A 63,266-nucleotide genomic window follows, 5' to 3' on the forward strand; every position below is an offset into this window, starting at 1 on the left:
TCCCCTTTACCCTATGGGGGAGGGACGTGCTGTCTCAAATAGGAGATACTCAGAGAAGGGTTTTCTCAATTTCTTAGTTATCAACAGGCGGTACAATTAACAATACTATATATATTATTATAAATACATAATATAAATATATTTGCCTAATTGCAGTTTGCCTAATTAGATATGGGTATAAATAAAATATAATAAAGGTATACCTAATTCTATTTATAGATCTATACTTAATTAATTTGTATATAATTAATATGTATAGTATATATGCATATTATACATATACTGTATAATTAAATGTATATTGCAGTAATATAATGTGTGTGGCTGATATTAATTGGTATGGTTTGATGTGCTGTGATGATATATGTTCTATATACTGTATAATTATATATGTGTGACATGTATTATTGCAGTACATTGGTTTGTGTTGGTATTGGCTGTGTACGTGTTGTATTGCTGTAATATATATTAATATATTAATTATAAAGATTGATTCAAGTATATTGATTTATATATATTATATGTCAATAAGTTTATACTTGTTGCCATATATAAATACATATATAAATACATTTTGCATTTAGGTATATTTGTTTACCAAAATGAGATAAGGAGGTTATACATTTATTATTTAAATTTATACAGAGACCTAAACTAAACATTAGACCTAAATTAACATATCCCTAAATTTATGTTGTTAAAATGTAAATTTTAAAAATTAAAAAAATTAAATTGACAACTGCTTGACAATTCCTTTGCCATAGAACCCCCATAGGTGTAATTGGGGTAGCCAGACAAAAAATTGGTTTTATGGCAAAACAGCCCCCCATAAATACTGAGAATAAAAATACTGAGGATAAAAAGCGATCTGCCTTTAGTCTTCCGGCAGAAAATCTTAAACAGCCTTATTTATGGTTTCAAAGGAAGGTTTTGCCTCAAGGAATGAAAAATAGCCCACCCTATGTCAAAAGTTCGTTAGTGCTGCTTTAGAAGATGTTAGAAGTAAATATGAACAAGTCTATATGATCCATTATATGGATGACATCTTAATTGCCCACCCTGATAGGGCTCATTTACAAACTGTCCTCCAGGATTTGACCCAGGCATTAACAGACAGAGGCTAAAAAATTGCCCCAGAGAAAATTCAAGTCAATCTGCCCATAACCTACTTAGGACGGGTTATCAGTTCAGAAACTGTAACTCATGTCCCATTAAAATTGAGAAAAGATCACCTTGTTACTTTAAATGATTATCAAAAACTTTTAGGAGATATTAATTGGATCAGACCTTATTTAAAATTAGCCACTGCTGAATTAAAGCCTCTTTTTAATATTTTATGTGGGGATCCTGACCCAACTTCTAAAAGACAATTAACTGCTGAAGCTCAGGAAGCTTTAGACAAAGTAGAAGCAGCCCTATCTGATAGCTATGTAAAAAGAGTTTATTTACAGACAAACTGGTAATTCCTCTGCTTAGCTACTCCAACTGCGCCTACGGGAGTTTTATGGCAAAACAGCCCCCTAGAATGGGTCCATCTCCCCACCCAAGCTAAAAAAACAGTGGCTTCTTATCCAGGACTGATACCTATGTTGATATTAAAAGGGAGAAAATGGAGCATTGAATTGTTCGGTAAAGAATCAGCAGAAATTGTAATTCCATATAATAAAGAACAACTTGATGCTCTTCTAATGTTTGATGAGGACTGGCAGATTGCCGTAGGAAATTATTGTGGTCAAATTCTGCATTATTTACCTTCGCATGTTTTGCTGAATTTTATATCCAGACATCCAGTTATTTTTCCTGTCAGATGTAAACAATCTCCTGTTCCAAATACGCAAATAGTTTTTACTGACGGGTCAACAAATGGTAAAGCCTCCATAGTTACTAAAAATCACCAAAAGGTTTTAGAAACACGGGAAACTTCAGCTCAAAGAGCTGAAATAACAGCAGTCATAGAGGCTTTTGCTATGTTTGCAGATGAGGAATTTAACCTTTATTCTGATTCTCAGTATATTGTCAGGTTGTTTCCACACATTGAAACTGTGGTTTTTGTCTGACAATAAAACTACCGTATTTCATTTGTTAAGTAATTTACAGCAACAAATTTGGAAAAGAAGTAAAATATTTTTCATTGGACACATTCGGGCTCATTCTGGATTGCCTGGCCCTTTAAATGCCTTTAATGATTTGGCTGACTTGTTAACCAGAAATACAGTGGCTACTGTGATTGAGGAGGCCAGAGCCCCTCACTCACTTCATCATCAATATGCTACTGCCTTAAGATATCAATTCCAAATTCCCAGAGAAACTGCTAGGGAGATTGTGCGTTCTTACTTACACTGCCCCACTGTTTATAATAGTCTACCTACGGGAGTTAATCCTCATGGTCTCAAACCTAATGTACTCTGGCAGACGGATGTAACTCATGTCTCTTCATTTGGAAAACTGTCTTTTGTTCATGTAACTATAGATACTTTTTATCACGTTATTATTACAACTGCTCGTACCGGAGAGGCAGTTAAAGATGTGATACAACATCTCTTTACTTGTTTTTCATATTTGGGCCTACCAAAAGCTCTGAAAACTGACAATGCTCCTGCTTACACTTCTAAGTCTTTTCAGGAATTTTGTATAAAGTTTCAAATTAAACATAATACAGGCATCCGTTATAATCCCCGGGGACAAGCCATTGTGGAAAGAGCACATCAAACATTAAAGCTTCAAATTCAAAAATTAAAAGAAGGGGAGTTTAAGTATAGTTCTCCCCATCAAATCTTGCAACATGCTCTTTTCGTAATAAATATTCTAAATACTGATCTGGCTGGAACTACGTCAATGCTTCGTCATTGGTGCCTGGAGCAATTAAATGCAAAACCATTAGTCAAATGGAAGGACCTCCTCTCAGGACAATGGAAGGGTCCTGACCCATTATTAACTAGTGGTCGAGGATGTGCTTGTATTTTTCCACAGGATGCAAATTCTCCAATTTAGATCTGGGACAGGTTGATTCGCCATGTTGCAGACCCCCAGACATCCAGTTCCCCCATTGCTTCGATCACAAAAGAGGAGCCCGCCGGCAGGGGAGACAAGATAAACATCGAGATCCCGGCGAGACTGACAGGGCTGCTGCAGCGTGAACTCCAACCAGAAAATAATTCTACTTATTCTGTTTTAGCTTATCCACCCTCGCCTTATGTTTTCCTTTTTACTAATGACTCCAACAAACTTAATGTAGGCATGAATTATTCAGGTGGACCTAAGGTAGTGACTTGTGAACGATGTATGCTTTCATCTTGTTTAAACCCTCAATGTAATGTTTGCTCCTTTGTAGTGTTACAACGTCCACCTTATTTTATGATGTAACCACTTATTGATATGTTAATTATGGTCTCGCTGTGTTACAACAAGTACAGGATTTAATGTGATCCTGCCGGTTTGTGGGCCTACTTATTTTAGGAATATCAGCTTTGATAGCAACAATTACTTCTGTTACTGTGGCAGCAATATCATTGACTCAACAAGTGCATACTGCCCAATATGTTGATACCATGTCTAAAATTGTTTCTTTAACTCTAGCAACTCAGGAAGCTATAGATAGGAAATTAGAGATGAGAGTAGATGCCTTAGAAGAAGCAGTTATGCATATTGGGACTGAGTTACAGGCTTTAAAGGTAAAGATGGCTTTGACATGCCACGCTGATTACAGGTGGATATGCGTGACATCTTTGAAGGTAAACGAGACAGATTATGAATGGGAAAAGATTAAAAATCATATCTCCGGTGTTTGGAACAGTTCTGATATTGGCCTGGACTTAGGGAAACTTCATAATCAAATACAGACCTTGGAACACTCTCGACTGGATTTTACTGCCACTGGAGAAGCTAATGATTTTTTTAACACCTTCTCTAATTTTATTTCTGGAAAAAATATTCTGTCTAATATCCCTAGTCTCTAATCCTACTTCTCATAATCATTCTTCCTTGTATTGTCAGGATTCTTCAGCAGAGCATTCGGAAGCTCGCGACTGAGCTGCATCCGGCTGTTTTAACAAATAAAAAAGGGGGAGATGTTGGAGGCCAGAGTGAGGTACTCCGCCCGTGGCAAAGGTCATGAGGAAGGAGGCTCGACATACGCAAAGGTGGGATCGAGCCTCAGGAGTCGCCCTGGAACTCCTCGAGCATCTACCCCCATAACCAGAGCCTGCCTACTTTACTACTTTGTGCTCACCTACACCTCTGACTTTACGGGGGGCTGTCCCCCACCACCTCTTTCAGAGAAGGAGTTAACTTAGAGCTCCAGTTAATAATAATTCCTGGGCGTGATAAGAATGTTTTAACCTACAAACTCCTCTGAAGGTTCTCTAGCCTGCCTGACAGGCTTGTCCGGCCTCATGTGATTGCTCACAGCCTCCCAACCATGAGAGGCACGAGATGCTTTAAACCTTCTAAAAACAGGTTCCTTAGAAAAGTTAGAAAACTATTAGTATAATGGGCTGATTAGAAACTGTATTGGTGAAGGGTTTTTCATTTGTTGAGCCAATGTTTGTTGCTAAGTCTCCACATCCCCTGCCCTTACACACATTAATGAATATATAGAAGAAATAAGTATTAACCTTTGATATTAATCACGTTAGACCTCAGGCTAAGTAAATTCTTTCCTTAACTAAAACCCACTACACCCTCACCCTATAGGAATGTAACTTTATTTGGGTGGCGTCTGTTTTAAGAATAATCACCCCTGGAGAAATAAGTGTCCTGGTTGACTGACCGCTGTCACAAGGAGAGGGTCATAAATTGTCAGCAGGCCCCCCCTGGCCAGAAGATGATGTAACACCCCTAAGACCTCTGTATACATTTGTATGAAGCACCTGACTTTAATAAAAGTCAGGACTGCTGTCCCCACGTGACTTTTGTATAACATCTCAGTGTATAAAAACAGACTTTGGAAAATAAAGAATTGGGATCAGTTTCTCGAAATACTGGTCTCCCCATGTCGCTCTCTCTCTCACTCTGGCTGAGTCTCCATCTGGAGCGCGGAACCCACCACACTTACTAATTATGCCTGGGCTTCTAAGATCTGACCGGGGAGGCCTCAGTGTCTCCTCTCCTTCGGGAGAACGGAAGGACACCTGCAGCCTACATAAGTGGTGCAAACTTCTTGTTTTGAAGTTTTATTGGTCTCCCGCGTAAACCAAGCTACTCAGCCTCTTTTCTCCACTGAATTTTCCTACTGAGCTATCCTCATCCTATTACTCTTTATATCTTTGATAAAATATTTAAATAAATAGGTCGCCAACGCCGTCCCAGCTTCGAATACCCTGGATCAGCCAGGGCTGGACCCCGGCAGGTAAGCAGGCAGGCTAATCATCTTCTGAATCCTTTGAGTAGGCCAAGACTCAGTATTTAGGAAACCTTCCTTTCTGCCCAGTAGAGAAAGCCACTCTCCTCCCTCACCCCTGGCATTTACAGACTCTTGCAGCTGCTGTCCTGGGAGCCTGCTAAATGCTCAGAAGACCCCAGAAGGTCGAGAGTCCTGCCTTCTGTCTGCTCTGTTTTTCTATATTCCTGCTGGGCATGTAACGGCAGCCAGCAAACCAAGGGCTGTGGATCTGATCTTGCTTTGGGTATTCTTAGGGCCTCACTGTGGAAGCTAAGCTGGGGCTGCAAAGGTTTCAGAATCCTGGGAATGGGCTCAAGGATTTTGTCCTGTGTACAACCCTAGGGTGACCTCTCTCAGAGAATTACTGGGAAACTCTTTGTTTTCCAATCTTAACTTCTGCTTACCCAGACCCTATTCACGGGATTTTATCAGGGAGCCCACCTGGAGAAGGGCACGGCAACCCACTCCAGTATTCTTGCCTGGAGAACACCCATGGGCAGAGGAGGCTGGCCGGCTACAGTCCGAGGAGTCGCAAAGAGTCGAACACGACTTAGGGACTAACACGCACCAGAGCGCCCACAGGGTGTTCCAAACCCTGTTTGGGTGAAGATCACCTTCAGCCACACCCTCTAATGCTGTGAAAGTTTTCTCTTCTGGGGAATTTCTCATGCAGCTGTATTCAGCCCAAACAAGCATGCCATGTACTGGTCACCACTCACAGTCCCTGTTAGTGGTCACCCCATGCTCGTGTAGGGCTCCCTGATGACACAAAGAGTGCAACAACTTCCGGAGAGAATGCACTGAAGAGTGTGTTGTGCTCTTTCCCATACCTGTAACCTGGCTGGGGAGAGCAGAACTGCACCCATGACATCCGAGCTCAAGGCCCAGATGCAAGACTTCTCTTCCAGGAGCATCTTACATTAAGGCTTCCTCTGGAGTTATCTTGGAGAAGGCAATGGCACCCCACTCCAGTACTCTTGCCTGGAAAATCCCATGGATGGAGGGGCCTGGTAGGCTGCAGTCCATGGGGTCGCTGGGAGTCAGACACGACTGAGCGACTTCCCTTTCACTTTTTCCCTTTCATGCATTGGAGAAGGAAATGGCAACCCACTCCAGTGTTCTTGCCTGGAGAATCCCCGGGATGGGGGAGCCTGGTGGGCTGCCGTCTCTGGGGTGGCACAGAGTCGGACACGACTGCAGTGACTTAGCACTGGAGTTATCTGTCAACAGGGAACTGTAGGGACCCATGGCTTTGTTCTGACTTCTTTGGACCCTCTCCACTTAAAAATTCATCCAAGGCTGACTGCCTTCTTGCTCTTTCCATCAAAATGAATGGGTAAAGAAATCCTCACAGGAGCTTCCCTGGTGGTCCAGTGGCTAAGACTCCGCACTTCCAACGCAGGGGGCCCGGGTTTGATCCCTACTCAGGGAGCTAGATCCCACATCACGAATAACACGGTGGTGCCACATGTTGGCAGGACTGTGGCTGTGCTTGGGCCTGAGTCGAGAGTCTGACTCCGTTTTGTCAGACAACCCGCTGCCCCCAGCCCACCCTCGGGCTGCACAGTGTAGCAAGGGGGAATCCTAGTTCCCCCAGCCAGGCATCCAAGCAGTGCCTTCTGTGTTGGGACCCCTGTGTTGGGACCACGGAGTCTTAACCCTTGGACTGCTAGGGAAGTCCCACAAGTCTGATCCATCTAAATGCACAGGTTGAACACATCTGTGTAGAGAAATTTCTGTTTTTCTATCCCCTTCCTTCCAACCCACCTACCGCTGTGGGCGTCTCCCTTTTGAAATATCTTCAGTCACATAATTGTCCTGTTAGCCACCTGTTGCTGTGGTTAAGTGCCCAATTTATGGTATTTTGTTATAGGACTCAGACAAAAACCCTCTTCTTTTCTCAATTTATGGTCATTTAAAATAAAGAACCCATCTGCCAATGCAGGAGACATAAGAGACCCGGATTCGATTGCTGGATCAGGAAGATCCCCTGGAGGAGGATATGGCAACCCACTCCAGTATTCTGGCATGGAGAATCTCATGGACACAGGAACCTGGTGGGCTACAGTCCAAAGAGACGGACACGACTGAAGTGACCTAACTGCAATTCCCATTATTCCCTCTGCCCAGTTGGTCTACCACCTTGATCTCTGATGGCTGTGTACAGTAGATCTCTTCCCTCCTTTCCCATTCCCAAGTTCAAGGCTGCCCTGGGCACAGTCAACCTTTGCTGACCAGTTCCTAGAGAGATGAGGACTGTTTAGAAGGCCTTGTTCAGGAGATGCTCCTGGACTTCCTTGATAGAGATGTGGCTTCAAGACCCCTGCTGTGTTCTGCCTGGTCCTGAAGCAGCTTAGTTAAAGGTAGAATCCATCACTTCCCTGGGCTTCCCTGGCATCTCAGACAGTAAAGAATCTGCCTGCAGTTCGAGCCACCTGGGTTCGATCCCTTGGTCCAGAAGATCCCATGGAGGAGGGCATGGCGACCCACTCCAGTATTCTTGCCTAGAGAATCCCCACAGATAGAGGAGCCTGGTGGGCTGCAGTTCATGGGGTCGCAAACAGTCGGACACGATTGAGTGACTAAGCACAGCACACAGAATCCATCGCCAGGTGGCAGTGTTGTCCAGCTTTAAAATTTGTCAAACTCTGCAAGCCTAGAAATGTAAGCTATCCCTCGCCTTCTCATTAAATCGGTCCATAATCTGTCAATCCAGATTCCTAGGGCCCCGACTCAATCCACACATAACCCTCCTGGGTCCTCAGCTGGCACCTGCAGGGTTGGGCTCTGTTTATTCTGGGGCCCCCAGGGGCTGACCCCAGAGGAAGTGATGTTCATGCTAGGAGGTCAGCACAGGTTTGCTGCTGACCCTTCCCTGTTGTGGGCTTTGTCTCCAAGTCATGGTCCTATCGTAAACCTCCACATTTGGGGTGGTTGAGCCGAGAGGCAGGGGAGCCCCAGAGACTGGTGGTGAAGTGGTTTCAGCTACCTTTGCTGTCTTGGACAGGAAAAGGAACTTTACTTCTTAGATCAGCCCAGAGGCTGCTCCCCGGTTTCACTCTGTTCCTCTCATCCCCGTCTTATCCTGAGGAGCCTAGCATCCAGAGTGATCACTGCCAAACAAGCGTCTAAGTAAGGATATCCCCTGGCCTGAGACCTGGAGGGGGCAGGGTGGCCACTGTCATCCCGACCCACCCCTCCCCTTGCCCTTGGCAGTAGAGCCATCCTTCCCCCACCCCACCTGCCTGCTGCTCATGGTTGGGTCTCAAAGGAAACCCCGAGACTCAGCAGAGGGCATCCTCCCCAGTTGCCCAGCCCCTGAATGTTAATTTTAAGCATCTTAAAATACAAACCTTCCTAGCCCAAACTGCAAGCTGCACTTCTCAGAAGCTACTGGACCAAAATCTGTCAGTTGGTCTACCCCTGATCATACTTGAGTTCAGTATGGAGTTGGTTCCAGGGGAACTGACTTCAACAGGAAACTAGAAGTGATGAGTTTGGGGGTGGAAGGGCGTGCTGATATGGCTACTGGAGTCCTGAAGTGGGAAGAGAAACAGCGGCTGCAGACTGGGGGTGGGACAGCACCTCTCGAGCTGGGATGATGGCAGTCTGCTGAGTTGGGAGCCAAAGAAAGACAGGGAAGGGGTAGGGAGGGTGTAAGGTACGCAGAACTGAAGCCCCTCAGCCCTAAAATAAGTCTGTGCAGCCCCCACACCTCAGAAGCTATGATTTTACATAAATCGAAAAAGCCAGCACATCCTTATTGCGAGGAACTCACCACTAGACATCTGAGAGCTGAAGGGTTCAGGATCTCTCTCCCATTCATTCATTTTGCAAATGACAACACTGAGGTGCTTGCCTTACACATGGTGGGCTGGGGGCAGTGAAAAGGCCTGGTGCAGGGCTTTTGGCTCCTCCACAGTGCCCTCTGTCTACCTGGCTTCCTTGAGGTGGGCGGAGGAGGAAGCCAGGGCTTGGTCCACGGTGACAGCGGTCATGGCTCACAGTTGTTAGAGATTGGCCCTGAGCAGGACCTCCTGTGTCCTGTGGTTGCCCCTGGCTTGCTGTCACAGCAAGTGTCCACGCAGAGAGGCAGGGAGAGCCGTGGGTGTGAGGTCCCTGTGGGCCCGGGCAGTGAGAGAACTGGTTCCTTCAGGTACCAGTGACACTTCACAGGCAAAGCCACTGTCTTCTCTGATGATGCTCTTGACCACTGTGGGCTGTAGGGGGTGTCTCCTGGGGGCCACAGAGAACCCCAAGGCCAAAATCCTTTCTGTGCTGTGTGGGTGGTTGACACCCCTGTCTTTCCTGCTCACAGGGGGCTGGAGAGAGTTAAAGGCTTCCAGGGTCTGGTGTTATCGGCATTTAGGGAATTCACTGAGGGAGTTGCTTGAGAACAGACCTACCCGGAAGTCTGGTGGCTCCTCAGATGGGGGTCCCTGGCTCTGGGCAGACACCACTGCCAGCCCTGAGCCACCTGGAGTTCTCTCTGGTTTTCACCTGTGGCCTCTCCCACTCTTTGGTGGTGAACCCTCTCACCCTGGGGCCACTGTGTTCACCCTCCCTCCCGGGGGTCCAGTGTGCGTGTTATGGGGCACTGCATGGGGGTCGTGGAGCCCACCACTGCTGAAGCCATGGAGGCATGTCCCCACTCTCCACTGCTGCCACTGAGGTCATGGGGACATTGGGAAATGGGGACTGGAGGGCAGGAAGCCTGACAGCCTTTGTGCGGCCAATCCCAGACCTCCAGCGGCTGCGTCCTTTCCTTCCTCCAACACACTTCAAGGCTCTTAATGTGGATTTCTCTTTTTGGTTTTGCTTTGTGTTTCAGTCATTTGAGCTGGTGCCTGTCTCCCTGCTGCTCCCTCTCCTTGGGCTCAGGGGGTGTGTCTGGTTCATCCTTGTCCAGCTAACAGCCTCCACACTGGCCCATACACACAGCACGGAGGGACTCCTCAAATCCTGTCATTGAAGGGAGCTGGGGGAGTGATAACAAGGGCTGAGGAGCAAGGGGGTCTGGTGACTCAGTGCTGGGGGTTTCCTGGACCCTTATCTACAAAGCTGCTCCTTAAAAGGGCCCAGTGGCACAGCTCCGAGCAACACGGTAGGTGGGGCTTAAGAAGGCAAACACCTCAAGCTGTGAACGCTGGAGGCTGAGGCTCCCCACTTGCCAGCCATGAGACCTTGGGTGGGCTTCTCCCCTCTCTGCGTTTGCTAAGTGAGGATCAGAGCATCCTTAGGATTGTGAGGGTTGCTGTCTCCGACTTGAACATCGGGGCTGAGATGTAAAGTGAGCCCCATTTCCCTCTCAGGCCTCCCACGTCTGCACCTGCCAATGTGCTACTTTCTGCAGTGGAGGGCTCTGCTTGTGTTTTAAGGGCTGGGGCTTCTGTGATGCGGGCTGCCTGGAGGGCCGACTGTTCTCAGAACAGTCCAGGCCCCATAGGAAGCTGTTCTGTGGACGTGGCCGGGTGTGGCTCCACCTGCTGTAGTTCCCGGAGGAGAGCCGCTTCCAGGAGGCAGTCTTGGCCTTGGCCTCCGTGACCTCACCTTAGGTAACCTGGGCCGCAGGGCATGCAGTTCTGTACCACCTGGTTGGCTCTGCAGTGTTTTCTGTACACACAATAACTTCTCTTTATCCAGCCTGAAGGAAAGCCAGCTTCATACTTCTTGAGAGTCAATTCCATGTACTTTCCCTATTGTTCTTGCAGTAGGGGCGGGCAGGGGGCTGGGCAGGGCTGGCCAGCCGCTCTTATCACTCCGCAGCGGCAGTTAGAGGCCCTGCTGCTCCACCAACAGTCAGCTTGCAGCTGTCCCGGGTGGTACAGAGCACAGTGAGAGGTGGATTGTGGCCTTCTTCCCTGGGCCCTCCTGGCCTTCCAGTCTCGTGGTGGTGGGTTAAGCCTGGGGCCATAGGGACGGACTGAGAACTGTGTCTGGCAGAGTCCTCACCTCGGCTGCCCACCACCGATCCCAAGCTCTAAGCGGCAGCAAACCTCTCCCCCATCCCACCTCCAAGACCTGATGGCAGCAGCTGTCTCCATGGGTCGCCATTTGTGGAACCCCGCCCCACTATGGGTGGCTTGAGGAGCCTGAGTTGCCATCTGGGGCTGGGTGGGATCTAGGGACCAGGCTGTGAGGGGCTGCCTGCTGAGATCTGTCTCTTCAGTACACCATGCACCGATGAGAGGACCCAAACTGGATGCTGGACAATTGCTCCTAGGCAGGGTAACTGGCCTGCACAGGGACCCCTCCTCTTACCAAGGACCTGGGCCTCGCAGGGCAAAAGCTGAGCCTTGGGACCTCGAACCCGTAAAATGAGGGGTAATCATGTTGTTTTGCTTAAGAGGTTTGTTATGTGTTAACAGCTGCAAGGAGGCATGGAGACAGAATTAAATGACTCCCCTTCCCTTTCTGGTCAGAACAGATACTAACGTTTGTTTTGGTGGAGGTTTATAGGAACATCATGACTTGACCATGAGCTGACCTCAAGAACAAAGGCTCTGACAACATGAAGTCTGCAACAGCTACCCCACCCCCCCGTCTACCTTTCCAAGAAAATGGCTTTGCTGAAAAGTTTTGGGGAGTTCAGGGTTTTTAAGGCATGAGCCTCCTCCCTCCTTGCAGGGCCCTGCAATAATCCTTTCTCTGCTCCAGACTCAGGTGTTTTGGTGTTGGTTGGCCTTATGTGGACTTGTGTTTGGTAACATTCTCTGCAGGGGTCTCTAGGGCCTGCCTCTGTGGCCTCTCAGGGCCTGGGCTGAGTCGGAGCAACACTGCTCATCCTCTTGTGGGGAACAGATCCCTCCTCTTGAGGGGGAGCCTCTCACCTATAGAGCAAATGCCTGGGAGTTTTCACCCACTGCTCCAGCATCTGTAGTCATCTTTGAGACCCCCGGCAACACTTAACGGTCTTTCTCTATTTTAGTTTTATTATTTATTCTATTAAAAATGGTGATTCAGGGAATTTCCTGGCAGTCCAGTGGTTAGGAATCTGTGCTCTCACTGCATAGGACCCAGGTTCAATCCCTGATTGGGGAACTAAAATCCTGCTGGCTGTGTGGCGAGGCTTAAAAAAAAAAAAAAGTGATTCAGGCCAAGTGGTGAAGCAGAAATTGAGGTGGGAGTGGGGTTGCTGCCCAGCATGTGTTTATTTCTTAGGGCTCAGCATCCTCATATGTTCCACTTGGGAGCTGAGAGTGGGCAGGACTTGATAGCACCAGATAATTTTTAAATTAAGTAGAAAAATGCAGGTCAAGCACTTGGCACAGAGCAGTGCCCATGTGTAAGTGCTAACTCTTCTCATTGGATCCCAGCCCCCCCAGCCTTAAAAAGCAGGTACCACGTGCAAGCAGGCAAGTGCACGCAGGCGCACAGGAGAGGGGGCACACACACACACACACACACACACACACACACACACTGGGGCTAACAGCAGAAGTTCCTCTTACAGCTAATGGGATGGAACTCAACCAACCAACTTTCAGAATTCCCCTTTCCCTTCTGTTTATCTTATTTATTATGTGTTTAGTTTGTGGGTGTTGTGATATTCGAGTCTGGCTGAGGCAAGTTTCTGTGGCTTCCCTTCTATCTTTCCTGGCTTGATAACTGGGACACAGCCTCCATTCCCGGGCTCCCTGGGTACAGCTGGGAGAGACAGATATCATGCGTTTCCCTCTCCCCAGGGCTGCACGAGAATAAATGAGTTGGTGTCTGAAACTTGCAGCCTGCGAGGGACACCCAGGGAGCTCAGTAGCCGGGCTGGTGTAGGCACAGAGACGTTTAAGGAACTCACCGGAGGTCAGAGAGCTAGAAACGCCAGGTTTTGAACCCAGGACACAGAAGCTGCAGCAGCGGGCCAAAAACCCCGGGCGTTTGCTTCGCTGCCACAGGAATGCGGCGGACCCTAGACCACCACCCTGGGTACCCCCACAGCCTCTTGGGCAGAGGATCCCACTTAGTCCACGGAGCGGGGGTGCTGCTTGTGTGTGTATATTTTGGCGGGGGTCCGGTGCAGGCAGACCTGCGGGTTCCTTCTCCAGGGCGCACGAAGAAAAGAATGCCTTCGGCCTCTGAGATGCTGAATGGACCTAACTGGTGGTTCCCCGGCTCTGCGGTCGCTCCCGCGCCCGGGAGAGCCTGCGTCCCCGGGTTCCCAGTCTTTGCGGTTCCCCGCGCCGCGAAGCCGTCGGAGCTGGAAGACGCACCGGTTGAAACGCCGGCAGCCCGCCCCGGGACCCCGTACCCCGGGCTCCGGGAGGCCCCCCTTCCCCAGCTGCTCCCCTTCCCTTGGCGCCCCGCTCTGGAGCCCGAGGGGAGGAATTGGGAGGGGCGGGGCGGGGGCAGGGCCTGAGGGCGGGCCCGGGGCGTTGGCCGGAGGGGCGGGGCGTTGGCGGAGTCAGGGAGGGGCGCGACCGCGCGAGGACCGGGAGCGGGAGCGGGATTGGGCGAGGGCCGGGGCGGTGGCATGGGGGCGGGGCCTTTGGCGGGGCGGGACCGGGGCGGGGCGTGGGCACGCGGGCGCCCGGTTGCCACAGGGCTCTGAGGCGCGGGACTCTGAGGCGCGATGGCGGCGCGCTGCTTGGGCCGCGGCGTCGGGCGGCTACTGGGCGGCCTCCGCGGGGTTGGGGTGCGGGCGCTGGCGGCCCCCCGGCTCTGGAGCAGCGCCTCCGCCTCCGTAGCGCCACCCGGCTCCTACCAAGAGCGAATCGCGCTTGCAGCTCGCGAGCCCGCCGCCTTCTGGGGGCCACTGGCGCGGGACGCTCTCGTGTGGGACACCCCTTACCACACGGTGAGCGACTGCGACTTCCGCAGCGGCAGGATCAGCTGGTTCCTGGGAGGCCAGTTAAACGTGTCTGGTGAGTGGGCCTGGGGACCGGGGCGCCCCAGCTCGCGCGGCCGGGGGACCCCGAGCCCAGCATGCGGTGGCTCCACACGCCCCCTCCTCGGCGCTCCGGCGTCGCTCCCCGGCAAGCGACGCGGCCACCCCGCCCCAACCCCTCCGGCCCGGCCCCGACTCCTCGGTCGTGGCTCGGGCTCCCCGGCGCCCCCCCCGAGTCTAACGGTGGCCCCCACTGGCCCTAACACCGAGCGTGCCGCTCGTGGGGTGGAAGGCAAGGGGCGCGCCAGGAGCAGGACTTCCCGCCCGCGGGGCCGGCCGGCGACAGAACCGAAAAGCTTCTGGCCGTTGTCACCGCCAGGTGCCGGCCGGCGACCCGCCTGGGGAGCAGCCCTGCCCGTGTAAACAAACGGAGCCGCGCCGGGTGGCGGGGAGGAGGAAGCCGCGCCGGCAGCCGGAGTCAGCCCGCGGGCGGGCGGGCGGGCGGGAAGGAAGCAGTAGTGGGACCTCCCCTCTCTCAGTTTCACCTTCGCCCCGAAGACCCAGGGGCCCGGTCTTCCGAGGTCTTAGAAGCCAGCTGCATCCCCAGTCTGTCCTCTCTGGCCCCTACTGGAGATTGAATCCCCTACGGTTCTGTCCAGACTTGGGACTGGGGTTCACACTGCCAGCCATGCCCCCGGTCCGCCAGGGGCAGAAGGCCCAGCAACTGAGGGAAGGAGGAGGCAGGCTAGGTCTAGGGTGTGAGCAGCCAGATGGGGCGCGGTCAGAGGGGCTCAAGGAGGAAGGGGGTAATGGGATAGATGGGAGTCTAGGGGCTGTTTAAGGAAAGGTCTTCCTGACCAAGGCCTGAACTGGGTAGCGGGGTCTAAGTCTCCAGGTTCCACTTCTTTACTGGTCCAGTTTTTCTGTTCCTCTGAGTCTCAGCATCCTCCTGTGTAGACTGCTGCTACTGCTGCTGCTGCTAAGTTGCTTCAGTTGTGTCCGACTCTGTGCGACCCCATAGATGGCAGCCCACCAGGCTCCCCCATCCCTGGGATTCTCCAGGCAAGAACACTGGAGTGGGTTGCAATTTCCTTCTCCAATGCATGAAAGTGAAAAGTGAAAGTGAAGTCGCTCAGTCGTGTCCAACTCTTAGCGACCCCATGGACTGCATGCAGCCCACCAGGCTCCTCCGTCCATGGGATTTTCCAGGCAAGAGTACTGGAGTGGGGTGCCATTGCCTTCTCTGCCTGTGTAGACTAGAGGTCGCAATACCCACCTGAGGGGCTGGTTGTGATGACCAGGCACACAGGGTATGGAACAGACCCAGCACTTACTAGTGAGCAATAAGTGGTAGTGATTTTGACTTGTGAAATTTAGAAGTAGCCAGAGTTACAGGTAGTTTCTTGCAGTTATTTTTCAAGCAAAGATATTTAAGGGAACTTTGGACCAGACTTTTTTTTATATATATTGTATATTGCTTTGCTGATTTAATAAAAATGACTCAGTAGATAAGTGTCTTCTTTAGAATTGAGTCAGCAGAAAGTGTCCTTGGATTAGTGGGAGAAAAACTAAACCCTTAGGTTTGCAGGGTTGGTGGAATGCACCCTGGATTGAGAGAGCTGCGTACAGGGGGAAGGGGTAGAAGGTTGCAGTTCCTTTAGAAGCTGCCTTGGACTTGGGCGACCTGAGGCTGCCAGGGACATTCAAGGTGAACTCGTGCCACCTTTCACTCTCAGATAAGAAGTGGGGAGTGGTGGTGGTGGTGTAATGACAGATCCAGTGCGACGGGCAGCCAGGGCCTTGTGAGCCCTACTCGGTCAGGTTCAAGGTCAGGGTTAGGGTGTGCAACAAGACACTCCTCTGCCTCTTTTTCTTCATTTATTTCTCCTTTATGGTTACCTTAGCCAGAAACTGAACTTCAGAAAACTGCCTTGTAGAAAAACAGCATTTCAGCCACATTCTCTCATCAAATGTGTATGTGACCCACTCATCTGTCAGAAATATCTCTGATGGTCACCAGTGTCTGTAAATCAGAGGTGATCATATGAAAAAGGACCAGACCAAGTCATGGCTATCCTGGGAGCCACTAGAAAAGTTGTGGGCTGGGGTGGGAGGGGGTGTGTTTTGGCATGCTCTGTCTGTGTGATGGTCGTGCGATGATGGCTTATTTCAAAGGAGCGTCACTTAAAACTCAGTTTGCCCCTTCAGGAAGGTCTGTACGTACAGTTTTCAAAGTGTGGTCCCTGGATCAGCAGCATCAGCAAGACCTGTGAACTTTGTAGAAACATCCTAGATGGCCAGAGCCAGGAACCTGGGGGTGGATCCTCCAGGTGATCCTGATACACACTTAAGGTTGAGAACCACTGATCTGTGTCCAACCAGGGCAGGTGGGGCACCACTAAATGGGTGGGTTGGGATGAATGCCAATCTGTCTCTCTCAAACAAACAAAGAGTCCTTGGGTGGTACCGTACACTTCAGTGGTGCTGGGTGTGTCTTTGGAATCATCAGATCAGATCAGATCAGTCGCTCAGTCGTGTCCGACTCTGGGTTTGAATCCTTGTTTTCCCCTGACCATTTTTTTTTCTATCTAAAGTCTTGCCAAGTGCTTAATTTTTTAAAATTCATTTTTTTAGTTGGAGTATAGTTGATTTACAATTGTGTTAGCTACACAGCAAAGTGAGTCAAGTATATATATACATATATCCACTCTTTCAGATTCTATTCCCATATAGGTCATTACAGAGTACTGAATAAAGTTCCCTGTGCTCTACAGTAGGTTCTTATTAGTTTACACTATTTTATGTATAGTAGTGTGTCTGTGTCAATCCCACTCTCCCAATTTACTCCTCCTGCCCTTCCCTGACTGTTCTTTGGTGCGTCTCCTCATTTGTAACGTGAGAACAGTGCGTAACTGAAATTCTGTTCCAGTTCCTATCCGTGCCATTTTCTTAGTCTCTCGGATTCCGTGGGTCAGGACTTTGGACAGGGCCTGACGGGAGTGGCTTGCCTCTGCTCCCCGCTTGTGGGACTCTAGTCATCTACCTTGCTCACTCCCAAGTCTGCGGCCTGGCCTGCAGGCAGGGCTTAGCTGGAGCTGTGGCCCGGAGCACCCACAAGGAGCTTCTCACAAGGTGGTGACTAGACCCAGGGCTGTTGGCTACCAGAGGTCCCAGAGACCAAGGCAGAAGCTGCTAGGCTTCTGACCAGCGGCAGGTGACCTGGGACTGCGTGTTAGCATTGAATGTGAAAATGCTTGTGAAGCACTCTGCACTGTCTTCAGAACATTCCTTGCACCCAATCACTGGCCTTTGTTATTTATTAATGAATCCTGGGAGGAGGCTGTAACCTTGAACCTGCTCTTCTGCCGTGTTGCTTTGCCTCTGAATGGGACCACACAGGTTTTCCATCTGACCAGCCTATTCTGGGAAGCAGGCTGAGGAGGGCACGCAGGTGGCTGACGTGGCTCTGAAAGCCCTCCTGGACCATGGGAGAGCCAGGCCGGTGGGGGGTTGTGGTGTCAGAGGGCCCTGGGAGGGGTGGGGTAGGGGTGGGGAGGTAGACCTGACACCCCCTGCAGTGACTGGTTTGCATGAAACCCTAAGCTCTTTAGAAAGCCACGTTCTGATAAAAACTCCAGCTTTTGAAGTTTGGCTCTTTCCCTCGCAGGGCTCAACAGATGTGTTTGCTCCGTGGGTATAAACTTGAGACATCAGGAAGCTGCAGATGCAGAACTGGAGGGTAGTGACGTGTTGCTTTCAGAATACAAAACGAAACTCTATTTTGAGTCTGAATTTGAAACACACGTATGTGTATTCTTACTTTCAAGCTTGGGGATAGACTGTTTATAACTAGCATTGAACACAGAGATTCCTTGGACACTTTTTGGAACATTCCTTGTAGCAGTGGAAACCATTTCGCTGTAGCTCTCTCCTCTTCATGACATGTCTCAAATAATTCAAACGGCAGAAACGTTGAGATGGCGAGAGCCTGCCTCCGAGGCTGCATTTCCTCCCAGTGGCTGAAGTAGCTCACTCAGGTCTTTCAAGGAACTCTCAGTGAACACATGACCTCAGGTCTTAGGAGGAGGGACCCTCGGAAAGCTCTGAATCCTCCCCAGTTGTTAGAGACATGACTTACTTTAAATAGCAGATGTTTCTGGAAAGTTGGCAAATACAGTTTTTGTGATTGACGTAATACCTCAAATTATGCCAGGGAGGTTTTCTATTTAAAGAAAACCTATTGTGACTCCTCTTGTGAATATTAACTCCCTCATCTCTTTGGATTAAAATTAAATTTTTGTAAAGGGAGGAGGGGCAGGGATGCATTTAAACAACCAACAAGTTTGTTGGATGGAAATGCCTGCATTCGTGTGTACATGTTTATGATGAAACTGATGACCCCCTGGTCACCTTTTCTTTTTTTAATAATATCTTAATTATTTTTTTATGTGGGCCATCTTTTAAAAGTTTTTATTGAATTTATTACAACATTGCTTCTGTTTTATGTTTTGATTTGTTTGGCCTCAAGGCTTGTGGGATCTTACCCTCCTGACCAGGGGTCAAACCCACACCCCTGCATTGTAAGGCGAAGTCTTAACCACTGGATTGGCAGGGAAGTCCCTCATCACCTCTTCTTAAAAAGAAACCCAAACTCACCACACACACCCGCTTACCTGCTTGCAGAGCCATATCAGGCCCGGGTGCAGACTTGCCCTTAGGTGAACTTTGTGATGCCTCATCTCATGACATCCTTGTGACACCAATTTGAAGTGTCTGGAGGCCCCATTGTACAGATGTGGATGTAAGGGCTCTAGCTCGTGTTTGGTGGGGATCATGCATAAAATGCCCCAGTGCCTTGGAGCCTGCATTCTGATGAGGAGAAGGACCACGGATCAGTAAAGGAGCAGGTTCACACTGGTGATAGTGCTCAAGGTTTTACAGCTGCTAAGGGGAGAATTAGGAAGTTTGTCCCTTCATCCCCTGCCCCCTGCCGAGGTGAAGGAATCTTAGGGAAGTGGTCCCTGCACATAGGGACCTTGTGACCCAGATGGAGGTGGATTTAGCAGAGCTGATGTTGTGTCAGAATGGGGGCTGCTGGGAAGATGAGTCAGTGACGAATGGGGTTGTGGGAGGAGAGATCACTGTGTGCTGGGAAGTTTGGAAAAGGATCGAAATAAGAGGTCGGGTTTGAGCCAAACCTTAAGTTGCTCTATCTCCTTGCCCAACTTTTCTTGGAAATACTTGGAAATGAAATTCCGTTGTCTTGCTGCCCAGTTCTTTGGTGGAGGCTGTTTTTAAAAAATGAGAGATGTAAGGGTTTCCTTCTCTTCCTCCTTTTTTTTTTCTCCCCTCTGCACTTGAGGCAACAGCAGGAGCAATGCAGATGTGTTAAAAGTCAACACACACATGGCATCATACAGCCACGCCACCTCAGACTGGCCCTGTGCTTTCTCTGGACACTGTCATCTGAGGGTTGTCCGTGGCAGCTGTGAACTCAGTTTCCTTTGGGGACACAGTCGCACCCCATGGCAGGAAAACTCCAGTGGCATCTAATTACTACCATGCCTCCTAGAGTCCGGAACCATTACCACCACCAGTTAGAGAGTAAGATTTAGAGGTGGTGTTTAGAGATAAATAGACGAGTCTATGGTTAGTGAGTGGTTGGACAGTGGCCTGACTCTACGGTGTGATTTTAACCGTGACCCCAGGCTGCCATCCAGTGAGGGCATGGCCGGATGTCTTGCAGAGATGGCAAGGGTCTTTAATTACTCCTATCCAGGAGTCAGACACAACTTAGTGACTAAACTGCCACCACCACCACTGGAAAAAGAAAGCTGCCCGGGACTCTGGACTGTACATACCAGGAGACTACATCCGCCTGTGTGAAAGAGGTCCTGGACCTGCAGTCACAGCATCAAGTTGGATCCTGGTAGAAGTGAAATCCTCAAGTCCACCCAGACCTGTTCAGTCAGAGACTCAGGGTGGGGCCTCAAAACTTAACATGCTCACAAGTCATCTGGGATCCTGGGGAAGTCAGAAGCCTTGATGTAGGCCCCAAAAGGAAACTTCTTGAGGGACAAAGCCAGGAAGATGAGAAGAGGTCTGTTCCCTCTCCCAGGCACGCACCCAGCCTGGTGTCAGCTGGACCCCACATCATCCTCTAACTTGAGGACTTGGCAGGTCCATCCATCATGCAGAACTTAGGGCTTCCTGTGCTCGGAGCCCTGGGTCAGGCTGCAGGTGTCCAAAGAGGAACCGGGCATGTGACCCCTGCCCACAAAGGGGCAGCAGGCTGGAAACACCACAGTGGGTGTTAGAGTCTGGGAGGCATAAGGTCCCGGGGAAGAGTGGTGCTCCATAGCGGAGTGAGGACGTGTTGGCTGAGACCTGGGGGAGGCTGGGTACCAGATGGTGTGCAGCAGTGGGGAGAGGGGGACGATGTCCCCCAGGCAGGGAGAAACTGTGCAAAGGCCCCGAGGCAGGACCTGAGCAGACTGGGCGTGGCTAGCAAGGGGGGTGACAGGCCCACCCCTGCTGAGAGTGGCCACCACTCAGCTGCCAGGTGTGGTATGGCCTCAGCTGCTGACTGTTCAAGAGGAGTCAGAAACCTGTGGTCTTAGTGTGAAAACTCTTCTGAAGTTTGGACCAGGGCTTCCCTGGTGCTCCAGTGGTTAGGAGTCTGCCTGCCAGTGCAGGGGACTCAGATTCGATCCCTGGTCCAGGAACTAGGGTCCCACGTGCCATGGGACAACTGGGCCTGTGTGTCACAATTACTGAGCCCACGAGCCCCAACCACTGAAGCCTATGTCCCTAGAGCCTGTGCTTCTCAACAAGAGAAGCCAGCATGATGGAAGGCCCACACACCACAACTAGAGAGTAGCCCCTGGCTTTCTGCAACTAGAGAAAGCCTGTGCATGGCAATGAAGACCCAGAACAGCCAAACATAAATAAATATTTAAAAAATGAACTTTGGACCAGACCGACATACACATGACTGATGTCAGGTTTATTGTATAAATCCAAGTTTTGCCACCAAGCCCCTTCTCAGTTTGTCTTTCTGCTTTTGTCTCTTATTTTGTTTTTGGGGGGGGGTGGGGGAGGGGGGAGGATTTGTTCTCTTCTGTTTTTCTAGTAATTCAAAGAACTTTCCTGTGACAGTAAGTAGGAATTTTCCCCATGACATCCACCCTTCATTTATCAAGTTTGTGAGGTATAGCTTATATACCTGTTAGAAACTTGAAATTTTTAAAAAAATTTATTTTTAATTGAAGGATAATTGCTTTATAATATTGCGTTGGTCTCTGTCATACATTAACAGGAATCAGCCATAGGTTTACGTATGTCCCTCCCTCTTGAACTTCCCTCCCACCTCCCAGAGTAAGTGATAGATAAAATATCCTGCTGCTGCTGCTGCTGCTAAGTCGCTTCAGTCGTGTCCGACTCTGTGTGACCCCATAGATGGCAGCCCACCAAGCTCCCCTGTCCCTGGGATTCTCCAGGCAAGAACACTGGAGTGGGTTGCAATTTCCTTCTCCAATGCATGAAAGTGAAAAGTGAAAGAAGTCGCTCAGTCGTGTCCGACTCCCAGCGACCCTATGGACTATAGCCCACCAGGCTCCTCCATCCATGGGATTTTCCAGGCAAGAGTACTGGAGTGGGGTGCCATTGCCTTCTCTGAAAATATCCTGAGAGGGAAAAAATGGGATTCATATGCACACAGGCACACACAGATGCAAGCTAAAGTTTGTAAATGTTTCCATGGGAGTTCACCCTCTCGAGGATTATGGGTTTGTTATGGGGAGAGTCTCCCATAACTTCTGTCAGAATGGTTTTCCATCAGGAAATATTTGTAGGAACTCCCAGCAGGGTGATTATCGGGTGGTGACTGACCTCGTATTCTTGTAACCTCTCAGGATTGCTTTCCATCTGATTCTGACCCAGCCCTGTGAGTTAGACTTGGCAAAGGGTACATCTCCCATTTCTGTAGAAGAAGATTAGTTAGGGAGAAGATAAATAACTGCCCCAAAAGACAGGAAAGGAAAAAATTATATACCTCGACATGAGGGTGACCCTGAAGACCAGGTGGGCAGTGGCTGCTGATCCCAAAGCTGTTTTTAGGTATTTATTTCCCTGCTGATGGGGAGGTGAGGAATGAAGACAGGCCACGAGGGCTGGCTGGAAGGGGCTCTGGCAAAAACCGGCCAGAGCCAAGCTCACCTTGAAGTCCAGTCAGTGGTGGTGAACAGGAAGTTAGCAATGAACATGATCCTAATGATCTTCAGGTTGACAGTAAACCACCACAACCGACCTGTTTTTGTGGGCAGTCATATGACCTGAGCTTCGGTAACAGAGGGGGAGGGGAGCGAGCCTCCTGGAAAACTAGCGAGAGATTTCCCTCGTCAGTGCATCGCTTCTGGGAGCTGGGTGCTGGCTGGATACCTGAGAAGGGATGTGGGGCCTTGTCCGGGATTGCACCCCTACCCCACAAGCACCCTCCACATGCACTGCATGGAATCAGGCCATCCTGTTTGCATCGAGTCTTCTTTCCTGCAGCCCGGGGCTGCAGTGCTCAGCCCTGGCCGTGTCAGAATCGCCAGGGAGCCTTGAAAACCACAGGGCCAGTTGGGTCAGGTCACTGGTGGGGGGTGGGGGGGGGGTGGGGGCGGGGAATGAGGCTGGGGATTGGGACTTGGGGAGTGCTCCACACATGAAGCACTTCTTTAGAATTCCCAGTGGTCACCTGCACCTGAGAGGTCTCTCAACCTAGGGAGAATGGCGCAAACCAGGCCAACTGGACCCTCCCCATTCTGACTCCAGTGGCACCAAGTGTAACGTCCGTGCTCCTGTTTTTGTGCAGTCAACTGCTTGGATCAGCACGTTCAGAAGTCCCCAGAGAGCATCGCTTTGATCTGGGAGCGAGATGAGCCTGGAACTGAAGTGAAGATCACCTACAGGTATGGTGTGTCCCCTGATGGTAGGTGCCTCTGCATGTGCATGTGGGCACTGGTGCCAAACACTGCTGCCAAGCTGTGGATGGGAGGAGGCCTGGCATGCTCATCCACCTGGGCAGTACTTGGTGTCTTTAGATTCTGCTGGAGAGAACAGGGTCCTCAGAAACAAGTATGATGAATGTTCGAGGCACAGGGTCACTCTTGGTCAAGCAGTTCCATGTGCCTGTGACCAGTTCTGGGCACGGCATTATATCAGGGGGCATTTCCACTTTGGAAATGTTCTCTGGTCTCAGGAAAAGTGGATATGAACATGAGCTGAATCACATACACGCTGGGGTAACTAAAATCAGCCCCTCTTAGTGCGTCATGATAGTGGCACAACAGTAAACCCAAGATTTTGAAATGGGGCTAAAATAAAACAAGGGCCATGATATTTAAGGGATCAGAGGGTATCTGTGATCACGTATTCTGTACACCAAGTGTGTGCACTGGGGGGTTTGAGCAGACCTGGCATCGGGAGCAGGTACTTGTCTTCCTGAAGCCCTGCTCCTTCCCGGGACTGTCTTGCTCAGAGGTGTCTGGTCTGTGGCCACATCCTCGTGGGAAAACCCCTTGGCTCAAGCTTCAGTTCACCTTTACAGGGCTATTGCAGGCCTACTGGGAGCCTAGGTTGTGGTCCCTTAGTACCCCAGGTAGTTGTGGGCATGATTACCCTCCTGGTGGGTGGCTCAGGGCTTCTTGGCCAACCATTCAACAGGTGTCACTGAGTGCCACTGTAGCAGTCACGGCAGGCTGGGGTGCATTACGGTAATGAACATCCCCAAGCCCATGGCCCCAGTGTGGGCCAGTGACCCAGTGAAGGTCGCTTTACATGACCTTCAAGCTGAGGTGCTGCTGACAAGGAGCAGCCTCAGGAAGATGGTGCAGCCTGAGGAAGATGGAGAGAGAACGTCCAGTCCTAGCCCAGGGATCCCAGGAACAGAGAGAAGGTGCAGGTGTGCTTGGCTGATGGGGAGGGGAGGAAAGGGACACAGCAGGAGGAGAGTTCAGAGTTCCAGGCCCCAGGGACCCCTGGTTTCCTGCTTGTTTCTCAGACTCAGGTTTTATCACAGATCAAGTGCACCAGGCCTGGTAAAGCTGTGTTCAGGTGGACTCCTGCAGAAGCAGCAAAGTGACGTTTGTTAATCTGCCGTGGCTCCTAGCGGGCCCTGCCCTGCTTATCCCTCCCCCTGCACCCAATACCCTCAGCTGTCACAGTCCCTTTCAGCCTTTACTGCCCATCACTGCACTGAGCTGGGTCCCCTGGACAGATACCCTCCGAACCCCATGTGGCTTGGGAGCCCCGGGCTCTGCGCACTGGAGTCAGGGGCGCTGCTCTAACAGGTGAGCCGCTCCAGAGTTCTTCACCCTTACTGGCCCAACTTGATCTATGTGTGATTGTTCGGTAGAAGATGAAGGCTCTGTGATGGGGGTGGAGGAGGTGAAGGGGGTCCAGCTATGGACTAATTTCCTCCTGTCCTCCTGTGGACCCGGACCATGAGCTGGTGTTGGGCCATGTCGGGCCTCTGAGGGCCTCTGGGCGAGCCTCTGAGTGTGTGGTTGTCACTGTGGGAGAGTCTCAGGAAGATTGCCAGCTCGTTAAACAAAGAACAACTTCATTTCCATTGCAAAGCTGCCCTGAGCAGGTATAAACCTATAAGTGCAGGCAAAGAATTTATTATTCTCTCTAAAAATAAACAGACTCAGCCTAACAAAATGGTTTTACAAACTTCAGCTAGTCTTAATGCCCCGTGACTGTTGCTATTTACTGTTTGAGGGAAAAGAGAAGCGTGTGACTGGGTTGTCTGTAATGGCAGCTAGTTTTTGAGGGACCTGGATTAATCATTTTCCTGGTCATGTTAGGTTTTCAATGTGAGGTTTTCTCCCTCCTGTCTCAGAAGAGAGCTGCCTACACTTGGTGCTGGTTGTCCTGCCAGCATATAAACTGCCACTAAACTGAAGTGCACTCCTGCCAAGTGTCTCACGTGGTGGCACCCAAGGTGCCCCAGGACGGTCACAGGCCTTGGTGGCCTGAAGACAAAAGTTCCAGACCCGTGACCTGAGAGCCCTTGAAGGAGGCTGTGTGGGGCTGAGGTTCTCAGGGACCAGGGTGCCGAGGGCAATGTGCTTTCCTGGGACCCCACCTGCCTCGTCTGTCTGAAGCTTGGGGGACCCGTCTTGTTGCTCAGGGGCATAGGCCTGTCCTTTCTGAGTCTGCCAAGTTCTTCTGAGGAAGTGCATCTGAAGAATCAGCAGAGAGCTTGTAACATGAACCCCCTTCTGCCCCAAATACTAGTGACACATGGGTCCACATGTGCGCACACACCCTTGCACACATACCCGAAACGTGCACGTATCTACAGCCTGCTCTCCATGTCCAAGGATCCTCCTTGGACTGCTCTCCTGGGTTGCAGAGACACCGCCCTGCTCCTACTCTGGGAGTTGGGCCATTGCCTGGGGGTGGGGTCTACGCTGCCTTCAAGTTCTCAGTGCTGTTGGCATGTATTTCCAACTGTGCCTCCCTAGGGTGCGGGAGGTCTGGTAGGACCTGCTTTGGGAACCCTGGGGCAGCCCAGTGTCCCCATCCTGTCCTACGGCTGTCTGCAGCACTGGCTGTGCCAGTTCCCGGGCGCCTCCTGCCTGCTGGGCCGAGGCACGGAGGCCACTAGGCAGCGCGGTGGGCCTTGTGTGGCGCTGGCCGCGTGGCTCTGGGAGAAGGACAGCCTCTTTGGCTGGGGTTCTGTCCTCCAGACACGCTTCCTTCTTCAGGCGTGGTACTCACTTCCTGATGGGAAGTAAAGGGGCAGGGATCAGCCTGGGATGGCCGGCAAGCATCTCCCGGGGAGGAGGGGCAGCCTGTGACCTGAGGCCGGAGCCCGGGCCACAGGGCCGCCCAGCTGATTTCCAGCCTGCCTCTGCACAGAGGTGTGTCTGAACCCGTCTGAGGGAGCCAGCAGGCCGGCAATCCTGGGCCCTCTGGCACTGCCTGAGGTCTGTAACGCCAGGCAGGCACAGATAACTTGGGTGTCTCCCTGAGGGGGTTCAGCCAGATAGCACTGGCTGCTGCTCCTCCCAGCCGTCCACGTACCTATTTCACAAGCTGGTCCTTCATGGTCTGTTCAAGCAGACAGATTCTAGAGATGCTTGGGGGTGGGGATGTGCACAAACACAAATCCCTTTCCCCTAGACAGGTGGGGGACAGTTCAAGACCACTGCCTGCCTGGAGCCTGGAGTCTGGGCCAAGGATTTCCAAGTGGGGAATGGACAGAGGGCGGGGAGCAGAGTGGACAGCTGTGGCTGGCCCCTGTGTACTGCACTCGAGGCCTCTCAGCAGGGGGTGCCTCTGAGCCTGGTGCCCAGTCAGAGCAGAGAGTGGGCTGAGAGTCTTCACCAGGCCCTGACCCAGGATCTCCCATCTGAGGCTCTCTGAGGAGGGGTCCAGACATGAGCCCTTTACAGTTTTTTTAAAACTTTATTTTATTGAAGTATAGTTGATTTACAATGTTGTGTTACTTTCTGCTGTACAGTAAAGTGATTCGGTTATGCATATATGTATATAAATATTCTTTTTCACATCGCTTTCCATTATGGTTTATCACAGGATATTGAATATAGTTCCCTGTGCTCTACAGTAGAACCTTGTCACTTATCCAAGACGTGACCTTTTAAAAAAGCTGGAGCAGATTTTAGCCCTGGCTTGGCCTTCCGCTGTGAATGTGGGTTACTGTGAGGGCAGTGCGGCTGCGGTCGCGGGCAGGCTGTGCAGCTGAGCTGGGTGGCTGGGCTGCAGTGAGGAGAGCAGGCCTTGTCCCCCCCGCCCCCCATGTGCCCACACGTGAGCTGAGTGGAGTTTCCATTGTGGCTTCAGCCCTGGAGGGGGTGATTTCTGTGGTGGTTCCGGCTGGGCTTTCTTATATAGAGGGTGCACAGTGAGGAGCCCCTGTGGAGGCGCAAAGCAGACACATGCCCGCCCCCCCGCCCCGGCCCCATGGAGGGCACCTCCTCCCTGGGGCAGCCGGCATTGAGCATTACTGGCCCCAGTGCAGAGGGGCCACTGGGAACACAGGATGGTCCCCAGGCTCTGAGGCGCCCCTCTGTCTGCGGCAGCCAGACAGCAGCCCTGGGCAGAGGGGGCGGCGAGGTCTGAAGCCTGGAGGTACCTCCTCAGAGGCTGGCTTGTGTCCCAGTTGTGGCCACTTGTACTGTCACAGAAGGGCCACCTGGGCTCTGGCAGGAGGAAGCAGGAAGTCTCGCTGGGACGTGGCTGGAGACGACGTTGAGGAAGTCCTGGGAGTGAGTTTTGAGAGGCCAGGAGGGTTTCACAGGCCAGTGCGCTGAGGGGCGGGGCAGCCGGGTAGGTGCCCTGTGTTCCCACCCACTTTATCCCCGACTGTGGGCGACCTAGAGAACATTTCTGGCTCACGGAGCCTGTTTTCTCCTCCCCTGGGTGCTGGGTGCTGAGCAGCCCAGGGAAATGAAAGCCCAGGCCAGGATCTGGGAGGATACAAGCCTCATTTAGCTGTAGGTCCGGGCCAGGCGAAGGGATGCCAGGAAAGGATTTCAGATTTGATGAGGGGAAGGGCTGGTGGCCCTGCTGCTGCTGGTGCTGGGAGGGGTGGGTGGGTTTTCCAGGAAGAGGACCTCACCTTGGGAGAATAATTTAGGGTCTGCTAAAAGGCAGCACTTTTGCTCCTCCCAGCCCCCAACCTTGCACCTGGCGCTTCTCACCCGCAGATGAATTACAGTTTGCAGCGAGCAAACTCCTGTATTAACAAATTAGGGCAACTGAAGGGGAGGATTATTAACTGGTATAGGGTGGTGGAGAGGTGGGGTGCTTTGGGATGAACCAGCGCCATTTACCGTGAGGCACCAGAACAGGGGCACCTGTCAGGCAGGGGAAGTGGGTTTGTGAGGGTGGGCTCCTCTGGGCTGGGGCACAAGAGGCCAAGGGCCGCCAGGCTTGTGTGCGGTGTCCCCTGCCTGCCTCTGAGTAACTCTGACTGCAGAACTCGGTCAGGAATCCCCATGCAGTCTCCCAGAATCCGGCAGGACTCCTGAGTTACTTGGATCAAGCTGGTTTTAAACCAATATTTAAGTTTCCTTGAGACTTTAGTTTGAAGCTGGCAAATGCTTTGAATTCTTCTCTACAAGATACTGTTTTTCCCTCTTCTTTTGAGCAAGCTCTTGGAATCTCACATTTTAGAATGGCCCTATTTTGGCACCGTAGTGGGAATGTCCTCCACGAGAGTCGACCTTCTTGACGGGGCCTTTCTGGGAAGCCCCTGGCTGACGTTCAGTGTGAATAACAATCGCCTGCCTTGGCACTGGCCCCCTGTTTCTGTGAGCCCCCTTCGGCTGTGTGAAATGTGGGAGGGCCTCGCCTTGTGGGAGGACGAGCAGCCTGCCGAGGGGAGGGGCGGAGCGCAGGCACCCGGGGGTGGGTAAAGGGAGGGGCGAAGGCCTCCGCCTGGCCCCTTGGGACCAGCCTTCCGGGAGGGGAGGGGCTTCTATTCCAGCTGTGTGGTTGGGCTTCTGGCGGCTGCAGACCCGGTGTGCTGGGGGTGTGGGGGCCAGAGCTGTGCCTGGGCGGTGTGGAGGCCGAACCGGCCACGCTCCTCCGCCACCCTCCCCGCCCCCTCCTTGGCCACTTCGAGACTCCAGGAGGTAGAAAATCAAGGCCCCCTGGAGGGAACGGCCCAGGGGGCTGGCAGCCCTGAGATCCCACAGGGCCACCTCGAGGCTCAGCAGACATGCAGCCCCCAGTGTCCATGGTGCCAGACCCTTCCATCTGCTGCCCGAGACCTGCTGCCTGGAGGGTTCCCTATAACCAGCCAGGGGCCTGCTGTCCTGGCCTTGACCCTAGGCCTGGGCAGCCTCTGCTGTGTGGGTGGCTGACGCCTACAGTCTTCACTGGGATTCGCAGTCGTCCTCAGTTGTAAAGCATGAGACCTGACGCCCAGCTGGCCTCGAGGACTCTCAGGCTCCCCGAGCTGGAAAGGCCAGAAAGGGGGTCAGACAATGCAATGTCTGCTCTGTGGGTTGTGCTCTGGAGTTTTGGAAGTGGTAAAGGTGTGAACAGTGGGGCTGCCGGGTGGCCAAACCTGGTGACAGGCCTGCACGCCTGTGTGCAGACAACACATCCCTTCACCAACAAGGGCCGTGTGTTCCTGGCCCCCCGCGCCCACCCCAGGACAAAGTTAACCATGAGTACTGACTGGAGAGGTCAGCGCCAGAGAGCTCCAGGTGGCCTTCAGGAGGGACAAGGGATGGCTACAGAGCAGGTGGGCCTGAGGGCGGTGGAGTCCTGGTGTGGCTGTGGGCTGAGGTACAGAAAATGCAGGTGCTGGAGTGGCTGGGGGGCCGGGCTTGGGGCTCTCAGGCTTTTAGAGGCAGGAGGGGTCACTGTAGGTACCAGGGGAGGGGTGATGGCCTGGGGAGGGAGGAGGGGCTGCCTGGCCCTTCATTTTCTCTGCTGGCCGCCTGTGACTGTTTTGGACCTCATCCGAACCTGGGAAGGCGGGGCGGTCCAGATCCGGGGAGGCTTGACAATTTCCCATCAGCAAATACAGTCAGTGTCCTCTGGGAAGCTGGCGCAAGGTTTCTGGGCCATAGGGAGGGTGAATTCCTTTGCTCGGTCTGGGCTGACAGCCCCATCCTCCCTGCTGGTTATGGTTGGACTGGGGCCGCAGACTTCTCTCGCCTGGGGCTGGCAGGAACCTCAGGGGTTCTTAGTGGGTTGGTGCTGGCTCCCTCTTTGTGAGTGAGGCTCTGAGTCTGGAAAGGAAAGAACTCCTTTTCCAGAGACAAAACTTGGGCTGAAGGCCTGTGCTGAGGTCCAAGGGAAATCAGGCGTGAATTAGGGAAGAAGTCTGACCTGTCACTTCTGTGCCACAGGGTGGTGTCTGGGTGGGAAAGACTTAGATTGAGCGGGAGACAGACCCTGGGGCAGGTGGTTCTGAATGTGGGGCCAAACACTGAATCATGAAGTAAATCCACCCCCCACCCCATTCTCCTCCATCCTGCTGCTGCTGCTGCTCCTGTTGCTAAGTCGCTTCAGTCGTGTCCGACTCTGTGCGACCCCATAGACGGCAGCCAATCGATTAGGCTCAATTCAACTACTGTGAGTGGCCTGGAACACTTCTCTTGCTAATTTGAACCAACCCAAGTAGAAATGTTGGTCTTCCCTGGTGGCTCAGTGGTAAAGAATCCACCTGCAGTGCAGGATACCCAGGTTTGATCCCTGGGTCAGGAAGATCCTCTGCAAAAGGAAATGGCAACCCACTCCAGTACTCTTGCCTGAAGAGTCCCATGGATGCAGGAGCCTGGCAGGCTACTGTCCATGGGGTGGCAAAGAGTCGGACATGACTTAATAACTAAACAACAACAACAAAGAAAAACTGTTACACTGGACTTGGCCAATGGCAAAATTGTCAAGTCTGGGAGCCTTTATAATAGGATTCAAGTTGTTCTGAAGCTGTGGGTTTTGAGAGCAGCCCTTGGGGCCAGACTGGGTTTTAATCTTGACCTGATTCTTGACCCTTTCAGCTGAATAGCCTTGAGAAGTCACTTAAGTCCTCTGTGCCTCAGTTTCCTCATCTGGAAAATGGAATGGGTGATGGTAACTTCCAACCCTTGGGCTGTTGTGAGGCTCCATGGATGTGCCTAGGATTCAGAGCAGTGCTGGGCACAGGACATCTGCTCAGTAGCTGTTGTCACTGAAGGAACTGTGAATGGGAGTGGGGTGGGGAGGGTAGGAGGAGAGTGCTCTGGGCAGTGAACCCTCAGGGGCCTGGGGGTGGCTGAGGCTGCCTGGATGGCAGGGTCCTTGTGCTCACAGTGGGTGGTGAGCATGGCTGGAGAAGATGGGGCAGCTGGTGGAGGTGGGGGGGAGACACGACAGGTGGTAGAGGGGCAGGGGGCACCTGCCTTCCCCCAGCCTCTCAGAACCCCGGGCTGTGGCTGAGTACCTAGAACCTGCTGCTGACAGCGGCCTCGATTGTGGGTGATGTATCCTTCTCAGACGCCTCCCACCTCAAGCAAGGGCTTCCCATCAGTACCCACTGCAGGGCACGGGGCTGCAGGGGAGGGCTTCTGTAACTGTATTCAGATACAGCGGTGACCCTTATTCACCCTGAGCCAATGACGCAGCTGCCTGCAATTCACACAAAAGTAAACTGACATCCTCACTCTCCTTCCTGCTGTTAAGGAACCACCCATTGTCACCCATTTTCTTTTTCTGCCTTTTTTTGCAGTAATTATAGCTACTGTTTATAGGATGCTCTTATATGTGCCTAGAACTTCAGATTTGGTCCTGTCCTTTATTTTTATTGGAGTATAGTTGCTTTACAACATTGTGTTTTTTGGCTGTACAGACCCTGTAGGTCTGTTTGGACTGCTGTAACAAAATGCCACTGACAGAGGGGGCTGAGAAATAATGGAGACTTATTTCCCACAGTTGTGGAGGCTGGAAGCCCAAGATCAAGGTGCCAGCATGGTCGTCTGCTGGTTGGGTTCTCCTGGTCATAGCCAGTGCCTTCCCTCTGTGTCCTTACCTAGTGGAAGGAAAAAGGGAGCTCCATGGGGTCTCCCTTGCTGCTGCTGCTAAGTTGCTTCAGTCGTGTCCAACTCTGTGCGACCCCAGAGACGGCAGCCCACCAGGCTCCCCCATCCCTGGGATTCTCCCTTATAAGGGCGCTAATCCCATCATGGCGCTCCACCCTCATGACCTAATTTCCCCCTCGTGCTACCCTCTTTGGGGGTAAGGACTGTGCAAACATTCAGAGCACAGGAGTCCTGGAGACCGCCTTAGAAGTACTCCTATTATTGGACCGTACTATGGTTGGGTCAGTCAGGACCCAGGTGTATGGGGAGTTGAGGGTAGGGGGGAGCCCCACCTCTAATCAGATGTCCTTCACTGAGACACTCTCCTGAGAGGGAAATTCTCTGAGTTCATAACTTTCCACAGAGTATAGCAAAGCCTCAAGAAAAATACATTTACTTTTTGTAAGGAATTTAGAAAACATGCAGCTTCAGTGAGCCTCAGTTCACTGGCTGGCCTAGGGTCAGCAGTGGTGTTTCATCTCTTGTTTGCTTCGAACCCTGAGCGTGTCTGGGGCTTCGTTGGCAAGGGCAGCTTGGGCGTATTCGTGTTGACATGTGGCAGTGGCTTTACAGTTCCCTGCAGCTTACCTTTGCTCAAGGTCATGGTCACGAGATCGAATCATGACGTGAGAGGAATTTCATACTTGGGTTATGAGCCCGCTCAGCTGAATTTCCTGGGCTTCTGTTCTCTGGTGGCAGTAAGTAGCAGAGTAAGCACATGGCCTCACATTAGATCAGATTTAGTGGCTACAGTAATGTCTGGGCCAGAGGAGTTTTGCCAGAGGGAAGGGGATGGTCCCGAGGCCTGGCAAGCCTCTTCCTGTGGGAAGGGGTCCCTTCTGCTGTGCCCCACTTCTCTTGCCAACCTTCGCTTTTCTTACTATCTTCACCTTCCAGAAATGGCTTACTGAAGAGAATAGCAAAGTCTAGAGAAGTAGGTGCTTCCCAGGTCATCCAGTGGTTAAGAATCCGCCTTGTAATGCAGGGAAGGTGGGTCTTACCCCTGGTTGGGGAACTCTGGTCCCACATGTTGCAGAGCAGCTAAGCCTGTGTGCCACACCAAGATCCCGCACGCTGCAACTGAGACCTGGGGCAGCCAAAGAAGTCAAGTCTAGAGAAGCAGACTGAAGGAAGACCTGTCCTGTCCAGTCCTTCATCTGGACCCTGGGCTTGACCCCTCCCGTCAGCACCAGGCTAGGGGAGAGAAGACACTGTCGCAGGCCTCCACACACCCAGTGACACCATTCCCTGGGCTCCTTCCCTTTTCCGCAGAAGGAAGCGTAGACAGAGGAGTAGCCATGGGCTGGCCTAACAGTGGGGTTGTCCTGCCCATTGCACTCTCTGAGGGGCAGGATGTTTTCTCCAATGTGACCCTCTCTCAGTGCAGGAGGCTGGGAGGCATCTGCAGGTGGACCAGCGCTCACGGTTAGACCCCAGGCTCCAGTCACCCTGTGCCTGCCTGGGCTCTTTCAGGCTTACCTGCTGGTCTCTTCCATTCCACAGACATCTGTCACACACCTTATTCTGCACTAGGTCCGGTTCTGGATACTGGGAGGAAGGCAGTGAACAAATCCCTGCTGAAGGGAAGCTGATACTCAGTGGGGCAAGTGGACAATGAAGGAGGTAGCCTCTTAGCTAGTGAACACAAGAGCCACAGTAATTGTAGCAAGTAAGCAAGTTGTGTGTTCCACATTAGTTTCTTAGATACAGCAGCAGTGCGTGTGCGCGCACACACACGTGCACGTGCACACACACACACACACACACACACACACCCCGCTTATCTTAATTCCCCTGGTCTGTCCAGCTGTGTCCTGTTTTTATTGAGCTGGACCAGAGATGGCTTTCTTCTCTCTGTGTTCAGGCAGGTATTGTGTTGATTTCACATACTTGTGGTTGGATTAGCGTTGGATGGACGTTCCTCCCAGCTGAAGCTTAGAGTTGGCTGTGAAAGGTCTCCTTTCTTCCCCAAGGCCAGGCAGCCTTTTGCTGTTCAGCACCCTGAAGGCGAGGCAATTCTGTGTATTTGTGCCTGTCATTTTTGTGCCTCCACATGGAAGGCGTGGCCCTGAGGCGTCTCCTGGCAGACAAACGTAGATAGCTTGTTCAGAACCTGATTGACGAATAATGTATTGCTCCTCGCACTGGAAAATAGAACTCAAACTTATTTTGTTAGGTGATTTCTCAGAAAGCTGCATGTCACTGTCCCTTGGAAAAACCCCACAGGCAAGGAGGAAGCAGTGTTTCCTGCAGGGACAGCCCAGAGCACTGGTCACTGAGTGACTGCACTATCTATTTGATATAGAAGCAGCATATCGGTTTGTGAAAGTCTGAGAAGTCATGAATATCCAAGGACAGCTTTTGGATGATTTTTGAGTACCCTGGAGTAAATTTTTAAGTACCTGGAGGATCACTTGCATAACATGTACATTTTCGTGATTTGAAGATCTAGGTTTGCTGACCTTATTCTCCAGTGGTGTAAGTCTGGAGGAAATTGTTAACAAAAATCCAAGTTTTAAAAAAATAATGGGTGCGCTGGAAAGATGAGTAGAAATTGAGGTGGAATTAAATAGGGACAAATAGATAGTCTGGAAAGTCCGATTTTGAGAATTAATTCCCTGATTGTGATAGGGCAAAGCCCTGGTTAGTCCTGTTCTGGGTGTGGTGATAGTTAGTGGGTTAGTGACCTCATGTTGAATTGGGGCCACCTGTGTTAAGCATTAAAAATAAATGTGTTCTTCATTTACATGGTTAAATATAAAATTGGGGTCAAGGGTCTGGGTTTCCTTATTCTGACCCGAGCAGACACCATGGGAGTGCTGGGGTCTGTTTTGTGACCTGGAAGTTTCTAGGGTGTGAGAGTCGGTTCCTGGAGGGCTGGGGGAGAGAAGCTGGGAGAGAAAGGCTTTGTGGGATGGTGGAGGGAGTGTTCCAGGAATCTTAAGGGCTGTTATTGCATGACAGAGTTATTCTGGACATCTTTAAAGGCCTGAACTGGACCAAGGGCTGGAAATGGAACAGCCACAAATCTTGGCCTGATTCTAGGAAGACTGTTTCTCTATTGAAGTAGCAAAGAAAGAGGGAGTGCTGTGTGAGGTGACTCCCAGCCCCTGTTTAAGCAGAGGCTGGACTGATGGGGCCAGGAACCCCAAGGAGGTTTTAAGGATTTCTTCGACCCTGAGTTTTATGGCCTTGGTGGAGAGGACAGGAAGGGCAGTGAACTCAAGAGCTTTACCCAGATCAGATTCTTTATCAGAAACTTCTCTGGAGGCAGCAGCAAGAGTGCGGGACCCAGGCTTCCCAGGTGGCTCAGTGGTAAAGAATCTGCCTGCCAATGCAGGAGACACGGGTTCCATCCCTGGTCCCGGAAGATCTCACATGCATGGAGCAACTAAGTCCGTGTGCCTAGAACCCGTGCTCCACAGCAAGAGAAGCTACCACAAAGAGAAGCCTGCACACTGCAACTAGAGAGGAGCCCCCACTTGCCACAATGAGAGAAAAACCTGCACAGCAACGAAAACCCAACACAACCAAAAATAAATAAATATAAAAAAAGAGTGCGGGACCTAGCGGACTCAGTGGCAGGGCCCGTGGGGAGGCCCCTTGATCCTCCAGGGAACACCTTGGCTACTGTCGCTTGGTCTCCGCACCTTCCCAGGGCCACACAGGTCGGTTGTCCAGCTCTGGTCGCCAGGCAGCTTCTGGCCGGAAGGAATCCTCTCCCTTCTGCTGCCTTCCTCCTCCTCCCCACCGCTGACCTTTCCCGAAAGTTCTCCCTGCTGCCCTCAGCAATCGTACCCTAAACTGAGGCGGTGAACGCCCTTCACCCTCTCATGTGCCTTCACTTCCCCATCAGAGCTGGGCTGCCAGAGGACACTCTCCTCTCATTTCCTTGGTCTGGTGCCCAGCTTGCCCTCACGGTACCGAGAACAGAATTTTTAACATCTTATGAATTCACCAAAGTGAATGAGTTGATTTTAGTACTTTTAAAAGTAATTTCAAACAAAGATGCCTGATGGTAGAGATAATCTCTGCTGAATGTTTGGCAGGGTCCTGAGTGGGTGATGCTTCTCGGTCACACGTGTGACAGTCCAACAAGGTGGAGGGGTTGTTTCTCAGGTGCTGTTTCTCAGGTGATCTTGTGCCGGCTGTGAAAGCTGAGCTCCCATGCCTGTCCAGCTACTGTAGTGAGTAACCCAGGCCACTCTGTCTGGGCCATTCTGTTCCTTCTTTCACTTCAAAATGCTGCCTTCCATCCTTCTGTCTGTAGAAAAAGGACAGGATTTCATCACCACTGATCTCTGACACACTTGAGCCTCCATCTCCTCAGCACCAACTGCATAAATCTTCAGGGCTGTTAAAAACAGCATGTGGGCTGCGCTTAAGTCACCTTCTGGGTGACTGACCATGACTGCCTCTTCAGTGCTGTCACATACAGGAGGCATGTTTCTGGGCCCTGGTTCTGGGGCTTTTGCTGTTGGGGGCGCTCTGGGTGCTCTTTCTTTCATCACAAGCTCAGGTGCAGGGTGGATGGGGCGCCAGTGAGTGGTGCTTTTGTCCTACAGCCTTAAGAGAGGGGACGGGGCCTGTGCCAGTCTGGGCAGGAGTCAGGAGAGAGTGTAGGCCGCACTTGTGTTACCAAACCAGACTTGAGTCACTCCGCTCACCCGTGCACAGTAGAGCCAGCCTGCTGACAGCAGGTTGTGGTGAAGGAAAGTGCAGCGTTTATTGCAGGGTGCCAAGCAGGTGTCCAGGGTAGCTGGCGCTCAAAACACCTGGACTCCCCGATGGGTTTTGGAAAGCCTGTTAAAGTCCAGGTGAGGGAGGGGAGTCCCAGGGTATGTGAACAGCTTGTGCACAGTTCTCTGATTGGTTGATGGTGAGGTAACCGGGCTGTTAACATGATCAGTCCTCAGGCTCCAGTAGGTCCAGAGGCTGCAAGTAGTTCATTTCTTCCATTTGGTGGGGGTTTTAGCATCTGTAAGAGGACTCAGGAACGTGTATGAGATACGGTTATCTGAGTGTTTCAGAGAGGAGCTAAAGCGGAGTATATGGGGAGCGGTGTCCTACAAGGTCCTGCTTGGTTATGCTGGTGATCTGCTCTCATCTGGGCTCCCCCAAAGCCTATCACCACCCCCCCTTTGTTTCCTGGTGGCCCTTGCCAGGCTGCCCCTTTCTGGGTCTCTGAGCATGGGGCAACCACAAACACTCCTGGGTCCTGGCCACAAGGGTGGAGCCATGTGTGGGACGAACTTACTCTGCCCTTCCATGCCAGCTCTTTCTGTTAAATAACAAATACAATAAAACAAAAGCAGCAAAAATGGGGAACTTCCCTTCCTGTGGGAAGTGAGGTTCAGCAGGACCACTTGGGAAATAGAGTTGAACTCATTGTGCAGCTGCTTCTGCCCTCCTGTACTTCCCCCACCCCTGGTTCTGCTGCAGACCCCTGGTTTCTGGGGGAATGTCATCCTCCCAGGGTTGGGTTGGGTCATACACAAACCTCAGGCCAATCAATCAGCTTGTTCAGGGGGATGCTGCACTCTGATCGGCTAGCCGAGCCTAAGACTGGGAGTGGAGGCAGGGGCCTCGTGGGTGTGTGAGGTGAGGGCATGGTGTTCAGCATCCCCATCCCTCACCCCCGCAGTCCTGCCACAGGCCCATGGGCTTCCTTCCTCCCCAAAGTTCTGTGGCTTCACAGAATTGGGGGTGCCCTGCTCAGCAAGGCCTGTGTTGACCCAGAGAACTGGGGCCTCTCAGGGTGGATGTGTCAGGAGCCTCGGGGACCAGATATCCCAGGTCTGAGAAGCCCTGTTCTCTGTGGACGAGGGGCAGGTGATTTTCCTCAGCAGTGTGATCGTGAATCCATGTCAGTACCAGCCTACAAAGTTATAATGTTTTCTGAAAAGATTGTCCCATGTACCAGGTGTTCCAGCGGCTGCCCTCTTCAGGCTGGTTGGGGTTGCAGTGCCTGCAGTTTGCAGAACTGTTCCAGCCCTCCCCCTTCTCTGACGGCCCTCCCTCCCTTGTGCTGCAGGGAGCTACTGGAGACCACGTGCCGCCTGGCCAACACACTCAAGAGGTATGGAGTCCGCCGAGGGGACCGAGTGGCCATCTACATGCCTGTCTCCCCACTGGCTGTGGCTGCCATGCTGGCCTGTGCCAGGATCGGAGCCATCCACAATGTCATCTTTGCTGGCTTCAGTGTGGGGTCCTTGGCTGGGAGGATCAACGATGGTGAGCATGTGGGCAGTGGGATGGAGGGAGAAATCTGGGTCTCCCTTGGCCTTCAGGGACTCAGGGTGGTGGCAGACATCACTGAAAGTCACAGAGACAGATGACAGGCACTGCCAAGCACAGTGTGTGGCTGAATGAGCGTTTGCTCTATGAGCTGAGATCCAAGTGCACTGGATTGAACCACATGAAGAAGGAAGATTCCAGGTGGAGGGAACGGCATAGGTATCCGCTGGAGGAGGCTATGTGGCTGCAGTGGAGGCAGGAAGAAACGTAGGGTGAAAGGAGGCTGGGGAGGCATAGGGAAGGTTCCATCAGTCAACAGATGAAAGCCTTTGTGGTGAGGAATGATGGAGTCAGATATGGGCCTTGTGGTGTATCTTTGACTTTCTGTGTGCAGGTAGGTCAGAGGCTCCCAGACAGGTGTGTAGAGCAATATCGTCTCCTTTTTTTTTTCTGGTGTCAGAGGGCAGAGTGTCTGCATGGTGGCCCCTTGTTTGTACAGCCAGATCCCTGCTCCCTTGAGATCCTGGAGGGCTTGCTGAGCTGGCTCCCCCAGGAGGGTGCCAAGTTCTGGGGGCCGTTGGGAATTCTTTGTGTCTCACAGAAGACTTGCCTTTGGGTAGTGGACAGAGCTGAAGGGCAGAGTTCTCAGACCTCTGCTGACCACCCTCTTTAGGAAAGACTTGGGAGCCTTTCTGCTTCCTTCCAACATTTCCTGTTGCTTTCAGGGTTGGTGCTGCCATTCCCTTCTCTTTCTCTCAACTTTAGCACCTACTGTGTGCCAGGCTCTGTCTAAGCAATCTGTGAAGGTCATCTCCTATAATTTTAATTTAGTCTTCATAAATACCATATGAGATAAGACTTTTGCCATTTCCACCCTCTCCTTTTTCCTGATACCATTGCATCACTTTAAAGTGTACAATTCAGAGACATTAAGCACATTCACAGTGTCGTGCAACCATCATCACTATTCCAGAATTTTCCATCCCTCAAATGGACATCTCATATCCATAAAGCAGGCATTCACCATTTCCCCTCATCCAGCCCCTGGCAACCACCGATCTGCTTTCTCTTTCTGTGATTTGTCTGTTCTGGATGTTTTGTAAAAACGGACTCCTACAATGTGTGGCACTCTGTGTCCCACTTCTTTCACCAAGCATGGTGTTTTCAAGATGGGCCTGTGTTGTAGTGTGAATCAGTATTTCATTTATTTTTGTAGTTGAATAATATCTCACTGTATGGATAGATTACATTTTGTCTATCCATTTATCTGTTTATGGGCATTTTGACTTGTTTCTAATTTTTGGCTATTGTGAATAGAGCTGCTATGAACGTTTATGTACAAGAACACCTTCTTTCTATTGTTTTGGGTGTATACCTAGGAATGGAATTGCTGGCACATGTGGTAAATCTATTTTAACTTACTGACGAACTGCAAAACTTTTCCAGTGGAACTGCTCTGTGTTCCATGTCCACTAGCAATGTGTGAGGGTTCCAATTTCCCCAAATCCTCATCAACACTTATTTTCCTTTTAAAATAATTATAGCCGTCCCAGTGGGTCGGAAGTGGTATCTCATTGTAGTTTTGATTTGCATTTTCCAAATGACTAATATCACTGGATATCTTTTTATGTGCTTGTTGTCCATTTGTGTCTTCTTCAGAGAAATGTCTGCTTAAGTCCTTGGCTCTTTTTCTAACTGGTCATTTGTCTTTTTTGTTGTTGTTGAGTTGTGAGTTCTCTATATATTGTAGATACTGTACCTTTATCAGATATATGATTCACAATTATCTCATTCCCTGTGTTGTCTTTTTGCTTTCTCAATATTGACCTTTTATGCACAAAAATTTTTAATTGTGATAAAGTCCAGTTCATCTATTTCCTTTTGTTGTTTGTATTTCTGGTGTATTATTTAAGATTCAGTTGCTGAATACAACGTTATGAAGATTGGTCTCTGTGTTTTCTTCTAAGAGTGTTTTTAATAGCCTTAGCTTTTTCATTTAGGTCTTTGATGCATTTGGAGTTAGTTTTTGTATATGGTGGGAGGTAAGGGTCCAACTTCGTTTTTTTTAATCTGTGCATATCCAGCAATAACAGAACCATTTGTTGAAGAAACGATTTTTCCCACGTTGAATGGTCTTGGCATCCTTGTCAAAACTAACTTGACTGTATATTTGAGGGCTCTTTTCTGAGTTCTCTATTATGCTCCACTGATATATATATCTATCCTTGATTTTCGTATGTTGAACCATCCTTGCGTTCCAGGAATAAATCCCTCTTAGTCATGATATATTGGAGAAGGCAATGGTACCCCACTCCAGTACTCTTGCCTGGAAAATCCCATGGAGCCTGGTGGGCTGCAGTCCATGGGGTCGCTAAAAGTCAGACACGACTGAGCGACTTCACTTTCACTTTTCACTTTCATGCACTGGAGAAGGAAATGGCAACCCCCTCCGGTGTTCTTGCCTGGAGAATCCCAGGGATGGGGGAGCCTTTTGGGCTGCCGTCTATGGGGTCGCACAGAGTCGGACACGACTGAAGTGACTTAGCAGCAGTTATGATATATAACCTTATTGCTATGCTACTGGATACAGTCTGTTAGCATTTGGTTGAGAATTTTTGCATCAGTGTTTATAAGGGATATTGGTCTGTAGTTTTCTTTTCTTGTGATGTGTTTGTCTGATTTTGGTATCAGGGTAATGCTAGCCACATAGAATGAGTGAGAAAGCATTTCCACCTCTGCAATTTTTAGGATGAGTTTGAGAACGATTGATGTTAGTTTATTTTTATTTGGTAGAATTCTCCAGTGAAGCCATGTGGTCCTGGGGACCAAGGCACAGAGAAGTGAAGTCACTTGCCCGGGATCATACTGCTGTTTAGTGACAGACGCAGGGTTTGAACCCAGGCATCCTGCTGCTGCTGTTAACATTACATTAGGCTGCTCCTTTTCTGTTTTGCTGATGTGGTCATAGTTACCAAATGTTTCTGTTAAGATTCTCTGAAATAAGAAAAAGCAGCTGATTCTGGGGAATTGGTAACTGGATGCAGGGCAACTCCTAGACCTCGGGAATCCTAAACAGCCAGGCCATGGGAAGGCAGGGCCCAGTCAGCTCCAAGAGGCTCAGTAGGGAAAACTCCTATAGCTTTTCTCCAGAACTTTGCCATTAAGCAACTCTTCCCCAACACCCTACACCTCCATTCAGATGTCAGTTTCCTGGGGGTAAGACCCTATTGGGACAAATGTCTGTGTTCTCTTGGGTCAGTGAGGGTAGTATTTTGGTTATCTGTTGCTGTATTACAAGCTACTCCAAAAGTTAGTACTTAGAATAGTATACTTTCTTATTATATTTCATGATTCTGTGGGGCAGGAGTCAGGTGGGCATAGTGGGAATGGCTTCACCATGCTCTGTGGTATCTGGGACATCAGCTGGGTTGGCTTGGATGGTTGGAGGGGCCAGGGGTCTCTTCCTCTTCATGTGGCCTTGCACATGATTGATGTAAGCTCCCTCATAGCAAAGGCTGTGGGGCAGAATAGTGGCCCGAGCGATTGCCAGTGCCCAAATCCCCAGTAGCTGTGAATATGTCCCTTCCGTGGCAGATGACCTCTGCAGGTGTGATGGGGTGCTAAGGTGGGGGATGATGCAGGTTGTCCCAATCTGACCACCCAAGTCCTTAAAAACAGAGAACTCTCTTTGGCTGAAGCTGTGGCAGAGAGGAAGGTCAGAGAGATTCAAAGTGGGGCAAGGACTTGGCCTGCCTTTGCTGGCTTTGAGGATGAGGAGGTGTTGCCCCAGGGGGGTGTAGTGGTTCTAAAAGCTGAGGGCAACCCCTGACTGACTGTCAGCAAGGTGGGGACCTCAGTCCTGCAGTCACATGGAACTGAGTTCTGCCAACACCTGAATAGCCTGGAAGCAGATTCTACCCCGAGCTTCAGGTGAGATCCCCAACCCCTGACCCCTTGATACTGGCTGTGAAACTCTAAGCAGAGAACCCTGCCGAGCTCACCCAGGCTACAGAACCATAAGCTAAAAAAACAAAATGGGTGTTCTGAGACACTAAATTTGTGGTAATTGGCCATGGGAGCAATTAAAAACAAATATAAGACTCCCCTGGTGGTCCAGTGGTTGGGAAATCTGTCTGCCAATGCTGGGGACATGGGTTTGATCCCTGGTCCCAGAAGATTCCACGTTGCCACAGGGCAACTACCTTATGTGCCACAACCACTGAGCCTGCGAGCTGCAACTCGAGAAGCCCTCATGTCCAAGAGCCATGCTCTGCAACAAGAGAAGCCACGCAATGAGAAGCCCACACATGGCAACTCGAGAGTAGCCTCTGCTCATTGCATCTAGAGAAAGCCCATGCATAGCAATGAGGACCCAGCATAGAGGAAAATAACTAAATATTAAAACAAACAAACACAGACAAATACAGATGCTGAGATCTGGTAAAAAAGAAAAAAACTAGGGTGAAAGCAAATTCCCACAAAGTGTCTGTGGTCCCACCTGTGCTGATGCACTTGCTGCGGCCCTGCTGCCCGTCCTCAGGGGCCTCAGGGAGTGGAGGCTCCCCAAGCACCTCCTGGGGACTGGATCTGCCAGGGCCTGGAGGTTCCAGTCCTGGAGGACCACTCAGGCAGGGAGGCCTTGCACAGGTGGGCACCAGGAGTAAGGCCTGCATCACGGAGGCCGGGGTCCCAGCACCCAGGATGGGCAGGGGCTGCTGTCTCCTCCAGGGGATCCTGAGCATCCTGCCTCATATGTCCTTTCCCTCAGCTGGCCCGTCTCCCTTCCTGCCCGATGCAGAGCTTCCCTGGACAGTCCCGCCCAGGGAGACGGGCCTGGAGAATCTCAGGCAGGCTCTGTCCACCTGTCTCAGGTGGCCAGGAGGGCTGTGCCACCTCCAGGGTTCTTGCTTGGGAGGAAGAGAGGCTGTGAGCATGCCTTTCGAAAGTGCATCTCAGACCGCGAAGCTGAGGGAGACTAGTGCCTCGGGTAGGGCCCCAGGAGCTGGTCCTGGAGTGAGAATTCAAGTGCAGGCAGTTCACTGGGGAGGGGGTCCTGGGAGGCACTGTGGGCTGTGGGGTGTGAGGCTGGGGACCTGCCCCCATGGGTGGCCAGGTCTCAGACCGCATGGGAATCCCGAAGGCTATGGGGCCCCATGCATCAGCATGACCCCCAAGGGGCGAGGAACCTGGTTGAGGGCTGCTGAGTGGGGTGGTTCCCCAGCACCTCTGCCCATGGCTCCGAATCAGGCCTCTGTGCCCACACCACAGGTTGAGGGCCATGTGTGGTCGTCAGCAGGGCAGCTGGATGTTTGTTCCAGGCTCTTCCTCAGGGGCCAGTTGTACAGTAGCCCACCTTAGCCCTGATCCCTTCAGTTTATTCCAGGTTTGGGTGTTGTGGGTGGAGGGTGGGTGGTGTAGGGTCCCCCCAGAGCAGGTGGGAGTGGGAATCTGGAAGAGTTGAGCTTCCAGTGGCTTCTCTCCATTATACCCACTCCTCCCAGGTTCTGAGCACGAAGTTCCCAGAGCAGATGGAACTTCACATTTGCTCAAGGATGGACTTTCTCCATCACACCCTTAAGCCTGGGACGTGTGGTGGTCTGGGCTGTGAGAGTCAGAGTGGGGAGGAAACTGACCAGAAATTCCTGCATTTGACTCCGATAGCCCAGTGCAAGGTGGTTATTACCTTCAACCAAGGACTCCGGGGAGGGCGCGTGGTGCAGCTGAAGAAGATCGTGGACGAAGCCATAAAGGTCTGCCCATCCGTCCAGCATGTCCTGGTGGCTCACAGGACAGACAACAAGGTCCACATGGGGCATCTGGATGTTTCCCTTGAGCAGGTGAGTCTATCTTTTTTTGTATAGTTTGAGCAGAAGAGGTTGCCATTGGATTAACTGGGTCTTATTAGAGTGTAGTTCTCAATGGGTCCCCCAGAGGTGCCCAGTGTTCCTTTGTGTTATCTGATGGGCTTCCATCCTGGTGGGGAAGATGGAACTCAAAGTCCACAAACAGAGGGAAACACTTCACATAACGAAATGATAGGATCCATCCTTTAATCTGGCATTAACTAGGGCGGGCTAGATAAAGTGAACTCTGAGCCTGGTCTCCCAAGTCCTGCGGCTATGGGGGAGAGGAGGTCTCTGGGAGGCTGGGTGTGGGGCAAAGTCTCTATCCTAGATGGGCCATCTGGTCCTCTCCCTCACAGGAGATGGCCAAGGAGGAGCCGGTATGTGCCCCGGAGAGCATGGGCAGTGAGGATATACTCTTCCTCCTGTACACCTCGGGGAGCACCGGGAAGCCCAAGGGGCTCGTCCACACCCAGGCGGGTTACCTGCTCTATGCTGCCCTGACGCACCGGGTAAGGCACAACCCTGGGGTGATCTGGGGGAGGGGCCAAGGGAGGCTGGACTGGGGGGCCACAACTGCTGCTGTGTTCAAGAGCAGGGCCAGGAGTGCTGGCATCAGCGTGGTTGGAGGGGTGGGCTTATGGGGCAGTGTCTGTGCCTGTCAGAAGGGCCTGGGTCCCGCACGCATGTCTCCTGCTTGTCCTCAGCCCATCACATGTGTGCTGAGCCTTTGTGGGGCTTGCCATGCTGCTGGCACAGCTGCTTTCCGGCACTGGATGCCCTGGACACTCCAGCTTTCCTGGGCCCTTCTCCCATATGACTGCATTGGTGTAAGGATGAGTACATTGCTATTATTTTTTAAAATGCTTTCTTCTGTTTAAGAGATCTTTTGGATCTGATTTTAAAAGAAAGTAAAACATTTTCATGGGCCTCTAAAGTACTGTGGCCTCTAGGCTCTGCTTACTGGGGCCTCAATTTAAAAGGAAAAAATTTTTTTAAAGATTTGCTTTTATGAGGAAACTTAAATTTAGTCCATGGAGATTGCATCCAGAGGGCCGTCCTTTAAGGATTATGAAGCAAATTATCTGAAACAGCTTTATTCCAGTAAATGCATTTAAAAATCAGTACTCATTTAAATATGAGTGGGTTGGTGGGGGGTTCTGGTTACTGTGCATCCCTGGTTGCCTTGGGGAGGAGCTGACCCTTTCAAGGGGTCAGGGACGAGCTCTCAGGATACTATCTGTGGACCTGACTTTCTCTGGCCAGAGGCAGAACTCAGCCCCTATCAGCGTGAGCAGCAGTGGAGCAGACTGGCCAGGTGACCCGGAAGCCCAGGTCTATCCAAGCAAGGCTTGGACACTGAGAGCACCCACAGTCTGGCTGAGGTCCAGGGCCCTGTCCCTTCAGTCACTGGGGGGCTTGGGGGAGTGCTATGCTGATCAGCCAGGTCAGTCACTTGGAGGCGGACCTCATGGATGAGTGTGGACTAGGAGCCAGTGCTGGAAGGCAGAGATGCGGCCTGTGAGTGCTGGCCACTCGTGGGCAGCTCTGAGGTTGTGGAAGTGAGGCAGAACAATAGATATGGCTAGAACCAGGCCAGGCAGATGAGGTATTACGTTTGACACTATCCATGTTAAAGCCCCTGTTGTCTGGCTGCTGGGTGACCGTGATCATCACGGAGCCGTTCTTATCTGAAAGTCCCTTGCTCAGCTCTGGGGAGCGTGTTGCAAAGACTGAAACGTTGGGTAAGTCAGAACACTTTGGAAAATGCAACTACTGAGACTGAACACTAAGAAGTCGAAGAATGAGTCAAAGTGTTTCCCTATTTCCCTAATGCTAACGAAATTAGCACTAGGGGTTCCCTGGTGGCTCAGATCGGAGAAGGCAATGGCACCCCACTCCAGTACTCTTGCCTGGAAAATCCCATGGATGGAGGAGCCTGGTAGGCTGTGGTCCATGGGGTCCCGAAGAGTCGGACACGACTTCACTTTCACTTTTCACTTTCATGCATTGGAGAAGGAAATGGCAACCCATTCCAGTGTTCTTGCCTGGAGAATCCCAGAGATGGGGAAGCCTGGTGGGCTGTCGTCTATGGGGTCACATAGAGTTGGACACGACTGAAGTGACTTAGCAGTAGCAGGTGGCTCAGATGGAAAAGAATCTGAACGTGGGAGACCTGGGTTCAATTCCTGGGAAGATCCCCCTGGAGAGGGGAATGGTAACCCACTCCATTATTCTTGCCTGGAGAATTCCATGGACAGAGGAGTGTGGTGGGGTCTACGGGGTCACAAAGAATCGGATACAACTGAGCATGAACACGACTAACACACACACAGCATTAGGGAAGCTGTCAATGTGGTGAAATAATCTTCATTTGTTTTCAAGCGTTACTAGGGCACTGTCTGCATGAGCAGAAGCAATGGGGATGCAAGGGCGGGACCATCTTTTGAATTTCTCTTCAGTTCAGTGAGGGCATTTTAAAGCATTAGGAATAGAAACTTTCAGCCTTTTGTATGTAAGCGTGTGTCTGTGAGTGTGCACATATGTGTGTGTCCGTGCATGTGCTGAAGGTGTTAGGACTGTTGGTTTCTTCAGGGAAAGGGAAGTTGAGTCTGCAAGGGTGGCGGGGATGTGAGCAGGCTTCAGGGATGTGAGTGGTGGTGTCGGGGTGCCTTGCTGGTCCCGGGCACCTGCTGTCCTTCCAAGAACGGCAAGGAGACAGAACACCAGTCTCTTGAAAGACGTGGCATGGTGGGTATGCATTGTATTAAAACCCTCTCAGTCTCAGGATGCTGTGGGCTTTGGGGTGTGGGTGTCCTGCTTCACTGGTGGAGCAGGAGTGCTGTTTCCTTGAGATTCAGCCTCTGCTCACAGCTCCGCAGGGTCCTGGCCAACTTGGGACCGCTGTGCTGTCTGGGAACTGCTGGGGGACCTCAGGGTGTGTCTGTGGCAGCAGGAGATGGGACTGCTCATCCAAAGGTTAAAAACCACCTTTACTGCAAAAGAGAACACAGACACAGGGACTTCTCTGGCGGTCCAGCAGTTCAGACTCCATGCTCCCAATGCAAGGGGTCCAGATTCAATCCCTGGTCAGGGAACGAGATCCTGTATGCCACAGCTAAAGATCCTGCAGTGAAGACTAAAGATCCTGCTTGCCACAACTAACACCTGGCCCAGCTAAATAAAACAAAAACACAGATACAGAAAACCGTCAAAATGAAATGTGTGATTTCACAAATGATTGCTCAACAAACCCACTTCAGTCAAAAACCGGAATACCTCCGCCTGACATGGAAGCCCCTTCCTGGCCCACCTGATCAGAGTCCCCCATTGCCCCTCGACATGCATCCTGGGTTTTATAGTGTCCCTGCCCTGGTTTCCTAGTTTTGTCACCCTAACGTGCATCCCTAGATACTGTAGCTTACTGTTGCCCACTGATTGTTGTTCAGTCACTCAGCTGTGTCCAACTTTGTGACCCCACGGACTGCAGCATGCCAGGCTCCCCGTCCTTCACTGTCTCCCGCACACTGGTAGTTGTGGGTAAGCCATGTTTACAGGTGGATTTTCCTCCATCCCTTCACTGCCTTAAACATTGTCCATCGTAGCGCCCGGCCCTGTGTCGCTCTTTCCCTTTGTCTCCTACAAACGGGCAGGTGGACCTGCAGACTGAGTCAGGCTCAGGTTTGACCCTTTGGCAAGAATAAGGAGATGGCCATATCTCAGGTTCTTAAAAGCTGATGATGCTTGATATGTTTCTCGGTCAATTTGGCTTTTGTTTTTTTGCCCTTTTTAAAAGATTTTTAAAAATTATGGTGTAACTTAATACAGAAGAAAATGGCAACCCACTCCGGTAATCTTGATTGGGAAATCCCATGGACAAAGGAGCCTGGTGGGCTACAGTCCATGGGGTCGCAAAAGTCAGATATGACTTAGCGACTAAACCACTAAAGGCAGAGGTGCCCTTATCTTAGACACAGGACTGGATGGAGTTCGCCTGTGGGTACACATGTGGCTCCCACCTGTGTTAGGACACAGGCTTCTCCGGCTCCCCCAAGGCCCTGACTTCTGCCCCCCAACCCCACCTCAGGACCAGTGCTGGGTGGCTCCTGGCACATGGGTGGGCTTTGTGCTGGGCTCCTGGAGTGTCCTCTCTGGAGTCTGGCTCTCTCTGCTGTCCCCAGTGGCCGGATCCTCGCCGTGGCTGCTCTGCCACAGCTGGGCTCGGTGACAGGACACGCCCAGTGACGTGCAGGAACTGCTGCCAAGCTCCTGATAGCCCCTCCCCTGTCTCTGCAGCTTGTGTTTGACTACCGGCCAGGTGACGTCTTCGGCTGCGTGGCTGATATCGGCTGGATCACGGGACACAGCTATGTGGTGTACGGGCCCCTCTGCAATGGAGCGACCAGTGTCCTTTTTGAGAGCACTCCGGTTTACCCTGATGCGGGTGCGGGCTGCAGGAGGGGCCGGAAGAAGGAGCAGAGGTTTGGGGGGGTGTGGGGCGAGTGGTGGAGAGTCCTGATGACAAAGCTGCCGGGCCAGGCCAGGTGTGCAGAGGGGTCACACGAGCAGTGGAGAGGGTCTGACCTCTGAAGGCTTCAAGAGACCACCCACCCTAACGTCCCTCTCACCTCTGCGGCCACCTGACTGGATCCTGCCCTTCCTCGAAGCCCAGGCCAGTGGCCAGCCTCCTGGGTCCCCTGCTGCCTGTCCTTCGGGCCACTCGGGCAGTGTGACCTGGAGCCGCTGCCATGGAGTGGCATTCCTTTGAGGACCCCCGTCTTGCTCTCCTGGCATCTCTCTCCCTCATGCCACCGCGTCCTCCAGCATCTGTTCAAATGTGACTGGATGTTGGAAGTTGTACCGAGGCTGTCGCCCAGGCAGTCCACGGCAATGATAGCTCTGTGCCCAGAACTTTGGTCCCTTGCCTGGGTCCTCTCCAGCCTCCTGCAGAGGCCAGCTGAGCTCCTGGAAGACATGCAGGGGGCCTGGCTAGGGATGGGAGGCACGTCTCAGGTGGCCTCAGTGAGTTGGGGGTGATAGGGCCCGTGCGTCCTGTGTGTCACCGCTGCTCCAGGGAGCACTGGTCACCTCTGGAGGCTGTGTATGTCCTCCTGGATGTGGGTTCTGCATTGGTGCTATTTCACCGTAACATCCCTTTGACTGCTTCCTTGCTGTGTCATGTGGGTCAGGACGTGGGCTGGCAGGCCCAGGGCCAGGCGATGGCTCCAGTCCCCCATGTGGGGTGTGCGGAGGTGGCGCACAGGGAGCCCCTCCCCTTCCAGCAGTGGTACAGAGTGGGTTTCGTGGACACTGCAGGTGTTTGCATACATCCAGCACATGGTAACGTGGGTCACCTCTGAGTGAGGCTCACGGAGGTGACATGACCCGGGGCCTCTCATAGGTCGGTACTGGGAGACGGTGCAGAGGCTGAAGATCAATCAGTTCTATGGCGCCCCGACAGCCTACCGGCTGCTGCTGAAGTTCGAGGACTCCTGGGTGAAGAAGTATGACCGCTCTTCTCTGCGGACCCTGGGCTCAGGTGAGCGGCTGCAGGCGCATGTGTGTTGGAGCTGCGTAGGCCTCTGGATGCTTCATCATGATGGCCGTGTCTGCGCTGAGTCCACTTGATGTGGCCACAGCCAGTAGAAAGCAGATGTCCTCCCTGGAAGCCCTTTCCTGGAGCCCACAGCCATGGAGGGACTGGAGCTCAGCATTGCGACCTTGTCTGTGCTCCATCTTCATTATGAAAACTCAGCAGTGTGGGAAGGTCAGGCCGGCCTGGTTCCCCGCGGCTGCCCGGGATTTTACCCGCTCTGTTCCTAGCACTGGCATCCGTGCCGTTCTGCCCTTGGGTGCGTTTCTCCAGGCAGGGACAGTGTTTCGAGATTAGAGGTTACCTTCGCTTGTATGGTAATTTGGATCCATGTCGCCAGGTCACGTGAGGGTGTTTTGGAAAGGTGACCTAGGTGACCTTGAGTTGAGGTGGTCCTGGGAGGGGGAAGGTTTCAGGCCTGTTCTCCCGTAGGGGATTTAGTTGCTAAGGAAGCAGTATCAGGTAATGAGGGAGATGTTGTTTGAGGGTCTGTGTGTCTCCCAGGCCTGGCAGACTCCTGTGGGCCTCACTCTCTAAAGCCTGTGACCAGAGCCACTCTCTTGGACAAGGAGTGTGCTGAAACCCCCTGCCCCAGGGAGCCCTCACAGGCTAGCCGGGCCTCTAACAGGGGGCAGCTCAGCTGCATAACCAGTGCCAATAGCAGAGGCTTGTGTGGTATTCTGAGACCAGGGTATTGTCGAGGAAAATAGTCAGTAACCAGTGTATAATAAGAATTGTTGTTTAGTCACTCAGTCGTGTCCGACTCTTTGCGAGCGACTAATAAGAATAGAAGAGAGTTTTATTCAAGCCAAGCTGAGGAGGCTAGATCTGAGGAGCTGCTCCAGAGAAGTATGTTGTTGTTGCTAAGTCGCTTCAGTCATGTCCGACTCTGTGCGACCCCATAGACAGCAACCCACCAGGCTCCCCCGTCCCTGGGATTCTCCAGGCAAGAACACTGGAGTGGGTTGCCATTTCCTTCTCCAATGCATGAAAGTAAAAAGTGAAAGTGAAGTCGCTCAGTCGTGTCTGACTCTTAGCGACTCCATGGACTGCAGCCTACCAGGCTCCTCCATCCATGGGATTTTCCAGGCAAGAGTACTGGAGTGGGGTGCCATTGCTTTCTCTGCCAGAGAAGTATGGTTTTTAGCAATTCTGTCTTATCAGAACAAAGTACATCAAACAAGTCAGGGATACATGCCTTCAAGGTTCTGAAGAAGCCTATCAGCACGTACACAGAGTCAATACAGCTGTGGCCCTGGGAGAAGAGTCTTATCATCAAAGGAGTCCCAGCGTCGGCATCCCAGGCAGGAGGCATTTATCTCTATCTCCTAAATTTCTGGTCAGTGATGCCCTTTCCCCTTTTCTTTAATGACTAAAGGAGATTACAGGGTCTGTTTGACAGGCCACAGACGGGCTGTCGTCAGCCTAAGTCCAAGTTAAATGGAATGTGAGCCAGAACGACTTTCCTGCACCTCGACATGTGGCCGCACTGGCAGAGGGGTGACCAGCACAGCGGCTCCTGCGCTGGGTCCGCTCCGTGCTTTGGCCGGTGCTGGTCCATCAGGAAAGTGCCATGATTCACTTTGCCATTCTCTGCTCCATGGACCGTTTTTAGCTCCAGGCTGCAGGAACATCCTTGTCCATGTTTCCTTCTGGGGCTGGGCACTGGGAGTGGCCTTCTCATCACAGAATGAGTGTGTGTGTGGCTTTACTGGATTCTGCCAGCAGCAGGCCCCTAAAGCAGTTGCAGCAGGAGTGTCACTTCTAAACAGGAAGAGAGGGATTTCCCTAGTGGTCCTGTAGTTAGGACTCTGAGCTTCCACTGCAGGGGCATGGGTTCGGTCCCCTGTTGGGATGACCATAAACAAACAGGAAGAGAAATGCCTGCATCGCTCCTAAGCTGCACTCAGGTGGTGTATGTGCTGGTGTTTCCTCCACACTCTTGCCAGCCTCTTGGTTTTTGACCCTCTGATGGTGAAAATATCTCACTGTCATTTGTATTCTTCAGTGGCCATAAATAGGATGATCTCGCTGCTTTCTCAAGTCTCCTGTGTGCCTTTCAGGACAACTAACAGAGCTGTTTTCCTCATGAAATTCGCTCCTTTGGTTTCAGCCCTGTTGAGTCTCTTAACACTTCTGTCTTGTGCGGTTGCAGTGGGAGAGCCGATCAACCACGAGGCCTGGGAATGGCTGCACAGGGTGGTGGGGGACAGCCGGTGCACGCTGGTAGACACCTGGTGGCAGACAGGTGAGCCTGTCCGTGGGGGGAGGCTCAGCCCCATGGGCGCCTGGCGTTTGGGGAGAGGAGCTCGGGGTTGCTGCTGCTCTGCAGCTCTGACACCTGAGTGTGAAGGCTTCCCTGAGCCTCCTTTCCTCGTCTGTAAGGTGGGGTCTGGGTGGGCGTGGAGGGGGCGACACAGGAGCCCACGAGGGTCCTGTCCATGGCAGCCCACCTCCTGAACCCGGCACAACCCAGCCTGGGGCCTGCTGTTTAAGGGACCTTGAGTCTAGGATTAGATGCCAGTGGGAAAAGAAGTTTTATTTGCATTGTTTTGCTTTGATTTGCCCCTCTCTTCTGGGGTGTCTGACTTATCAGAATTTGGGGGCCAAGAGACCCCCACTGAAGTGGCTGAAGTCTCATCCTTCAAGAAGCCAGAAGGAGATGTTCCTGGTGGTGCAGGCCTCGTGGTTCAGAAAGGCCCTGGGTGTTCCCTGCAGCGGAGCCCCGGCGTGCCTTCCCCTGCAGGCTGATGGATCCAGAGAAATGACCAGGGGCAGAACCCAGGCTGCTCTTCTCCACTCTGGGGTCCTTGCCCTGAGCACTTCTTTCCCTCTGTCCTCCTTTCCACTGCCCCCCTGTCCCCATGACACGGGCTGGGGACCTCAGCTCCTGGGGCTGCCCCAGGTGCGCGCGTTTCCACAGTGGAGGCACTGGCACTCCAGCCTGGTTTCTCCTCAGACAGAGGTCCTTTTGTCACTGGGGCCATTTCCTCGCCCCGGATGGCAGGTCCTCGCCTCCCTCTCTGGAGTGCACCCTTGTGTGCAGTGCAGACGCAGTGCCCATGTGATCTGGACACACGTGTCAGTAGCCCCAGGCCCACCGGCGTTTCTTCTCACCCCCTGCAGAAACGGGGGGCATCTGCATCTCTCCACGGCCCTCAGAGGAGGGGGCAGAGATCCTGCCCTGCATGGCGATGAGGCCCCTGTTTGGCATTGTTCCCGTTCTCATGGATGAGAAGGTGAATCACCCCGTCCATGCGCCCTGCCCAACCCCACTGCTTGTCCTGCCTCCCTGGCCCCCGCTGCCCTCTCCCCCTCACAGGGCACCCACGCAGGGTCTCCTCTTAGAGGGGAAAGCTCCTCTGGGGTGCCTGTCCTGTTCTGCGTTGGGCCCAGCAGTTTGGAGAACAGGAGATGGTGACTCCTTCTGTCTCCTGGGTGTGCAGGGAAATGTCCTGGAGGGCGGAGACGTGTCTGGGGCTCTGTGCCTGTCCCAGGCCTGGCCGGGCATGGCCCGGACCATCTACGGAGACCACCAGCGATTCCTGGACGCCTACTTCGAGACCTACCCTGGTGAGCCTTTCCCTGCTGCTAGACAGTCTCAGAACTGTTTCCGAGGGGCCGGAGCTTATGTGAACTGTCCCTGTTTTCCCTCCCTCTGAGCTGGAAGTGGCCCCGCTCAGGGTCCTCCTGGAGGCTCAGGCTGTAGGCTCCCAGGAGAAGCACAAGGACGCCACCCTGGCAATGACGGTGGTGGCCCCAGGCCTTCCCTGTCTCCCTGTTGTCCTCCTGACTTGTGTAGTGTGGTTGGGCGGAAGTTTGCAAACACGTGTGCCGGTGGCAACTGATGCCCAGCAGTGGCAAGACGGTCAGAGACACTAATGGGGAAGCTGGAATGGGCTCCTTGCAGCTCCTGCTTCCAGGTTCAGCCTCCAGCCGTCTGGCAGCCGTTCTGCCCTTTACTGGCACCAGCGGGGCAGCACCTGGGGGGTGTCTCCCTGTGGGAGTCTGCTGGGAGGGTTTTGGCACTTCCTCCTGTCCCTCGTGGAATGACGGGACCCCTACCGCTCCTGGCTGGGAGCTGGGGCCGACTCCCGCGCTGTGGTGCAGGCTACTACTTCACAGGAGACGGGGCTTACAGAACAGAGGAGGGCTACTACGAGATCACTGGGCGCATTGACGACGTTATCAACATCAGCGGCCACCGGCTGGGGACCGCGGAGATCGAGGACGCCATGGTGAGCACGGCCGCCGCTGGTCTGGGGGCTGAGTCTGAGTCAGTGCCTCACCTCTGCGTGTTTTGTCCTGCCCAGGCTGACCACCCCTCGGTGCCCGAGACCGCTGTCATTGGCTACCCGCATGACATCAAGGGAGAAGGTGCGTCCTCCACCCTCCGGCCCTGGGGGCGGGGCCTCTAGGAGGCGCGGGCTCGTGGGCGGGGCCAGGGCTTTCTCTGGGGTCAGGCTGCTAGCTCACCCCTCCTTCAAGCTGGGGTTTGCGGGAGGGGGCCGAACAGCACGAATGGTAGAAAAAAGTCCGGATTCTGCAGCACCGCAGCTCCGCTGTCTGAGGGACACTCACTTGTGGCGAGCAGCCCTGACCTGTCGGCCCAGCCGAGCTCAGGGAGCTTCCTCCCGGTCCACAGGCCCCCCTGGCCGCCTTGCTAGGGATATGTGTGCAAGTGCCCCTCGCTGCCCGCATGTGGAAGGCCCAGACTCTCTGGGGGAGTCTGACCTGGGTTCCCCTGCACAGCGGTGGGCCAGGGAAGCGCAGAGCCCGTGACAGGACTGATCCTCACTGACACACTTTGTTTCAAAGCCTGCGGGTTTCTAAGTGGTGGGTCTGGGAAGGGGCAGGCTCATCTGAGTGCTGTAATGCCAGGTGGGCAGTGGCGACACTGGCCTGGCCTGACCAACTCTCCGTGTAGCTCTTCAGGACAGACGGAGCTCTCTGCCTGGAGCAGCCCAGGCACACTTCCTCTTGGGGTCCCAGCATCTCCAGCCTCCTGGCCATGTCTGCATGCTGCTCTTCTATGAGTTACTCACTGTCTCTAAGCCAACCTTTAGGACAACTGAATACTTATTAAGTGCTTTAAAAAAGCGTTTTCAGTTACCATGGAAGGACACACCCGTGAGGCAGTGTGAACACCAGTTCACACCTTGTGAACTGGCTGAGACTCAAGGTGGAGGGTGTCAGGGGTTGAAGGGATGAGACAGAACAAGTCCTCGTGTGTGTGTCTCAGGGCCCTTGGGCCGTGCCACGTTCCACCAGCCTCCTTTGCCTCCTAGTGGCTCTGGGTGTTGCCTGCCAGGCTTTGGGAGAGAATTTGTGTATCGGCTATGGTTATGTGCATTTTCCTGATTTCTAACACATTTGAGCATTTGTCCCCTTGTAAAACATGAACAACAAAAACTGTGGATGTGTATTTTCCCCCACTCTCTCTGCACTTGACCTGATGGAGGGAGCTCCCCAGGTCTCGTGTGATTAGGACACAGACCTAGGGAGTGACCTAAGTCCCTGCCCTATGGGCTCATGTGCTGGAGGGGACCGGGGAGAAGAGAGAGGCAGCTGGATCGGTTCAGTGGGGTTCGTGGGCATCTCGATCAGGGGTGGGCTCGGGGCAGGCATAGGCAGGCCAGCGAGCAATATGGAGGCTGCATGTGAAGGGAGCTGCGGTGGGAGGGGGCAGTGCAGGTTAGACTGTCCAAAGTGACGCTGGGACAGTGACCACTCACACAGAAATGGAGTTGGGTCCGTATGTAACATCGTAGTTAAGGAGACCTCCGGGAGCCCTGATCCTCGCTGGAGTACTGAAAACAAAAGCTGGTGTTTATGCTAAACTACTGGTTGCAATGACAACCCACTCCAGTACTCTTGCCTGGAAAATCCCATGAACAGAGGAGCCTGGTAGGCTACAGTCCATGGGGTCGCTAGGAGTCAGACACGACTGAGCAACTTCACTTTCACTTTTCACTTTCCTGCATTGGAGAAGGAAATGGCAACCCACTCCAGTGTTCTTGCCTGGAGAATCCCAGGGACGGGGGAGCCTGGTGGGCTGCCGTCTATGGGGTCACACAGGGTCGGACAGGACTGAAGCGACTTAGCAGCAGTAGCAGCAGCAGCGCAGCTCAACAGAGCTTCCTGCCGAGCAAGCCATTCATCTGTGTTGTCCGCACAGTGGCTCCCAGCTGCATTTTATACTGAATTTGTGTTTAAATAGCTACGGGTCTGGTGCCCACAGGCTGGACACAGGTCCACAGACAAGTGCCCAGGGAGTGATTCCACGCCCAATGCATATGGTGGAAAGTGAGTCTCTGACAGCCCATGTCACGGCTGTGTCACAGGCGTAAGGATAGAGGTGAGTCACAGCTCCAGGGTCTCTCCACACATGTCCGCCACTCCGGGGCACTCAGAGGAGCCGCTGGAGTCACTTCCACCTTGAATGAAAATGGAAATGCACCTTCAGGGAGGCAGCTGTAGGGACCAGTGGCCATGGGCGCACGGGCCTCTGATCTAAAACCTCTTTGGACTTAACGGCGATTGTGTGAAACACGCTGCCCCGGAAGGTGGTTCGTGGTCTGAACCTCTGCTCTCCTTCCAGCTGCCTTCGCCTTCGTTGTGTTGAAAGATGATGTGGGTGATGTGGACGTGGTGGTGAAGGAGCTCCGGTCAGTGGTGGCCGACAAGATTGCCAAGTACGCAGTGCCCGATCAGGTCCTGGTGAGTGGACGCCTCCCAGGGGCCACTGGGCTGCTGCTTTTCAGCCTCCTTTCTGCTTGCTACCATTGAGAGGGTGGCAGCAGGAGGTGGGTGAGGGGGTGGCTGCTGCATCCTCAGAGTGGGGGAGGAGATACAGTATCACCGTGGACAGCGCCCGGGCACTTAGGCCTGGCTGGGCTGCAGAGGGTCAGGCATTGTAAATAGAGGGGCCTCGGTCCGGACCAGATGTCCCTGGGCTGGTGGGGAGATGCCACCAGAGTCTGCCTGGGAGCCTTTGCTGGGGTGGGTTTTTGGGGAGGACTGGGCCATCTTCTCAGCCCCGCTGGCTTTTCAATCCTTTCAATACCAGCCCACGGCCTTCTTTAGCTGGGAGTTAGGCCTCCGAGGCAGGAGGGCCCAGCCTCACTTGGTGCCATATGAGTCACACTGTGGGCCTGGTGACCAGAGCTTCACCTCGACTCCCTGTCGATGAACAAGTTTCTTTCTAAGGACCGGCCACTGTTATAGGCCCTTCATGTATTGCCCTTCATGTATTGCCTTGACATTGAATGCCTGTGGTTGGATAATGTCAAATGCTAAATTTCAAACACTGAGCAAGATGACATTTTCCTCTCAAGCAGCTCCTACATCTTATGTTAGAAAAGCCAATTATGGTCCCAGCCAGGGGAGGAGACAAGGTGCCCCTCGAACACCTGGTTCTACTGTCACCCGAGAGCCCTCCCAGCTTAACTGGCGGGAGGAATGGGTGTCGGCAGTGAGGTCCACCAGGTATGGGTAGAGCCTCCACGGTAAAGATTCAGCTAACCCCCTGGCAGTGGATGGTTTCAGCTTTAGGTCCAGATGGAGGAGAACAAGGGCTTCCCAGGTAGAGCTAGTGATAAAGAACCCACGTGCCAATGCAGGAGATGTAACAGATGCGGGTTCGATTCCTGAGTTGGGAAGATCCCCTGGAGGAGGGCACAGCAACCCACTCCAGTATTCTTGCCTGGAGCATCCCATGGACAGAGGAGCCTGGCGGGCTGTAGTCCATGGGGTCGCAAAGAGTCAAACACGACTAAAGTAACTTAGGATGCACACTTGGAGAATAAAACCGGAGGCCACAGCCCCGCCACTCTCTGTATGGGGGGGCTGAACCTCAGCCATTCCTATTGGGTCCTCAGGGAGGGGTGTCTTCCTCCAGGACACCCTCATCTCAGTACAGCTGGACACTGGCTGGGAGTCTGAGCACCACCTAAAGGCTAATGCTGCACCTTCCCTGCCAGGTAGTGAAGCGTCTTCCAAAAACTCGGTCTGGAAAAGTCATGCGGAGGCTCCTGAGGAAGATTGTCATGGGCCGAGCTCAGGACCTGGGGGACACCACCACCCTGGAGGACCCTGGCGTCATCACGGAGATCCTGAGTGCCTACCAGGAGTACAAAGACAAGCGGGGAGGTGCCAAGTGATGGCTCTGCTGAGACCAGGCCCCTAATGCGTGCTCCTAGAGCACAGCTCCCGAGTCGGCTTGTTCCTAGACACCCCAGCAGAACCCAGGCTGCCCTCCTCGCGAAGCCTGAAGTCCCCGCCTCCCCTCCTGGGGACCCACGACAGGTCCTCGCCCAGGGCGAGCTTCCTCCCGCTTGTCCCGAATCTGGTTTCCTGGTGAAAAGTCCATCCCCCTGTCCCCTTGACAGCACAGGAAGGTGGAGCCCCTGTGTCTGCTCAGGTGGACTGGGAGCAAACAGCAGTCATGTTTCCTCCAGATGTTTCTAGAAACAAAAGGTGAAGATTTTATTTTTATACTTTTATATTTTAGAAGAAACATGGTGCCCACACACGTGCAGTGTATGCTGTACTTGTACACACTCTTCTTAACAGTTATGAAAAGCTCCTTTTTTGCCTCCGCTCGTGGGGAAGTGTGGCGGGCTGGAGGGTGCAATTTGGGTTACTGTTTGGCTTGTTGGAAATTTAAGTTGGAAATGTTTGTGCCTCTGTCTTAACACAGCTATCTTGAAACCTCTCAAGCCCACAGCATCTATTTTTGGTGTGTTTCCACTTCTCTTGGTTTGTGTGTGATGAAACCTAGCTGCTAGAAGCACCTGTGGGGATGAGTTCTGGTCGTGTGTGTGTGTGCAGGCTGTGGTCTGGGATGATTACCCTCCCCTGGCCTGGGACCCTCTTAGCTGCCGGTTGGTGTGCTCCACTCTTGGGGCTCTTCAGGGAAGCTGGGGACTCACTAATGCAACTGAAACTGGGTCCCTGCAAACCGCCCTACCTCCCTGCTCTGAGCCAGTCTTTCCCTTTGCCAATGTGCCTTGAGTCCTCTGGACTTAACAAAATGATGTGGACCGCTAGGCTGCAAAGGGTCTATTTATAGCCAAGTACATGAGGGCCCACTTGTGGATCAAGGGGAGGATGGCCTGCTGAGCTGGGTCCCGGAGAACAGGGAGGGCTGCCCCCACCCGGCCCTGTGCCCCACAGTGGGCGGTGCCCTGCAGGTGTACAGGTGTTCACAGGGCATTGGGTTGCTTAACACCTGCTGTGGCCATGCTGGGTGGCCAGGTGAGGATGGGTGGCCTCGGCTATAGCACATGGCTCTAACAAAACCACACACCTGCATCTGTGGTGTTTCACTGGACTTGGTTCATTATAGTCAGGGCACTACTTAGGAAATGACTTCGCTATAAACTGGGACAGTGACCAGGGCCTCAAAATGATCTGCAGGGCCGTTCAAATAAAGCTTTATTTTGTTCATTCTCTTCTTTTTGTGGTGATGTTTTCTGATTAAAAAAATAAACTGTTATTCTTGGTTGCTGAATATAATCCTTGGAACAAAACTGGAAGAGACCCATTCACTCAAAAAAGAAAACTTAAAAAATTCACTGTCTTCCTGGAGGAAGTACAACTCCAGGAACCTCACCTATCTTAGGCTGTTATCTGGCTAACTTGATGTGTCTCTAGACCACGGTGCTGGCCAATCACTAGTTACACATGTCTAGTTAGATATGTTAAAAAAAAAAAACAACTAAAAATGTAGTTTCTTGGTGGCACCAGCCAATAATGCTCAGGTGCCATGTGGCTGGGAGCTACCAGGCTGGATGACACAAATCCCTTGTCAGCTGTGGGGGCTGATCTAGAGCACAGAGCTAGAGGGGGCAGAAGCCCACCCAGGCAGCGCCCCCCACCCCACCCCGCCCTCTGCTGCCCAGAGATGGACAAGAGTTGTTTCCTTCGGTGGATGAGAGGCAGGCTTCAGAGAAAGACACATCGAACGGGTGCCCTGAGAGGTGGGGATGAGAAATGCTTCTCAGAGCTGGAGCCCGGTGGCCCAGGGACAGTGTCCCTCCGGAGCCCCCGGGCGTGGGGAGGAGGCTGGGAGGATGCTGAATTTATGAAGGCGGCTCACCAGGGAAAGACCAGGATCTACCTCTGGCTGCCTGGGAAGTCCCAGCCACAGCAGTCTGGCCCCAGGCAGGGCAGTGGGAGAGGGTTACAGGCCAACTTTTAACAAGTCCAGTTGCCCAGCGTCCCCTTCTGGTAAAGCCACCCTGATTTTGGTCTCCTGGGGGCTTGTGACCATCATTCCCAGGGAAACCACGTACAAGCCTCTGTGTCCTTATCTTTTGAAGTAAAAGGCTGATTCAAGAGTTAATGATTGGGAAATGTGAAGATGTAGAAGCAAAGAATAGCTCTTGGGCTGTGACAGCAGAACTGAACTCTCAGTTCCTTGAAAGATATGGATAAACGTCTGACACACATTCCTAAGTTGTTTTTACAGGCAGTAGATCCCTTCTGCATGAAAACTGCTGATCCCAAGAACACAGACCCTAGACTGGTTGAAACCAGAAGGCTGATACTTGAAACTCCACCTTGATGCCAACCAACCTAACTCCATGAGCTGATCCTGCCCTGCCCTCTAAACACTATAACACCTCCGTACTCCCTCCAGGGGGGGTCACCTGGTCTTGAAGGCATTAGCCTACTCTGCCCCCCTTTGCCTGGCAAAGCAATAAAGCTACTCTTTCCTATTTCACCCAAAATGCAGTCTCCGAGTTTCTACTTGGCTCTGGGAAATAGGCCAAGTTTCGGCAACACTGGCATCACAGTCTTTGGCTGTGTGATGCATCTGGCCTCTAAGAGAACTTGGAGAGAGCTCCAGCAGAGCCTGCCTGGGACGGAGTGCGGCACACTGTCCTGCCTAACTCAGCCCCAGGCTTTGCTCCCTGCATTACCTGTCAAGACTGACGAAGACCCGACTTGGAGCCACCAACAGCAGAGAGCAGAGCGGAGATGGATGACTGATGGTGTGGAAGCAGAGCAGGGACCAGAAGGGACAGAAAGACCACTGTGCTGTGACGGCATGGCACATCCCGAGGTGACACAGGCACACCAGGACACATATGCTGGTCCCGGGTCACCCACAGTGGCTGCACTTGCGGAGCAGGAGTGGTAGTGTCAATTCTCACTCCACTGCCTCAGCCTGACTCTAGTGCAATTAATTCAAGTCCTCCCAGACTGACTTGCCCTCACCTCCAGCCCTCAAGATACCCCATGTCATTACGGAAATGCTTCCATGGGGCTTGCCTGGTGGTCCAGTGGTTAAGAGACTTGGCCTGCCATTGCAGAGGACATGGGTTTGATCCCTGGCCCAGGAAGATTCCATATGCTGTGGAGCAACTAAGCCCACATGCCACAACTGCACACACCTAGTGACGCGTGAGCACCGAGAGCCCATGCTCTGCAAGAGAGGCCAGCGCACCCCAACCAAGAGTAGCCCCATCTTGCTGCAACTAGAGAAAGCCAGAGAGTAGCAGTGAAGACCCAGCACGACCAAAAATAAATATGTGAGTTAAAACAAAAACAACAAAACCACTTCTGCTGCTGAAGGAGGCCCTGCCAGGTGCTCGACTCAGCCCACTTCACCCTCACGGCGCCTCCTGAATAGACACTTGTCCCCATTGGCAGAGGAGGTGGGAAGGTGGTGGAGTTGGGTTTGGATGGAGCCTGTCTGACTCCATCCTTGACCTCCATGCTCAGAACCCTCCTGAGAGAACTTAGGGGAGCATCAATATTTAACTTTTATAATTTTGAAGGCATCTTGTTGGCCTTTGAAATGCTATCTGGGATGGGGAGAGCCGAGGCAGGTGCAGGCCCACAATAAGCCTTCTGGGAGGCAGTGACTTTGGTGGGAGGAGGCAGGGTGCTGACCTCTAACCCAAGTTAAGGAGGTTTTTCCTTCATCATTGTTTGGGAATTCTGCTGCATAACAGGGTGAAACCAAGCAATCCTTTCTTGTTTGTGAACACCAGTTGTCTTTTGTTTCACAGTAATTCATTTCACAAATAAAACTTATTTATCCTGCTTGGGCTCCACAGAACTTCTTGAGTCTGTGGATTGATGTCCACCTGAACCAGTTTTAGAAATATCTCAGTCATTTATTGTATCTTTAAATATAATTTTTGTTATTCTCTCTTTTCTGAGAACACAGACGTCTCACGTTGCAATTTCTCATTCTCATTTCTCCCTGCCTTGGTCTCACCTGCCCTGAAGGAGCTGCGATAAAGGCTTGTATGTGACTTACTTAGGAATGTGATTCCAGGAACAAGTGTGAGGGATAAGGGTGTGAAACAGGAAGGCAGGCAATGGCAACCATTGCTGACCTTCCAGGACTCAGGAGTACTACACCTGGGTCTCTGAACTGGCTGGCCTCTCAATCTCCTCTAGACCTGTGAATGCACCTGGGGAAAAAGTGGCTGCCAGCCCTGGGCTCATCTTCCCAGGCCTCTGTCATTCCTGGATCTTGATCACCATACTGGGCTTAGTGGTGAGTTCATCGTTGTCCTCACTGTGGGTGTGAGTCTATCACCTAATCTGCCATCACAGGAATAGAAAGTCATGCATAATGTTCCTTACATGTGAAAGGTTCTGAATTCCAACATCCATTTCACTCAAGCATTTCCTATGAGTTACTGAGGTTGTTTACATGCTACTTTGTATTGTTTATTCCCTCCCAGTACAATGTTAAGTATGTGTGCGTGCGTGCTAAGTCGCTGCAGTCGTGTCCCATTCTTTGTGACCCCATGGACTGTAGCCCCCCAGGCTCTTCTGTCCATGGGATTCTCCAGGCAAGAATACTGGAATGGGTTGCCATGCCCTCCTCCAAGGAAGTTCCCAACCCGGGCACTGCACCTGCCACCTCTATGTCTCTTGCATCAGTATATTTCTGATTCCCGGATGATCTAATGTGCAGCTAAAGTTAAGAACTCCAGTCTTAAGGAGTGGTGGCACTGCAATCACAGCAACCCGCAGGGCATTTGTCACTGCTGCCTGGCAAACGTGTTTATTTTCACCCTCAGGTTATGCTTTTGGGTCCAGCTGCTAACACTGAAGGCCTCGAGACTGACTGTGGCATCTAGCTGCTGGGACAGTCCTCCTGGCCCAAATGACTTAAGAGCAAGCAACTGGGAAGGCAGCACCGCTGGAAGTGGGCCTCAGCCCCAGGCTCAGGGTGCAGCCATGAGTAGGTGGGGTGCTGCTCAACGCCCTACAATGTGCAGGTCAGCTCCTCCCTCTCTTCTCTCCAAAGAATTATCTGGCCCAAATTGTCAATAGTGCAGAGGTTGAGGAACCTGATCTAACCAACCAGGTGGCCCCATCCCCCCTTCCAGAAACAGGATGGCAGCTATCCTGGAGGGTATGGGGTGTGGGGGGTTCTGAGAAGAAACCACAACTAGCACTAACTTAAAAGGTTAGTGCTAATTTAGCTTTCTTACGACACTTAAACAGAAAAACAGGACTAAACTGTGGCGTGCAACATGCGGCTCTGCTTGTGCAGAGCACCAAAACCACTGACCCCTCCAGTGACTCTTCTGGTTACAAACTCTGACCCATCTTTGCCAAGACCATCTATGGTTAACTCCAGCCCAGACCCCTTGGAGACCCTTCCATTACACTGCTGTCTGGAGGAGACTCATGTGTCCTCTGATGCATTTCTTTGCTGAAGCAAGTTCAATAAACGTAAGTTTTTATTATTTTCTTGTACAGCCATATTCCTGTTTCCAGTTGGCGTGGAATACAAAAAACTCCATTGAGAGTGCCTTAGACA

At 52.2% G+C, this 63,266-nt stretch overlaps 1 protein-coding gene across 2 annotated transcripts; it reads left to right on the plus strand.

The window, feature by feature from the left end:
- Positions 1 to 13,868: 13,868 nt before the first annotated feature.
- ACSS1 (acyl-CoA synthetase short chain family member 1) lies at positions 13,869 to 58,920 on the plus strand. 2 transcript variants are annotated; one of them, XM_027559548.1, is made up of 14 exons: positions 13,869 to 14,238; positions 23,059 to 23,155; positions 37,827 to 38,026; positions 43,691 to 43,866; positions 44,232 to 44,384; positions 48,169 to 48,316; positions 49,274 to 49,411; positions 51,621 to 51,713; positions 52,592 to 52,704; positions 52,912 to 53,038; positions 53,576 to 53,703; positions 53,779 to 53,842; positions 56,067 to 56,185; positions 57,448 to 58,920. In XM_027559548.1, exons 1-14 carry the CDS (start codon positions 13,947 to 13,949, stop codon positions 57,625 to 57,627), a joined length of 2,028 nt encoding a protein of 675 aa, XP_027415349.1. In that variant the 5' UTR covers positions 13,869 to 13,946; the 3' UTR covers positions 57,628 to 58,920. The 2 variants fall into 2 exon arrangements, 1 of the variants encoding a protein (XP_027415349.1); XR_003514110.1 differs by having other exon boundaries at positions 13,896 to 14,238; positions 53,547 to 53,703.
- Positions 58,921 to 63,266: the final 4,346 nt, after the last annotated feature.

Source organism: Bos indicus x Bos taurus, chromosome 13 (assembly GCF_003369695.1).
Source record: "Bos indicus x Bos taurus breed Angus x Brahman F1 hybrid chromosome 13, Bos_hybrid_MaternalHap_v2.0, whole genome shotgun sequence".
NCBI classification, from domain to species: Eukaryota; Metazoa; Chordata; class Mammalia; order Artiodactyla; family Bovidae; genus Bos; species Bos indicus x Bos taurus.

What these genes read in the sequence shown, in the direction of transcription:
- ACSS1 (XM_027559548.1), top strand. Translation starts at nt 13,947, where the DNA reads ATGGCGGCGCGCTGCTTGGGCCGCGGCGTCGGGCGGCTACTGGGCGGC. An exon ending in TGGATGTTTCCCTTGAGCAG is followed by an intron (nt 43,867 to 44,231) that starts GTGAGTCTATCT and finishes TCTCCCTCACAG; the next exon opens with GAGATGGCCAAGGAGGAGCC. An exon ending in CGGAGATCGAGGACGCCATG is followed by an intron (nt 53,704 to 53,778) that starts GTGAGCACGGCC and finishes TGTCCTGCCCAG; the next exon opens with GCTGACCACCCCTCGGTGCC.